The sequence below is a fragment of the Cupressus sempervirens genome, chromosome 6 (assembly GCF_028749045.1).
Source record: "Cupressus sempervirens isolate cs-2001-9-10 chromosome 6, ASM2874904v1, whole genome shotgun sequence".
NCBI classification, from domain to species: Eukaryota; Viridiplantae; Streptophyta; class Pinopsida; order Cupressales; family Cupressaceae; genus Cupressus; species Cupressus sempervirens.
In genome coordinates, this window is record NC_143123.1 from 237,037,202 (window position 1) to 237,109,290 (window position 72,089).

Consider the following 72,089-nt stretch of genomic DNA (forward strand, 5'->3'; position numbering starts at 1 on the left):
GCAAAAGTCTTAACAGCAACTGAATATTCTTTCCCGCCTACCTCGAGGTCATTGTTGAGTCCTTTTGAAAAATCTTATCCCACCATTGGATCTTGTTAGAATCAATGGATATTGTGTACTCGCTATAAAAATTTGTGAGGTTGTTTCCTATAGCGATGTAGCGACCATCAGAGAACTATGTCCTAGTGCTGAAAAATGAAGTCCAACACCGAAAAAGGTGTATTAATATCAAGACATTATGATCATGTGCTATGTCCCAAGAATGTCAATATTAAAGAATGCTTTAGTGAACTAGCCCAGGATTGTTAGTATCAAAAAAGGACGCATGAGGAGAAATTTGCAAATGGTGTCACCGGAATTGAAGTTTCTTTGGTGACTCGCTAAGTTGCTATCGAAAAATCTATGTGACCTGCTAGTAGCAACATAGCGAGTGCTCAGATTTTAAAGGAAGCGACAATTTGTTTCAAAAACTAATGTGATTGTGGAAATTCCCATGCAAGTTCATAAATATGTGTGACCACCTTATCTAACACCAGTATTAATTGACAAAATTTCAATCAATGTGTTTTTGTTCTCCATCACCAGAGTTTTCACTCTATCGAAAGTTGTTATCTCACTAGCCGAGAAGTTGGTGTTTTCACTCGTAGCGACTAGTCAAAGGGTTGTAATGTAATGGAAATTTTAAAAGAGATGGGCCCCAAACAAGTGATTCATCATAAATGAGTTGTGCAGATTAAATGACACAATGGCATCCTACATAGCATTTATAGGCCGAAAGTTTTGACTCTGTCGGAGCTCACTATGTCACTATCGGGAAGTTTGTGTTTTTTGCCAGTAGTGAGGTAGCGACATGCCTAAAATTGATAAACATGACAGAGTCAAGGAAAAATGATGTCATTCAAAATTAAATAATATATGTGTGCCAGAATGTTAAGCCAGCTCAGTGACAGCAATATCTTGGACCCACTCCCCATGCATAGAACATGTAAATGATTCTAAATTGTCAGATCAAGCATAAATTGACAATACTCGCTAACTCGCTATGGAAAGATGTACAAAAATTATGTATAGCAAGGTAGTGAGTGAGGGACCCACCATTGTTCTCTTAAGGGTTGTATCAAATGTCTGCCACAGGATCAAAGTAAAATCAATGGTTATCGCTAGCTCGCTATAGAAAGGTGCTCGAAAGTTATGTATAGTGAGGTAGTGAGTTAATGACACGTGTCCTTAGTCATCCATGGGCCTAGTTTGAAATTCCAACATTAGAGGAAAGGTACAAATGGAGTTATTTTATTGGGTTGACCGTCGATGTGTTAAGAGGAAATGTGAGTCAGCCCAATTTTCATTCCGTGATCGTAGGAGTTTTCGAAGATCGACGGTGCAAATTTAAAAGGAAGTATGGTGCCACTCTTTTTCTCTATTTTGTGCATTTATGATGAATGAAAGCTTTGTGTGTGAGAAAAATAGAGTACAATATAGGAGATTTCATCACTTCCAGTCTCACTCAAACAAAGATTTCGCATTTTTTGAGTACAAGAGCCTGATGATTGTATTGTGTTAAGCCTGGTAAAGATGTGAGGAAATTTCTTATCTATTCAAAGAACAATTGTAGAGGTTCAAAGAAGAACAAGTCTAGAAAGTCAAGTAAGTATTCACATACAACCTCTACAGCATTCCAGTTCCTATTATTATGATCAAGATGCCTCCTAAGAAAGCATTTTCTGGGAAAATTAATTATATGGATAGAAATGTCCATGATGGTTTGCTAGAATTACTCCTAGAATCCACCATCAAGCCTATACAAGTCAAAAGGTTAATTTCCTTAAACCCTAGGCTTAAGATTGTTGATGGCCTATATGACAAGGGGAACTGGGTTAGGGATGCAATAACTACGGAAACTAGTCTTGTCTTGTTTAAAAAGTGGTTTTTAGAGAGGAATTTGTTTACCCCACATGCTAATGTCTGGAATTTTGATCTGGGAAAGCTAGTAGTCCCAAGTGTTTTCATGGATTATGATTCGCTTGAAGCCATTGCCAAGAATTATGACCAAGTTGTTAGGGTGGTATGAAGAAATGATGGTGTGCCTCTGATCTCGATTAGTCTTGAAGAAATTAGAGAGGTTTTTCACCTAGAACCATTGTCAGATTACCATGTGCCAATAAATCTGCCAGAACTAGAAAATGAATACAAAGAAAAGAAAAATATGATCAGGGGAGGTGCACTGAGGGCACACATTGGTACAATAGGAACTCTATTGGTAATTACCGTAGCCTCTAGGGAACCTTTTAAGAAGAGTCTTTTCACTTCCTGGGCTGTAGAAATATACAGAACCCTGTGTTGTGTTTTTGGTGAGGATGAGCAGGATTTCATGCCCATTGGCCTTATGTATATGATGGTTCAGATTGCTTCTTTCAATGTAGATTTTATCTTTGATTTTGCCTCCTTTTTTGCTAAGGAAATTCATACTAGTTTAGTTGGAATTGCGAAGGGCAAATTGGAGAAATTTTTTTGCCACTATTCTCTATTGATGCATATGTTCTTGTTCAAGGGGGTGACATATTTTGGTAATTAGATGGAATTGAATAGAGAAGAGAATGGGGAAGCATTGCCAGTCCAGTTGTGGAGTGTGGATATGACTTGGGATGCAAATAATACCAATTTTGTCAAATTTGATAGGTATTTTGCTTCTAAATTGAGTTGTCTCATATTAAGAGACAATCCCAGAATTCCTAAGGTATTAATGGACCTCCTCAGACCTATGGAAAAACCCCATAACTTGAAAGTTTCACATAATTGGGGAGATATCATTCCTTACCCTATTTCTACAGTTTTTAGAATCTATGGTTTTAAAGGGAGTCCTCATATCTTTCCTTACCAAGTACCTTTGAAGGTAGGAATGGTTAAAGTTTTGTGGAAATTAGGAGTAGAAGAAATATTTTTGTTGAAAAGGCAACTATGGTCAATTTTCCTACCTATACAGTGGCCTATCAGTTTGTGATTACCAAAGGGGGTTGGCTCTTTTTGCATAAAATTTTGGATCAGTATATGATGGTTGTCTCCCATCCCCATTTTTGTGATTCTGGGGGATTTTTTAATCAGACCTTGAGGCATAGAATTAAGCTAGGATAGGTCAAGCATAATTCATATTATCTAAAGGACATTGTAAGGAATGAATTTTTATTGCAGGAGTAGGAAACTAAAAAAGAAAAATGGAGAGTTTATTCCTAGGTCCTAGAATTCATTCATTGTTTTGATCAGAGATATAGTCCTTTAGATAATATTAATGCAGAGGCTGATAGAATAAATAAGCTCATGAATAACTTCCCTGAAATAATGGAAGCTATGAATGAGAAGAAACATTTTTTTATTGATTCTTATCCTGATAAGGCCAAAGAAGTCATGAGGAGGTTGGCTTTCACTCCTAATATAGGAGCTAGTCAAATAATTGTACAAAAGAAGCTTGGTTACACTATAATTCAAAATAAAAGGGCTCATGTAGATAAGGGCAAGCAAATAATGGGATCCACTAGTACATCCCAAGAGGAGAGACCTAATGAACCTAGTCCCAAGAGGTAGAAGGTAATGAAAGAAGAGAGGCCTCAAATTGAGGAATATTCACCCACTTAATCCCCTTTGAGGATTGGAGAAGAACAACCCACTAGTGAGCAGATTGAATAGATGGGATCACAGGAAGGTATTTTTATTACTCAAGCAGAATTAGATGAGGGAAACCCTCCAGAACCTCCCCTCCCAAGTTTGGATCTAACAATAGTAGACTATAGAGGCAAGGAATTGGACCCTATGTTAGAACAAGCAAGTCATCAATTTTTGGCTGATGACAGTTTCGTGAGATCTCGGGCTTTCTAGCAATTTGCATCGAGGGAAAACATGGATATTTTTGAAGAGAGATACAAAAGCTTAAAAATAGAGCATCCAGAAATGGATGAAGCTTCCATCCAGAAATAAACTAAAGAAGAAATGATGAAATAATTTCAGAATATAAGCCCTAAGGAAGGGAGGAAAATGGTGAAGGCATCTAACATTTTATTGTTACCAAATTGGGATATTGTTGATGCCTTAGTTTTTAGTTATGTTTCAAATAAATCGAATTTGCAAGATCACAATGAAAAGGATTTCAGGGGCATTGCATTTTTTGAGGATCAAACTGCATTGGTCAGTTGGTCATTAACAAGAGCATCTAGAACCACACCATCAAAATCAAATGAGTCTGGATTGATGGGAAACATAATTGTAAGAAGGGTTGTTGATACTTCACATGTGTAGGCAACACACTGGAATGTGGATTCATCCAAATTTCTTTTGGCCACTACTAGGAAGGAGGAACAGGCTATGTTTGAGTTACAGAATAAATATGAAACAATTCTTGAGGCCTATAATAAGGAGGTAAAAAGGAGAATTGAGCTTGAAGACAAGCTAATGGGGAAGTCTACCAAGCCAAGAATAACATACCCCCATCCTCCAGTGGAACCTTTTAAATCCACCCCCCTTGTAGAAATACCAGACACACCTTAAAGGCCAGAATATTACACAATTGAGGATTTTGAAGAAGAGAAAAGCAAGCTATGGGCCTTACATGTAGAGTTAAATATGAAATATGAGGATAAGCTTAGAAAGGCCCTAATGTATTTAGTAGATAAAATTGAATAGCCCTTGTTCTATGATCAATTGGCAAGAGTAACAAGTATATGGGAGGAACTGAAAACCCATGATGAAACCCTCAAGCCTATTGTTAATAAGTGGGGAAAAAGGGAGAAAGAAATCACCCTTTTATGTTATTTAGTTATAAGGTCTTCCCATGACCATATTGAAAAAATGTATGATGTTGCTAATGACCTATTAGATTTTGATAATAGGAGAATTGCTCTACAACTGAAAATTGTTTCTTATTTAAGCAAGTACAATAATAAAAAAATTGATTTGTTTCCTTGTGCCTTGGATAGAAAAAGTAAATTGAAAAATAAAGATGCATGGAGTAAAAAACTAGATGACATGTTCTGCATATGGATAAATAAAGTTGTAAACAAAAAGGAACATGCCTGTTGGGCCATCACGATAGAGGAATTGGTTAAAGTCTGGTTTTTTTTTATTCTTTGAGACAAGAGTTTGTTGGTCTCGAAAATGAGGCTAACTATATTTTAAAGAAGCAAGATGATATCCTGCAATTTAGTCAGCCTGATGATGTACATTTTAACACCTGGATCGCAAATATTACTTCTACTAAGCAGTTAGAAGAAGGTGGTACAGATGATGATGAAGAACTAAAAGGTGAGGTGTAGATCGTTGACACATCAGCACCAGATCTGATAGAAGAAGAAGGTGAAAAAGTAATATTGCTTGTTCAAGGTGAAAGCAGTGAAAATCCACAGGAAAAAATTGATTTGGAGGCACCATAGGATAAACCTTCATTGGCTAGTTTGGTAGCCACATATTCTAAAGATCCAGAATAGTAGGGGACAAATCAAAAGTTGATGATTTGTAGTAGTAATAGAAATGGGCCTACCCAAAGAATTTTTGATGCACTTGGCATTTTTTTATGTTCATTTTTGTCTCTTTTTATGATGTTTTGTTTCTTGTTTGGAAGGACACTTGTCAATCACAAGTGCCCTTTTCTTGTTGTAACTCATGTCTATAGTTTTCAAGGGAATGTGATGGTCCAAAAACTTGTATAATTTTTGTATTTCTCAAGAAAAGCACAGACAGTTGGTCCAATAGTATGTAGTTTTTTTGAGTTTGCTTCCACTTGTACTCTCTAGTGATATTGAAATGATAGAATTAGCAAGATGTTCTGGGCTTTTCTTTGAATTCTATTGGTTATTGTATTAGTCATTCAAAAGGATAATACAAAGGGGTATTAACACTATATTTGTGTCACCAATTTCTTTCTCCATTTTATGATTTTGTTTACTTTGAAGTCACTTAAACAAGGTTTAATTGGCTGAATGCAATCTAGATGGGTTGTATGCTAGTTTTATTGTTACTTATAATTCAAGGAATTATGGAAATGCTTCTATGAATTGGTAGGGTTTTTTAGCTTGTAAAAGGGATATTTCATAAGAAGGGAAATGGGTGATTACAATTGATTTATTCATTTGCAAGTTATTTGAATTAGATCTCCTGCCAATAGTCAATTTTATGCATAATGGATAAGGCACTAGCCACATGAGTCAGAAATGGGCAAGGGTGAATTCTGCTGCTACATATCAAATCACTTTTAAAAAATCAAAATTATTTCATTCTATTTTGTTTAAAGTTACAAATGTTGGTTACCACTCGTTTGCATATAGTTTTTTGAGTCCTAGATAGCCACTAATTCTAGGAATACTTGTAAACTAATAGGAGATTTATAACTAGATTTGCTTATAGGAGATGCATATAGATTTGAGAAGCTTTTAGAGAAAATTGATAAACTATGTATGTGCCTGAGGGTAAAAGATGAAAATCAAAATGAAACTAAGATAATTTCATACCACGGTTTGCATTAGAATCATCCCTAGGTATACTCACCTTGGTTTAGAAAAGCCTAAAGAGTAGAAAACCATTTTTGGTTTTGTTGAAGTTGGGTCAGAGTGGTTTATTCATGTAATTGCTACTAGGAATTGGCTAATCCTTAGATTGTGTGAGTAATTTCACTTTGATATTGAGCATTTTGTTGCTCAGTAGTTTCAAAAACCAACACATTCAATTGAACTATGTATTTGTTGTAGCCTTCCTCCAAGAGGAGGATTCAATTGAACTATTCATCTAGGATTCCACATTTTGCATGCATGTCTACCAGGGCAGTTGCAACTTAAACAAATATATTCTCTCAATATATCTATTTTGTGCATATCCACCAACCATGGATTTTGATGACCACATTATGTTCAGGCATCTTGTCAAACAGTTCACATGACTTATCTATGCTTCCATTTTGCAAGCATGTCTCCCAAGGAAAATGCTACTACTTCATCTACACCATCTAACAAAATCCTTTATGCTTTGATGGATGCCTATAGCTTATCCCAAAGCTCTCATTCAATAGTTATGAGATGATCAATCAAGAGGAAATAGTTGACAGCTTAGAGTGACACAATTTTCAGATGATCATATGAAATGAAATGGGCGTGCGAGTAGAAAGAAACTAGAAAGACATTGTGTATAGATGAAGGCATGAAATGGATGGTTTTGGAGCACTCAGCATAGACACTCAGCATTCAATACATCATCATTCGAGATCAAATGGGTGTGTGGGATTATACGCATAGTGAATAATAAAGGAGGGAATTGAACCCTCCCTGAGGCTCACACTTGTGGAGGTCCACTTCAGCAATGGCCCTTCCTGTGAAATTGCTTTCTAAAACCTTTCTAATGAGATAATGTTTCATGAGATCTCCATCAGTGGAATGGAACATGAATCAAGGAGGCAATTGTGCATCACCCATATCATGACTGTAACTAAAGTTAAGAGCCTCTATTATTGAATTCTCTTCCTTATTTCCCATAGCAAAGGAAATGAATATGGGTGATAGGGAAGAGAATTCAATAATAGAGGCTCTTAACTTTAGTTACAATCATGATATGGGTGATGTACAACTGCCTCCTAGATTCACATTCCATCCCACTGATGAAGAGCTCATAACACATTATCTCATTAGAAAGGTTTTAGACAACAATTTCACAAGAATTACCATATCTAAAGTGGACCTCAACAAGTGTGAGCCTAAAAAAAAATTTGACCAAGCATTGGTTGAAATTTTGACCAATGCTTGGCAGAATTTGGGCCAACATGTTTGATAGTTCTCGGCCAATTTTTTGTCAAGAACTACCAAGTATTGATCAAAATTTCAACCAATGTTTGGTTGACAACTAGAAATTGTTGGTTTCAATTTCGACCAATGTTTGGTTGAGAACTACCAAGCATTGGTCAAAATTTCAACCAATGCTTGGCAGAACTTGGGCTAGCATGTTTGACAGTTTTCAACCAACGTATCAGTCAAAATTTTGACCAACTAGTAGGTTGGTCAAAATTTTGATGAGAAAAACTTTGACAAATGGGTTGGTCAAATTTGGTCAAACTTTGGTCAAAATTTCGACCAATTTTGGTCGAAAATGGCCTCAAATGTACTAGTGAATGTAACATATCATCATGATAATGATCTAATCATGTTTCTACAATACTCCCCCATAGAAGTATCATGAACATTCATGCTTCCAACCATCCCACCCTTTGGCATTGATGGCAACATAGATGAGAAAACATCTAGTTCTAAGAATACCAACATTTAAAGATTGTTATCCTTTCTTTTCAAATCCTCTTCATCAATAATTCTCCCCCTTTGATATACCTCAACGTACTCTATATCAAACTGCTTTTCATGTTGTAATCTCTCCCCCATTGACATCAATGTCAAAGGTTTCAGCAACCATCTATCTCTACAACAACTGTCTCTAACTTGCTCAAGTGTCCAAAGACACTATTCAAAATAACATCCATCAAGAGTCCTAGATGACTCTGTCCATCACAGATACTCCCTCATACAAGAAGCATTAGCATTTAGTCGAGAAAAAAAATAGTACTTTGTATCACTGGACTAATGCACTATTGCATCATCTACTCTGATGTAGGTAGGCGCATAACCCCTAACATACCTCGCAAATACTCAAAAGTATCTCTGGGAAGGGACTCGGTGAAAATATCTACAATCTGCTCTTTGGTTCTTACATACTCCAATCTGATTTCCTTTTCTGCAACTTTCTCTCTCAACATGTGATATTTGATAGAAATGTGCTTAGTCTTAGAATGCAACACTAGATTCTTAGACATATTCACGGTGCTTGTGTTATCACACTGTATGACAATAGGTTCACTAAATTCTATACTTGTATCCTTTAGTATCTACTTCATCCAAACAACTTGATTATAATTGTTTGTTGCTGCAACATATTCTGCCTCTATTGTACTCTGTCATATACAGTCTTGCTTCTTACTTAACCAAGAAACCAATCTTCCTCTAAGAAAGAATGCCCCACCACTAGTGCTCTTTTTGTCATCCATACTACTTGCCCAATTAGCATCAGTATAAGCATATAAAGTGAAATCATTAGATCTGTCATACCACAATCTAAACTCTGGTGTTCCCTTCAGATATCTAAATATCCTTTTAACTACTGCATAATGTGCTTCTCTAAGATCAACTTGAAATCTTGCAACAATTCCAACTGCATTTTCTATATCTGACCTTGTGTGAGTCAGATATTGCAATCCTCCAATCATAGATCTATACTTCTTCTGCTCAACAATAGATGTCTCATCCTTTGTAGATAACTTGTGTCTAGTATTCATAGGTGTTCCAATTGGTTTACATATTTCCAAACCAAACCTTTTCAATAGATCTTTCAAATACTTAGTCTAGGAAATAAAGATTCCTTATTTATCCTACACAATTTGTAATCCTAGGAAGTATTTCATCTCTCCTATCATACTCATTTCAAATTCCTTCTTCATTTATTTTGCAAACTTGTCACTTTCATCATCATCTCTTCCAAATATGATATCATCAACAAATATTACCAAAATGATCAATCTACCATTTATTGCAATATAGATTACTATCTACATACCATGCCCTTTTCATCTGTTAAAGAAAAACCTTCATGTTGTTCTATGTATACCTCTTCTTCAAGTTCTCCATTCAAAAATGCTGACTTGAAATCCATCTAATACACTTCGAATTTCTTATGTGTTGCATAGGCTAAGAATAACCTTAGTGCTTCAATTCTTGCCACAGGAGCATAGGTTTTTTCATAGTCTATTCCTTCTTGCTGTGAGTAACATTTACATACCAATCTTGCTTTGTTCCTTACAACTTCATCTTTTTCATTCATCTTTTTCCTAAATACCCATTTTGTTCCTATCACATTCTTGTTTGTTGGTCTAGGGACTAATTCCCATGTCTCATTTTTCACTGTCTGATCCAATTCTTCTTCCATAGCTTTCTTCCAATAGTTATCATTGCATGCCTCATCTGTATTCTTTAGTTCTACTTGAGATATTAGACATAGTTCTTCATTGATTCTATTTCTTGTCATCACACCTTTATCTATGTTGTTGATGATCTGCTCTAGTGGATGATTCTTTGTCATATTCTTACTAGAAGTAGGAGTTGTTATCTCAACTCTTAGCTCAGTTCTAGGTTTTGAACTTTGTTCCTGCCTTTGGTCACCTTCATTCTACAAATTATTGTTAGTCTCAAAGAATACTTCATCATTCCTTATTTTAGTTACAACAACATTCTCATCATTCGAATTGTAATCAATTATTCTTTCTTGTATCCTGAATTTCTCATCAACTCTTACACTTGCACTTTCAACAATAGTCTTAGTTCTCGGATTATAACATTTATAAGCTATACTTTTCAATGAATAACCAATAAAGATACCTTCGTTACTTCTAGCATCAAATTTACCAACATCATCATCTCTTTTGATATAATATTTGCTGCTAAAAAATTTGAAATATTCAACTGTAGGTGAGTGACTAAACCATAGTTCATAAGGGGTCGTGTTTGTGTCTTTCCTAACTTGCACTCTGCTCATAGTGTAAACTATTGTATTCAAAACTCTCTCCAAAAAAAATTGGATACATCATTCTTAGCTAACATAACTCTTGTTGCTTTTGTTACTAACCTATTTCTTCTTTTTGCAATGCCATTTTGCTCAGGGGTTCTTGGAGCTGATAGTTGTCTTTTGATTCCATTAGCTTCACAAAATATGTTAAACTCATTTGAAGTAAATTCTCCTCCTCTATTTGATTGTAAACATTTAATCTTCATACATGATTCATTCTCAACTCTATTCTTGAATATCTTGAACTTGTCAAATGCCTCAGATTTTTCTTAAAGAAATGCAACCCACATCATTCTAGAAAAGTCATCAATAATAATCATGAATTACCTTTCACCATAGAATCCTTTAGTCTTTGTAGGACAACTAAGATCTGTGCATACAATCTCCAACTTTGTTGTAGTAGTAAACTTATTGTGAGGAAAATAAGTTTTGGTATGCTTTGCCAATACACACTCCTTGCAAATTGTGTTAGTAGGCTTTACAATCTTAGGCAGATCTCTAATCGCAAACATACTACTAGTTTTCACAATGTTGTCAAAGTTTATATGAAAAAATATCTTATGCCATAACCAATTGTCATCTACTTTGCAAGAAGCAGGTTCAACCAAGTCTTTAATGAGTTACAACAAATATAGGAAATCATTAATCATAGAATAAGTCTTCTTAAGATATAGTTCATCATATTGCTAGATTTGAGTAGGGACCTTGATAGTTAAGCTAACACATTCCTTGTTTAACCATTTTTTGTAATAACTATAAGGTCATGCCGACAAATGTTGAATGTCACTCCTTGGTATAGTTCACTTATTCCTATGAAAAGTTAGTGCAATGTCCAACTCCGAAACATATATCTAGAGCATTATTCATATAAAATAATTTAATATACCAACTAATTACTCTTTACTCGGTACACATGGCTACATGAACATACCCCATTATGTTATAGGAAGGAAACATTATATTCATTCAGCATGCACATATCTAATTCCATTAATCAACCAAAAGTTATGATTTCTAATACCATTTTCACAAACCATAAAGTATATGAAAGACAAAAGTTCATCACTCCACATACTTTTATAGTCATCATAGCTAAAAAGTATTCAAATATGAACATAGGAAGCTATCAAAAAGACCATGAAATGTATCAAAATAGATGTCATAAAAAATTCCCATCAAGGATAATCTAGAGAATATCTCGGTTGTCCCTAACTCAATTGGGACTCTCTCCATGAAAGATAGGGAAATCCAGAATAATAAGGAGTCTATGGAAAGTATCACCCCATAGGAACCTTTTCAAGATGCACAACCTTGCAATGTTCTGGGAAGGTCAGAGAAAAGGTTTAGATGGTGAGAACTTCATAGTCAAGAATATGGAACCCCTATTTGATCAATGTGTAGGAGGAGAAATGTCTAATGAAAAGGGTTGGAATATTGTCTCCAAGAGGAAAAGAAAAAAGAAAAATAATAGAGACACATCACCAGAATCTCTAGCATCAACTAGATGTAAGAGTAAGCCATATGTTGGATTTAAACCAAATAAATTCGATAGGAAAAAAAGATGGTATGGTTCGGAAGGAGGAAGCATGCAAGAATATAAAAGATGGTACTTAGCTTACCATCTAGGAGGCATGTTCTCACAAAAAAAATGAAGATTATTTCATGGAATATTTGTGACCTAAATGGGTCACATAAGTAGGATATTTTAAGGAATTTAATAAGGGATCATAAGCCATATATTGTTTTTGTACAAGAAACTAAGATGATCAAGGAAATAGTAGAATCTATAAAGTTTTGCAACAAAGTTATAGTGATAGGATCTAGCTCTGAGGGGAAGTCTGGTAAGATTGTTTCCCTACGGAACTCCTACAAATTTAGAGGTGAAGTAATTTTGGAAGGTGACAATATTTTGTTGATTAAATTTGAGAATTTAGAGAAGATGATAGCTAGTATGTCCTTAATGTGTATGCTCCCAACTCTAAAAGAAGTAGTTCTAGATATTGGGAAAAATCAAGAAGCTTTTAGGAAGAGGCCTAAATGGAAGCTATGCATCATAATAGGAGATTTAACACTCCTTTGAAAAACCATGAAAAAAAGGGAGGATCAGAGATAGATCTAGATAGTAGATTGGATCTTATGAATCTTATTAATGATTTGGCCCTCATCAATGTGGATCTTCAAGGAACTAATTTTTTTGGTCAACTAGGAGACACGGGGAAGATTGTATACATGTTAAATTGGATAGAGATATGATCTCAGTTGATTGGCTTTCCAGATTTTCCTACTTTCTTGACTTTGGCTAGAATCGGATCAGACTATTTTATTACTGTGTTGAATCTGGATCCTATGGACAAAAAAAAGCTATTCTTTCAAATTTAAAAAAATGTGGATTAGACACTCAAGTATTTGGGACAAGATTCAGGAGTGGTGGTCTATCAACATTGATGGGGATGGTTATGTTTAGGGTCACTAAGAAAGTTAGCAATGGCAAAGAGAAAATTGAAATTTGGAATAAATCTTATTTTTGGAAATATCTTTGAGTTGAAAGTTGGCATCCTTAGTGAGACATCTCAAGTTCAAGAAACTATTCAAAATCATGGATATAATCAAGAGATCATAACGAAAGAGAAGGCATTGCTCTATTCTTACCATTATATTATTTCAAAAGAGGAGGTCTATTAGAGGTAGAGATCTAGGTTTATTTGGCTACGTGAGGGGGATAGAAATACCAGCTTCTTCCATCTTACTGCTTTCAAGTGCCACAAGGCAAAAAATCATATTTCTAGACTGATCAAAGAAAACAGAGTTATCAAGGAGGAGGAAAGTATTATATCATAGGCTAAGATCTTTTTTGTGAATCATCTTATTGTGGACCCTTCCCCATCCAAAGAGAATCAAGACAAAATCCTGAGTTATTTTCCTTCAATTATAGGAGCAAATATGAATAATACACTAAGGGTTATCCCTACAAGAGAAAGAGGTGGAAAATGCTACTTTTTCCTTTGAAGGTGATAAGGCCCCTGGCCTGGATGGCTTTCCCTTGTTCTTCTTCTAGCACTTTTAAAAAATTGTTTAAAATGATGTTGTGAAGGTTGTTCAAGAATTTTTTGGGTCCAAAAATCTTCTGAAGGAGATCAATTCTACCTTTTGGTTTTGATTCCAAAGGTGACTAGAGTTGAATCAGTAGATAAATTTCACTCCACCAATATTTGTAATTATTTTTATAAAATTATTTCAAAGGTCCTTACTCTCAGATTTCTAGAGGTTTTGACTAGGATTATCTACCCTCAACAATCAGGTTTTACCCTTGGTAGGAAGATTCTTGATTCTATCATTCTAGTGCATGAAGTCATTGATTCACTTGCTCTAGCTAATAAGCAAGGATTCCTTCTTAAATTGGACCTTTCAAAAGCCTAAGATAGAGTGGATTGGGATTTCCTTTTGAAGATTCTTGCTGCTTTTGGTTTTGATAAGAAGGTTTATAAATTAATATATCAGTTGGTCTCTACTACCTCAATGTCGATTATGGTTAATGGTGTTCCTTCCTCCTTCAAACCTTCCAGGGGCTTGAGACAAGGAGATCTCCTATCTCCCATTATTATGTTATTGTTGTTGAATGCTTGGGTAGGCTAATCTCTACGAGTATTAATTTTAAGGATCTGGAAGGCATCAACTCATAATCAAATGATGAATCTTTCTTTCATCAACAATTTGTGGATGATACCATTCTTGGGGGAGTGGCTACTATTAAGGAGGCAAGGAAAATGAAGGATATCTTGAATTTTTATTGCCAAGCTATTGGGCATCTTATCAATTGGAATAAGAGCATGTTATTTTTCAATGCCCTTGAGGAGAGACAACATAGGATTGTAGGTATTTTGGGATGTGATATTGCAGTATTGTCTTTCATCTATTTGGGTCTTCCTCTAAGGCTAATACCATCTAATTTCTTTTGGAACAATCTTGTGGATAAATTTAATAGAAAGTTGGTGCATTGGAAAGTGGTCATCCTCAGTCAAGCGGGTAAAGTTCAACTTCATAAGTCTACCCTTCATAATCTTCTCACATACGTCCTCATCCTTTTTTAGATTTCTACTAAATTTATTGAAGTTATTGAAAGGATTCAAAAAAAAATTTATCATCTGGTACTAAAGATCACAAAAGGCTTCCTCTTTTCTCCCAAGATAAGGTATGCCTTCCTAAGAGACTATGGGGATTGGAGCTAAGGAAGATCTAGATGTTCAACCAGAATTTTTTGGCTACATTCAAGAATTGTTCATTTCTGAGGACATCCAAAGGGGCTCTTTCTTCTAGAATGGTATTCTAAAGGCTAGACAAGTCACTGCCATGAGAATCAAATGGAAATCAGGAAATGGTGAATCTATCCTCTTTTGGGAAGATAAATGGTTGTTGTCTGGGATCTTGGAAAATATGTGTATAGAGATTGGAAGGACTAGTGTATTGCTAGATTTGGATCTAGAGTGGCTGACTATTGGAGGAATAGGGATTGGGTTAACATGGGGGAAGAATTCCCTCCTCTGAGGCCCCTCATATCTTTATTTTCCTTGGTCCTTTTAAATGTTAATTAGGACTCCTTGGTTTGGGAAGCCACACCTTCTGGCAACTTCTATGTGGCTTCACCTTATCAGGTTTTGTCTAGCATCCAAGGTGACCATCCATGTTGGGCTAAGGCTTAGAACTTGACCCGTATCCTCAAAGTTATATATTATTTTGGATTCTTCTTCGAAATAGGATTTTAACTATTGATAACTTATGTAAAAGAGGCTTCCAAATTTCCAACATGTGTATCCTTTTTTAGTTGGAGGTTGAGTCTATTAATCATCTTTTCATCCATTTCCCTTTCTCTAGAGAGATTTGGTTCCTTTTTCTATCTAAACTTAACATCTCATGGGTTTTCCTTGTCAATTTTTTTAAAAGTTTTTCTCAATGGTCCTCCCCCTTCCACTCTTATAAGGAGTTTCAATTGTTTTGGTCTCTTGCTCTTCCTCACATTTCTTGGGGCATATGGATAGAGAAATAATAGTAATTTTAGGGATAAGGTGGCTCCCCCTAAGGTGGTTTTCTCTAAGATTGAGAATGTCATAGTGGAGTCTCAATATTAAAAGTCCAAGAAGTAGTATGAAAAAGGTTATTAATAACATGTCATCCAGGGACTCCATGGATTCAAGGAGAGTGGAAAGAAAAATGTCTTTCCCTCTAGAAAAATGGTTAAAAGCTAACTTTAATAAGACAACCAAGGGTAACCCTATGTTGGCTGGGTCTGGGGGACTGATAAGGAATCATTATGGTCAGTGTTTGGTAGCATTGGCACTCCCTTTGGAAATCCAGACTAACCACTTAGTTGAGGCCATGGTAGCTCTCTAGATTATCAAATTGGCTAAGGAACATGGGGTCTCTAATCTCTAGCTAGAGGGAGATTTTGTTGGATCCCGATTTAACAGATTTTGAATAACCAAGTATGCAAGGCAAGAATGCATCTATGGGCAGCTATCTCCAATAATGGACACAATTCATTGAGAACCTGGGCCAACTATAAGGCTACACTCCTTCTTCACTTCAGGCTCTGCAAAACCTAGGTGGGTGAACCTCTTAAGATCTGATTATGTGACCAGTGCAATGAGCATAATCAAGATCTAGAATAACACATGAAACCCCTAAATCTTCTATACTTAACCAAGAAATCACAAGCGTGAAATAACTAATACCATGACTCATGAAATTGATAAGCTAAGTGAGGGTTAAACTTTGAATAACTTTCAACATAAAAGGAAAAAATGATTTAATATGTTGATATCATCAAGACCTAGGTATGAGCAACAAAATTGAATGATCTTGCAACTGATTAGTGCCTTATCTATTGAGAAATTACATGAATTACAACAATACATCTCTTGAAAATCTTGAACATAACTCTTACATCAAGATCACTAATCTATCTTTCACCTTGTTAATAGACATCTTCATCAAAATGAATCTCATACTTTGAACTATCCCATCATGAAATTTGCAAACCTTGTGATAAATATCAATCAATTACATGGATCTTTGTTCCATACTTTCTTAAAAAAAATGCAACCTAGTTTATGCTCTTTGTTCACAAACTATAAAAGATTACAAATCCATGAATAGGAGACAAGATTCAGATTGAAATTAAAACCCCTTGCTGTATTTTTATTCATTTTTCTTGAAAACAAATACATAAAAGATGCATAGAAATAACTCACAAATCACCTAACAAATGAGAGCTATCTATATTAGACTTAATGCTACTCAAGACAAGAGAAATTGTTGAAGAATGGTATCTCAGTAGTGAGTAATTTTTATCCCAAAACTAGAACCTCTACAAAGAATGAGAAAGAGAATGATATAGAGGAGAGTGAATTCTCGGATTTGTTGTGAAGACAACATGTGTCCACTTGAAAAACCTCTCCTAACAGTGAAAATAATCTCTCTGCAACTGGATATCAAATCTTTAACCATTTTGCCTCCCAAAAGCATAAAGTGATTCAACTATTTGATTGGAAAGAATAACTGATTTATGATGCCAAATTAAAACATAGGCAAAAATCAATTAAAATGACTTTTAAAGGAAATAAAAACTTATTAGAATTACTTTTCTCCACATTTAGACTTCAACAGTCTTTTACATCTGCCCTCTAACCAATTTTGATGCTCAATGGCGAAATCTACTTGTTCTATTGAGAATGCCCTAGAAATTACAAATTTGCTTATAGACTAAATCACTGAATAACTATGTAAAATCTGACCTCATATTCAAAAAATTTGTTTACTCCCAGTTTCAATGGTATATTGGAGTGTATTTTTTGGGCAAAAAATGCCCCTCTAGTAGTCATTTGAAAATCAATCTCCAACTCCATGGCCAAAGCAATTAAAAGAATAAATTTGAAAAATTAAAAAATTTCCATAGTGTAAACTATATGAAATTCACTATTTAAAAAAAAATCAATTTACTCAACTAAATGCTCAAAAAAAAGAATATTTATTATTTTAAAAACTTCCCTTATGCCTCCCTTAGCCATAAATTAGTGCCACATGTCAAACAATGAGTGGCCCCATGGCAACCCCAACTCTGGGGCATTTTCAATTTTTCAAGACAATGAGTGGCCCCATGGCATCCCCAACTCTGCGACATTTTCAATTTTTCAAACCGAATTTTTCATTTTGTGGGAGGTCACCATGTCGCTACGGGTGAGACCATCATGTTTTCCAATGGTGACATGGTGACCACCGAAATCCTTCACTTTCTCGGTGACATTCTTAACTTTTCCGTGAACCTTTATTTTCCAGCGAACTTTCCTTTTTGCCCAAAACAGTACTCTTTTTCCTTTCCTTTTTGCCCAAAACAGTACTCTTTTTCCTGGCCGACCAAGTGGGCCCCTCTACATGGCACAACTTCGAAGAGCAGTTGTCTCTTAGACAATTAAGTTTTGAGAGCTCTTGAATTTAAATATTAAAAGCTCTGCCCGACTCATGAATGTGGGATAAAGTTTTGAAACTGTTTCTCCTTTGCATCACACAGCTTGCGGCTTTCTCGTTTATTTCTTTTTGACGAGCTTTATAGTAAGTGAAATCATCAAGAATTGATGATCTTGATGAATAATTCTTGAAGATCTTTAGCATTTCAACGCCCTATGAGAACTTGATCTCCTGTGTGTCTCTGCTATTGGTCACAGGCTTGTTCTCATTGTTTTCCAAAATAATTTGTCTAAACTGAGAATTAGGAATATCTTTAATTATATGCCACTTTATTGGGAAAAATCCATTCCACTTTTCTTGCTGCCAGAAATCCATATTTTTATTGAAGTCCACATTGCCAGTCATCTCGACCAAGCCACAAAATTGACCACTTGCATTAAATGAGAAAAAAAATTTAAAAAAATTAGACAGCTTCCAGAACTCTCATCAGCTAAGTTTTATGCCTCTTGATATGCCCCATCTAACCTCTTATTGACGTTAAGTGTACTTGCCCAGACATTATACTTGATGCTCTAATGAACATCATCCTCACTATAGGATTTTATTACAAAAAATTTTGCAGATTCATGATCAATAGGAAAATCTACCGAGTTGTATTGGTCCCTATTGATTAAATTTGAATAGGCCTCACCACTTCCAGCTGCTCCTTGACTACCACCATTTCTTGAAGCTTCCAAAGACATTTGAGGACTTTTAGTTCTATTAGTACGAGCACCTTGGTTTTGTTCATTTAGAATGTCAAAATTCTAATTTTCATTGGACTTGCCAAAAGGCTTTCCCCTCCCACACCCTCCTCTTTTTAACAAGGCAACTTTGTCTTAAAATGGTGGCTTCCTCATTGGCGTGGACATTAAGTTTGTCTATAATATGTATCAATTGATGCCCATGTAATAATACATCAGCCATTGCTCTCAATATCATCTTATTGACAATACAATGTGCAGGTTTGATTGCAGTCCTTTGACACTACAGATGTACATCATCCATTCCTAGAGATGTACGAGTACTTGCAGGGAGCCGAGTGAAGATGGGAGAGGGATTTGCATGTGAGAAATCTTCTTCAACGTCCCCTTCCCTGCTTTATTTTTTCCTTCAAGTTTATAGCTACAGGATTAGCATTTTCAAAATCTAGATATCTAACATGAGATACTCTCTCATCCATTTAGAACAGGCATTCTCATATATACCCACCTTGGGAACCCTTTCATGTTTTTTTTATCTCATCATTTGATGGCGGGCTAGTCACCATGAAGAAATTTATAAGTCTCATAGTCCACCTCAAGCTTTAAACCCGCATCATTGATCCGATGGTTTAGTTCCTCAATGAAATCGTATCATTTCATAATGCTTCATGCCATGAAGTCTTGCACATTAGCTCTTTCAAAATCAAACACTTCAAAGCTTTCTCATCATGTCATTTTAAAGCATAACTCTATTTGCATATTCTAAAACAAACACTTTCGAAAAAGTTGAAATCATTTTATCTCCTCAATACACTTTTGCTCTGCAAATATGACCACAGTTTGATGAGAATAGTCGGGCCCCAAATTGGGTTTGGCGGAAAAAAAAAAATTGTTTCCAAACAACTGAAACGTCACATTGATCTACTGAATGCTTGATTATAATTGGAATCAATTTGCATCATTGATTCAGCTTTTGAAAATCACTTTACCCCTTTTGCCATCTATCAATTTAGTTCCAAGGGATCTGTTGATTGGCCTTAAAAACTGACAAGAACACCTGACCATAGTCTGAAATTGAACATATTGATTCTCTACTCCACATACTCTTACCCTGTTGAATCTCATCTCATGGTGAATTCTCAGTCAAAAGATATTGACTGTTTAAGTTGCCCTTTTAGAACTACCTGCAAGTAAACATGTCAAAAAACAATAAAACATGTTCTGATTTGGCTTCAAAAACTAGGCAAACTGACACTTGGGGAAACAAAAATGGGGGTATTGGTTCATTGTCACAAGGACAATATGAATCTAGGATTTGGGCTCATGACGAATAATAGGACACAAATGGAGAATGGTCAAAGTGAGCTACTTAAAATTTGCAAATTGAAACAATGACAAAAGATGATTTTTGCAAATGGAATAGACCTGGGAAAGTGTGCAGACGGATTCATCAAGACTTGAAAATTGGTATACTTGAAGTATTTTTAGAGTGCAATGCAATGGTACAATCCATTCAATCTCACCTATCACAGATTTTGAGAAATGAAAACATGAACAAGGGTACTGACAAATCTGCCTTTCTTGACACCAGTAAAAAGTTACAAATTGCATTTGGAATCATGTTTGAAAACTGATCAAACCGATTCATCATAAGCTCACACTTGAAACATAGAAAGTTTTTGACCCCTAAAATGCAACAAAAAAAGAATTTTATCAATTCAGTCAATTGGGTCAAAATTATAACAAGTCAAACAAGGCTTCCCAGAATTCAGAACAAAGTGCATCAGCATGACATCAATAAATGACCAACTTTGAGGGATTCAAAACCTAGTCAAACAGATTTGAAACTACTCAAAATTTGAAACATAGGCTCTCTGGCATGGACACTAAACACTTCCAAAGTGAGGAGTCATGAAACATTACTAGGTGTGAGGTATTCAATTGCAAACAAGGCCTCCTGTTGTTGTTTGACACTTGTGTCAAAATGTAGAATTGTAAATTGCTCAAAACAAGACTTCACGGAATAGCTCGGAATGTCAATATAACTTCATGAAATGAGTGGATATGCTGAATGGAAGGTGTTAGAAACATTAAACACCTCACAAACCTCAAATGGACAGGTGGCTATATATGCATCAAGAAGAGTTTATAGGACTCATTTTTCTCAATAGTACTCAAAATCAGGGCTTCAATTTTGAGTCCCAATAGATTCTATGAACATTTTTAACTACCTAAATGGTATCTCTAGATCCTCTTGGAATATTGAAAATATCATCAAGGAGACAATTAATATACTTAAAACCATGGAGAATTATTTCATATCCCATGTCTGTCAAGAATCTAACAATGGTGACAGATGTTATAGCCAACCTAGCGGTGAGGTGTGATGAGTGTGTGACAGGGAAGGGTATTGAAGACCTACCTTTTGAGGTTATATTAAACATTGACTATGACATCTTTACATGGAGAGCATGAGTAATTATAAACATGAATAGATGCACTTAGAGGTGACTGATTATTGATTTCGAGGTGTGCAAAAGAGATTAAGGACATTTGATTAATGATTTATTTCTTTCGCATGCTTTCTAGGTTATTTTGAGAGCTTGCATTTGTCTTTTGGCTCTGTATTTTCTTGTGAAGCCTCTCTGCATCTGTTCTCTATTAACCGAGAGCTATTTGAGAGCTATGGGAGGTGAAGGAAGATGTCATTGAGCCATCTAATTGTGACAAATGGAAGCAATGTATAGAGGTTTGGGAAATTCTAGAAAGTGGTGGCATTACCACATTCATGGAGAGGCTTCATGGTGGTAACCCACATATCACTCAACTCTTTCTAAGGAGGTGGAATGAGGGTACCCTACATGTTGGTCAAAGGAGAATTACGATTACAGAGGATCTTATTTCTAAGATGATGAGCATCCTGATTGTTGACAGGAAATTTTGTAGAGATTACAAATTCTTGGACACCGCCATTGAGGAATTCCTCAAAGAGCCTAGAGAGAGTGAAGCCATTTTCAAGCAAGATGTTAAGACCTATTTTCAGCCTAGCAGCATTAAAAAGCTATGGTGTTTTGTCATGTGTGTGATTTTTTAATACATAACTTTGAATGAAAGATTTTCTAGAGTTTTCTCACATCATTTTATTTTATTGAATCATTGTAGACATGGAATTAAAATTTCCATTGGCTTTACCTTTAGTCTTCCATGAATGCAAGTGTTAACGATGTAAGGGAGAAAATTCTCACTAATCCCCCTCTCCATGATGACTTAATGCTTCTCATTTATGAGTACATTAAAGTCCATTCTGTAGAGAAGTTCCCAAAGATAAAGGGTATTGAGGCCACTGAGGAGGATGTTTTAGAAGATTCTCAAGGCCTCTCACATAGTGAGGACAATGAAGGGATGCACTCAAGGATGAGGCAGATGTGCCTAAAATTAAAGGAAAGGGTAAGGGGCTCGTTAAAACCCTAGTGAAAGCAAAGACTTCAAAGAAAAAGGTTTATGCCCCTCCAACTAGGAAGTAGATTAAGAAAATAGTGGACTCAAATGAAGATTTATTTGACGAGGATGATTTTCTTGCCATTAATATGGAGGAGGCTAACCACAATAAGAAAAATCAAGTTAAGGGTGTGGATAAGAAGAAGAAAATGCCTACCATAAAACTTGCAAAAACCTTTGTTCCCCAAAAATAAGTTAAAGTGGTCATCTCATCGCATGAGTATGAAGATGAAGGGAATGAAATGGATACTAAAATTGAGGAGGAGAGTGTTAGTCGAGCTACAAAACACTCTAGGAGGAACCTGAATATTGATAAAGGTGGTGATAAAAGTAGCAAGGCTTTTGATTCCGCTTTGAATCTCATCAAGGACCAATATGGGGATGATTCTCCCATGGAGAATCTGGTCCAGGATGTTGCTCCTTCCCAAGCTACTTAGAACAAGGCCCACAATGACCCTTCCATTCCGTTTAAGGGAAGGAAATTGGCATGGAAGAACACGAGTATGAATTCACTAAGGCTAGGGATCGCTAGGGAGAAGATTGATCTAATGGTGGGTGAGGTGGAACTAGGTAAAGTGGTGCTCCAAGAATTAATTGATCCCTCTATGATCATTCTGAGTGATTACAATGAGGAGACTATGGACCTGCTTAACAATGCCAACAATAGTCTCTTGGATAACTTTAGATCCATCAAATGGTTGTTCCACCAAATAATGAATTTAAAAGACAAAATGGGATTTCTAGAGGGGAGGATTGATGGGCAAAAGGTTCGTGACATTGCTGACAGGGTGGATCCTTCTATGGAATCATTAAAAAGGCCTTCTACAAGTTGGATGCCAAGGTGCTAGAGTTGGAAAACGAGGTTAATCTAGTATTGAGATCACTCTCAAGAGCATTTTTTATCTAAGCTATAAAATTCTCAAAGTTTCCAATGAACATGTCAAATACTGATCAGAAAATTGGATGGTTGTTCTCTGGTTCCTGAAAATCAAGGTGCCACTAAGAAAAAGAAAGGGACTGGGAGGACTAAGGCTAGCAGGGCCCTCCTCGAGCATTAATCAAATCAAGGTAGCTGCTAAGAAAATGGAAAAGCTAGAAGAGCAAGCAGCGTAGCTGATTAAGAAAATGGGTTAATTATCATCTTATGTCTTTTGTCTTTGGTTTTTATGTCTAGTCTCGTGTTGTCTAGTGGTTAGTAGTAGGGGTGTTGCCCTTTATAGCTAGCTCTGTTCTTTTTTGTCATGTTCTGTCTTGAGGGCTTAATGACATTTCTTTAAATTCTCTATGTGCAATGATAATTGTGGTGTGAAATTTCTTTCAATATTTTGTTATATAAAAAATGATTGGCTTGGCAATGATAAATGAAAATAAAAGATATAAGTAAATGTGTTGTTCCTCTAAGATGATATATAATAAATTATTTTCTTGTAAATCATTATGAATATATCATGAATATTTTTTAATATTTTTTTTGTAGTGTAATAATGAAAAATAAATGCTTATGAGTATAATGATATATAAAATAGATCAACAAACATCCACTGAGACAATTCAAAATAACTAATGACAAAATATTTGAAATCAGTGTTCTTGAAATTTGAAATTTGAAATTTAGATTATTACTCTTGAAGTACTTAAATCAATTATTAACCTATAGATTCAATCTAAATGCTGAATGAAAAATCTAAAATGTAAAATGAGTTGTAAAAGATAAATAATTATAAAAATAAATTGATACTATTAGGAAACTATTTATATAAACAAATGTCACTTACAAATTTATTATTACATAAAAACACTAAGTAAAATAGATGTAACAAAATAAAAGAGCATGGAGGTGTGATTTTTATCACTAGAGTAATATTTAAATTATTCATATTTACTCATATTTATTCTACCAAAATCACTTAGAACAACTCAGTATCACGATTGTAGAATTTGAATTGTTCCTTTAAAGAAAGTTGACAACTTCTTACTAACTTCTCTATATAGTCTCTTTTAATTTTGATCAAAACTGAAAAAATCAATGTCCACTCTAACAAATTACTTAGATACCATCTTCACAACTTATCTCACTCACTTAGATAACATCTTCACGACTTATCTTATGATATGAAGATATTAAACCTAATAAAATGAACTTTTAATCTTTAATAGAATAATTCATAAGACAGACTAAAAGCCTGTTAATCTTTTCTTATTCCCACCACCCAAAATACATAGCTTGCACAAAACAGAACTATTGCCATGGATCCAACCATAGTTTACAACAGCTTGCAATTTATAACTCATTTTGCAAGCCTGCATTGTTTACCTGTTTGATGACTTGTATTAATATGCAGGTTTTTCTTTCTGCTTGACCTCTCAAATCTTCAACTCACCTCTGAAGGATTCTAAAGGTCTTCCTCTACATTTTATTTTCTGTGGAGTTCATATGGTATCTAAAGAACAAAGAATGATATAGGAGAAAGAAATTATACCGCATGAATGAGTATAACCTTTCATCAGCTTATGGATTTTAAAACTTCAATTAAAAATAATTTACATGGCTTCCATGATTTGCATTGCATCGCATTTTTACATGGCAGTAGAGGCTTCCCGACAACACCATTTTCAATCTGAAGGGCTCTAAAAGAATTGAAATAATAATAATTATTTTATAGTAACCTTAGAAATACTTTTAGGGTTGAGAAACGCTTGTGTATAAGCCATAGGCAAGGAAAGAAACTTCTTCACTTTTCCAACATATGCTCGCTGATTAAAGTTATTATAGTCATTTGCTTCAATTGCATCTAATATCTGACGATAAAGTATCAAGGAAGCCCATACCTGAAGCAGCATAAGAATCCATTAGACGAGTTACAATTTGGAATTTGACTTTTGCAATGACTAACTACAAAGGAAATTCGTCATGGCATCAGTCATATTGAAAATTTCTATTCAGTCATTAGAATGCACCATAGTATCTATTATGATAATGAAAGTTTGAACTTCTTATTGATGAGAATCATTTGTTGTTTTTTAATTGTGTTATCATTTTAAACAAATAAAATTTTTGATAAGTAGGAGATATTTTATTATTTTTTACAGTAGGTCAAATTTTGATATTGCTATTCTGATTAACTATGTAGGTCTTCAGTCAAACTCATTGACTCATGTTTCATGAGTAGTGGTTCATACGAACCCATCTTCCATGAGAATAAATGGAACACTTAGCACTCATTTGAGTTTCATGTGAATCATTTATTCTCATGAGAGATGAGTTTACTGTGAACCGCTACTCATGAAACATGAGTCAATGAGTTTGACTCAAGAACTAAACAGATAAGTCGGATAGCAATATCATAAAATAATATTTTTCATAGATGAAAAGTCAAAACCTCAGTAACATTCAGTCATCGATGTCATAGGGCATCCTGATGAATGGATTGCCATTTCTGTGATATTGAGTCTCTGTCTAAGAACACCACCTCTCATGTCCTGGAAACAAGACTTGATAACTAATGATTCTTCCTTAAATCTATAACAATATGTAACTTTAGTAGAGTTTATTGCAGCTTAGCCTCTTAAATAAGGATACTCTAAGATATTGATTTAAGCAGTATATTCTAAGTTTTGATTTGTTTAGGTGGCTCATGTGAAATCGCATCATATTTTTTATTAGAAACCATCTAGTAGTGTGATTCTAAATGAGCCACACTAGCTTCTCAAATAAAGTCTACCTATTAGTTTTTACTGTAGTAAATTAGTGTGACTAAAGATGAACCACCTTAATAAGTTGAAGCTTAGACATGACTTCAAAATTTTGGTTCAAATGTCACACTCTAAACTGTCATTTGTTTAAGTGCCTTAAGCTGAAATTAGACTAATAGGTGAGACATAATGTGATTTCAGATGAGCTGCCTAAACAATTCAAAGCTTAGAAGTGTGATGTTTAAGCTTTCCTGACTTAAAGCTATAGTTAAATGGAAAAGTATCATACCGGCCATCTGCTGGCTTTATCAAGCTCAGGAACACCTTGCTCTGCAGCATCAAAGAACATCCTTGCTCTTTTTATCTGGTCCTTCATGAAAGCTCTCCATGTATCAGTCACCACTCCAGCAAACACGTCTTTTTCTGATAGTCCAAACCGTGCAAGTTCATCTTGAGGGAGATATATCCTTCCACGCCGAGCACTAACTCATAAGACAAAATATAACATGAGAAAAAGTTAAAATCCATCACTCAAAAAGAGTTGCAGTTTATCTAAACACCCAATCACATCCAATTTTCATTATTATTTTCTAAATTTGATTATCTGAAATTTCTAAATATCAATATTTTGAATCACATTTCATGATCTATCAACAAGATGAAAGGGAATTCCACTTCTTTTGAGCTGTCTTTCATTCTGATCACAATGTGATTCAAAATGTTGATACTAAAAATTCTCAAACATAATCAAAATCCAAAAATAAGAAATGAAAATTCACATTGATTGTAAAAATCTCATTTGCATTAACACATCCAATTTGTGCCCTACAAGAACAAATGCCGGCATAAACAATGCATTTGGCGGTCAATGCTTACTCTTCTCCAACATCCCGGAGTATGTTTGTTAGCTGATTAGCAATTCCTAGAGCCAAGGCAGCATTATAAACACTTTCTGTTGATGCTTTAGAATCTGGAGATATTCCCATAACAGGAACACTCATTAGACCCACTGTCCCAGCTACATAATAACAGTAAAGGTAGAGCTCATCAAAATTCTTGTATTGTGCCTTTATCAGGTCCAGTCTCATGCCCTCAATCATATCTCGGAAAGGCTGAGAAGCACACACATAAAGGCTTAGAATCCATTTTGAAACTAGCTAGGTTATTGGGTAATTTACCCTAAAACTCTGCTTTTCTTAACTCTCTAAAAGATTGAACAAATGGAAGATTAACTATGCTGATTACTTGGATATCAACTGGAAAATTTGAAACAGTGTCAGATAAAGCTGCATCTAGCATATCATACGGTCGACCATCATAGAGATCCTCTAACCTCTTTTCCCATCGATCAAGAGCTGCTGGTGTTATGTGTGAAGCATTGGGTCCATCCACAAGCTCATCCGTCCTCCTGCACCATACTGTTGCACACATTTTACTTATACATCAGAATCTATTGAAGATTCTCATAATCAGGCGGAAATCTTGATGTTTCAATGATTATAGAATTATCTAGGAACGATCTGTAAACCTTTATATTATAAATAAAATTTACAACCAATGACAGGAGCTTGTCATTATATTCTCTCTGTTTTTAACTTCCACTATCAGTATTGCTTACCCTTTAAGGTCCAGAAAATGTATCATGTTCGAATTATAATCAAGCTCAAGAAATAAAATGCTTGACTCTTTTGTTAGAGGGTTAGACAGAATGCATTATAGCACTGACATGGGAAACAACCAGCTGGGATCAGAAAAAATAGAAGTGAACTGAAATTTGAGTTGACAGTTCATTGATTGAAAAATCTTCAAAGTGAATGAACTAAGTTAAGATGAATGATTTCCAGGTGTTGGAAATGAGTTACACTTGGATTAAAGATGGATCAGTGATCGAAAATGTTGGTAGTTGAGTGGTAGGTTACCTCAGTAGTAAATGAGAAGTTTTATATCGATTTTAGCTTGTGTATGAAAAGTTTAATATGTAGGCAGCTGGATTTGTGACATGGTTTAACAGTCTCTTGTGCTTTTTATAAGTCTAGTGATTATATTGGCCATTGACAGGTCGATCTTCTGGCGTCACAGTGACCCTAGCAGTTAACAAGCAGTATTAGAGCTTGGGCGAGGTTTGAATCCTTACAGGCGGTGACGAGTAATACAGATAGGAGGATTGTCAACAATGTGCCAGTGCCCCTAACTGAATTCATGACATCGTTTAACAGCCTACCCAAACTAATGATAGACCAGTCACTAAGAAGGCTGTTAGGATTAGTTTACCCCAATACTAAATGGAAGGTCCCGCAGATTTGGTTTCCGACAATTCGATAAAAGGTTTAACATAAACCACCTTCGAAAAAACATATTATCCTAGACTGGTTTACTTACAGCATTCACAGCACATAGAGAGCAAGAGGTTCACATTGAAGCCAATCCAAATTCAAAAGAATAACAAAAAATAATTACTAAGGCCATCAAAATAAAAGTGAGTTTTCAGAAGTTATGATGCATTCAAGAGATTTGCATCAAAAACATATGATGCATTCAAGAGATTTCCATTAAAAACATATGATGTTTAAACACAGTTGTCATCTTGGGCCTTTTCAATTCATTGCTGTGACGAAGGACCTTATGAAATATTATAATTCTTGGCAATCTTTTCCTTTTGACCTATATTATGTGCTCAAGAGTATTGGCTTCGGATGGCTATGGAGCTCCTAATTATGACTCATAGATCCTTTTTAATCTTAACTCTTAATCTTAATCCATATTCATCTTACAATTGCTACAGGACTTCGAACTTACCATATATTGCCCAAATAGCCTTCCTTCTCTCGGGGGTCATCAGCAATGTTCCTGAAACAAACACAACAACACATCAAATTACTTAACTACAAATGATATTGGCATTGCACGGTACTTCTAAATGTGTCCCAATTACAAAACTTGAATTTTATATTTAGTCATCCATTGGTTTGCCCTTTTCAAACCATATGATACTTTAGTAACTCACCCATATATTCCTCTCTCATGGTGTCTTGTGCAACAGCACTTAAATTTTCACTTTTTATCAGACATGTGGATCTCACTTTCAGAATTTAGTCGTACAATCAATTTACATTTCTCAAAAAGCAGAAAGTCTCCAATATTCCATACGATGCTCACACAAATACTGATCCCTCATCCCTAAATACATATGTTCCAAGAATCTCGAACATGGTATCAACCGAGATTCGAAGGCATGAACTCTTCTACTCAATCATACAAAGAACCCACAAGAACACATTCAAGGCAACAAAATCTGAGACCAAAATGACAAAAATAAGGGAAAACTAAAAGGATGATGAGAAATACCTAGATGGAAGGTCTTGGCATACTCAGCACAAACTTCACCGCAACGTTGATAGGCTTCATCAAGAAGTTCAATGGTGGAAGGAGAGGCAATTTCAGGCTTCACATCAACATCAAGGAAAGCATTTCTCTCCCTCTCTTTCACCATGGCAGCCTGCTTCACAACAACATCATAAACCTTCTGCTCCGTACATGTCATGATGGGTTTGTGTGAGGGATCCATCACAACCCCACTCCCTGCAATTGCTGCTCTGCATTTGAGCTTCTGCTGCTTCACATCAAATGTTCCATGCACTCTCAACAACTTCAACTCCAACTGCCTCGGCCCACAGGAGGAATTCAGCATCCACACCAAAGCACCAGAAGGCATTATAAGCCACTCAAATGCAATGAAAGCTGAGAGAGACAATGGAATTGAAAGGAATAGTTGTTCTGAATGCTGTTGGTAGGAGAATATAAGTAAAGGAAATGATGGTACTTGTAGGCAGTTTGATAAGGTTGATATTCACCACACATTCCTTAGCCATAAAAAGTCTCCAGAGAGTTTTCAAACGTTTTGAGTAGAGATAGATGAAGTTTTGCAACTCTTTACAAGTCGTGGTACTTAACAAAACTTACTGACGTGGGTGTTGGAGGGACCGTTTAAGTCTTATAATACTTCCAAAGAGTCTGGAAAGTGTGTAGTGACATGTTTTGGCTCTTTCCGCTGCTGAGATTGCGAGAATCTTTTGGAGAGGACCCAATGGTGATGGGCTTTTCGTCTTGGAGGTGCCCACGGATAGAAAAGGTGTTCTTGTCAATGTTTTCAATTTGTGGCTTTGGAAAAACGTGGAACTAGCAATTTGACCATGTTGTATGATGGGTATGTCAAAATTAGTGATTTATTTAAGGGTTTATACTTTATAGTGGGTGAGGTATGAGGTTAGTTGTGAGGTAGTTAAAGAAGTGATAATGTATGTTTATATAAATAAGTTGTTTGTTTGTTCTACTTTTTAATAGGTCAAAACTAATGTCTTTAGGTTAATGTTTTCTTTAAATAATTTTTAATTTGGTTATTATCAAAATAGTTATATTTAAGTTGATAGGCTTATTTATTGTGGAACACAATGGTCAAAAAATTATTAGACACTCGAAAACTATCAGATGCCTAAAATGTGTCTGATATCAGCTAGTTGAAAAAGTGTTGCATACTAGAAATTTGTTTTACTCAATGGTTGCTCAATTGAAGGAACATGCCACACTATTTAGGGAGTGGATTTTTAAAAAGGAAAGATTAAATGAGAAATGACCTCTTCCCTGTAATTATTTTTGAATTTAGGGAGTGGAAGACAAAGATGATCATAACCTTTTCCATTTAATTCCTCCAACGTACATTTATTTTTAAGTATTCTACTTGACCATCATTTTGGATATGGAGGATTGGTTAACAAGGAAGTTGAGAGACTCAACAAGTTGCAGAAGGATGACTTTATAGAGCAGTGGTGGAACTTATACCAGTCAGCTACAAAAGGAAAGGTTGGCCAGTTGGTGCTACAAAGTCCATTGCCTAGTTCTCATTCTCCTTACTCGCAATATATTTCTCATTCTCCTAACTGGGAATGCATTTCTCCTATTTTTAGGTTTTGACATGCTTCTTTTTTTTTTTCCTTTTCTATCTTCTACCACAGATCTTTAGACCCTATTTTTTGTGTAGGTAGTAGATGGCAGTCATGGCCACTGCTGACAGCTCCATACATTATGCCCATAGGTAAGCAACACTTGTTTTGGTGCAACAGTTGTCTGAACCACGAAGGTGACATTTTTGTGCAGAGGGTCGCCATAGTGAGTAGAGTGAGGTCGAAGCCATTGTACCCACAATCTTGCAAGCTTGTTGTTGTGACCGCTCCTCTCCATGCACCCTACATGCCCCATCCACTACAGGTTAACTGCATGGCCGAAGCTACTACAGTCTACACCTATGTGGTTGAAGCTACCGCAAGGGTGGCTTGGAAATTGGGGAACACTTTGAAACATGAAATTTTATGCAATTACGTTTGTGAATCAAAATTAGCTTTTGTTGCCTCTTTTTTAGCCATATTGATCTACTGCTCTACAAAGCATGAAGAAATATTTATGTATATAAATAGTCATCTTTGGGGATTTCTTTTGACCTCCATTGAAAGTTATTAGAATGTGAATCTTTCAAGGTTTTTCTCATGCTTTCCTCCTTTACCATTTTCTTGTGGGTAGTTTTATCTTTAGCAGAAAATAAGAGTCTAAACTTTATACTATGGACTTCAGGGAGTGTTAAATGTTAGAAGGTAAAGTGGAGTTGTTTTCTGACAAAGTTGATGGATTACCTTATAGGTAACAAACTTTTAGATTAATAGGTATATTTGTTGTTTTAGGGTTTTGGGAATCTAATGTTTTGGGACTTAAATTGGCTCACAGATGGAGTGGATGTAGGCAAAGATGGGATTGTTTATTTCACAGATGCTAGCTACAAATACATATTGGATATGGATATAGTAGATATTATCGTGTGTCGACCTCGAGGCCAGTTGCAGAAATATGACCCTATAACTAAAACTATTTGTGTCCTCCTTAGAGATCTATATTTTGTCAATGGAGTTGTTATTAAAAATAGGAAATATTGAGAGGGGGGTGAATTAGTATTTCACAAACTTTAGCCCAAAATTGGATATCTTTAACAACTTCATAACATGCATAACAAAGTAAACTAACTATGTTGAACAGTAAACATAACCATGTTGGATACAATTGTTAATTGTGTATTGTCTTTGATGTTACACAAATGTCATATCAGTCATTAGACAGAGTCTACCGAGCTCAGATGATCAACAAAGCAATTTACAATATCTACCGAATGTTCCTGAACATTACACAGTAAAGTCAGTTCTTACCGAGCTCACTTGGGCATCAAAGGATTTTGTAGCAAAAAGTTAGTGTTAACCGAGCTCCCAAGGTTAACGAAGAAAAGTTAATTTCTACCGAGCTCACTCAGTCATCAAAGGAAATGTGGCAGAAAGTTAGCTTCTACTGAGCTCACAAGGTCAGCAAAGGAAGGTCAGTGCTAACTGAGTTCACTCGATCTCCAAAGGATTTTTGCAAGGTTTGCAGTGTTTACCAAGCTTCACTTGGTTAACACTAGAAAACCATTTTGAGCAGTGGTTACTGAGCTGGGTCATCCAGCAAAGTATTTTATTATTTTTATAATAAATTCAATTGTTTCGTGCAATAAGTGTAGCCGATTAATGTAATGATCTTTTCAGTTGTTGTAACTTATATTTGAGCCGACTTGATAATCTGAAAGGTATATATACAGATGTTCGAGTTGTGAATTAAGTGTGAGTGAATAGATATATGAATGAAGATGAAATAAGCAAATATTGAGCGAATTCTAATGAAGGATTAGATATCCTGGAGGAGCTGCAAAGCTGTATTAGATCAATAAGGATCTAGTAAAGTAGAATAGAGATCTGTAATCAGAAAAAGATAAGTTGCATATCATTCAGGTCATTTCATTGTTGCTTTCTAATCATTGTAACAGTGAATCTAGAATCTCTTTACAGAGTTGGTTTAATAGCCATTTTGTAAATCCTATAACAAGGTGACAGTTCAGTTGAATTGTTCTAAAGACCTCTAACCAGGCCACTCCTAATAGGGTGATTAAATCCTCTAACAAGGTCACACCTAACAGTGTGTTTTGTAACCTTTAACAGGGTTGGTTCCTAACAGGGCTCACTTCAGAAGAGTGAAAATTGGTGACTAGTTACTTGGTGGTTTTTCTCATATTGGGTTTCCACGTTAAATCTAGTGTCTCTTGTGTTCATTTACTTAACCTTTGCATGCATATTAATAACTATGAATGCTAGATGATTAATAACTAGTTAACCTACTGAGTTACAGTATTTCTGCACTATTTACCAAGTATCAGCAGTAAGTAAGCTTTATAGACATCTAAAGGATTTTGGAATTATTTTTGTGGTAACTGATTCACCCCTCCCCTCTCAATTACTTCATCTATATTTCCAACAATTGGTATCAGAGCTCTTGGTGCTTATAGGATAAGATTTCAAGGATCTAAGCCAAAGATCAGGATGTCCTATAAGAGGGAAATTCCAAGACTTAATAGGGACAACTTCTTAGCATGGCAAGGGTTGATGAGACTTCATCTAGCTTCTATTGGAGATATAGGACTAAAATACCTTGATGAAAAATATGTAGAACCAGCTGGTACACTATCTGTCAATGATATTGCTGAAAAGAAGACCCACAATATTATGATGATAGATATAGCATCTGCTCTAAGTTATGAAGAATTTGATGACATCAAGGACTGCAAATCTGCCTTTGAAATGTGGGAAAAGCTAAAAGAAATCTATGGAGGAGATGATAATGTAAGAAGAGCCAAAGCAGAAAGTCTGAGAGGACAATTTGATCAGATGAGGATGAGAGAGGATGAAAATATTGCAAAATATGTTGAAAGAGTCAAAGCATGTGTCAGTGCAATCAAAGCATCTGGAGGAGATATCAAGGAGGAGACAGTTATAAGTAAAGTTCTTAGAACTCTACTTCCCATTTATGCAATCAGAGTTTCTGCAATTCAAGAAAGAAGATGTGAAGCAAATCATAAGATAAATCTAGAGCCCATAGTTGGAAGATTAACTGCATTTGAACTAGACAACTTTGACAACTATGTTCCAGCTTCCAAGAACATTGAATCAGCATTTGAAGCCAAGCTTTCACTTAAGGAGAAAAGCAAAAAGAAAAGGGGATCTCAGTCAGGAAGTGAAGATGAATCAGACCAAAGTTTAGATAGTGATCTTGAGGTGATTGAAGCTCTACTAGCAAGAAAATATTCTAGAGGTAGAGGAAAATATGAAGGTAAAGTTCCTCTAATCTATTTTTCATGTGAAGAAGTTGGTCATATTGCTACTAGGTGCCCAAACAAGCAGAACAAAGATGAGAAGAAAGGTTACAAGTACAATGGCAAGAAAGACTTCAAATCATTCAAGGATAAAGGTAAGAAAATATGTTTTATGGCTAAAGATTCTAATGATGAAGAAGAAGATGAAATTGCCTACATTGCTATGAAAAATGAGTCTGATAATGATGAGGAAATGGCACTCATTTCCCATATGAGCAAAAATGATACATGGATCATAGATAGTGGTTTTTCTCATCACATGACCGGGTGATAAAATTAAGTTTGAATACTTTGAAGACTATGATGGTGGCAATGTAAGATTTGGTAACAATGAACCTTGTTGTATAAAAGGAAAAGGAAGAATCTCTCTAACCAAAGAACTTATATGTGATAATGCCTATTGGGTAGAAGGACTAAAGCATAATTTGTTGAGTGTGGCACAGCTACTCAATAATGGATTCAAAGTAGAATTCGTGCATGGAAAAGCAAGACTACTAGATGGCAAAGGAAAGTTGATTGGATCATGCACTCAAACTAAAGGTAACTTGTTCTATCTTGAACTGGGTGAATGTTCATGTTTTATTGCTCAAATTGAAGAAAGTTGGCTATGGCATAAAAGGTTGTGTCATGTCAATTTTGATAATTTGGTGAAGATAAGAAAATTCAAGAAAGTAAGAGGCATTCCTAACATAAAGAAACCTGAGGTCAGTCTATGCAAGAATTCTCAAATTGGTAAAATGGGAAAGACTAGTTTTAAAAGTAAAAACTTTCAGTCTAAAGATATATTAGAAATTGTGTATAATGATTTATGTGGACCCATTGGAATTGAAAGCTATACTGGAGAAAAGTTCTACATTCTTTTTGTTGATGATTACTCAAGAATGATGACTGTCATGTATCTAAGGAACAAATCAGAAGCATTTGAGAAATTGAAATGGTATTTGGCCAAAGTAGAAAAGGAAACAAGGAAAAGATTGAAATGCTTGAGGTCAGACAGAGGTGGAGAATTCATTTCACATCAGTTCAATAACTTTTGCATTGAAAGAGGAATCAAAAGACAGGCATCAGCCCTTGGAACTCCTGAGAAAAATGGAATAGCTGAAAGGAGGAACAAATCTATCATAGATTGTGCAAGAACCTTAATGATTGAAAAGAGCATTGCTATCAAATACTGGAAGGAAGCTATCAGCATTGCAATTCATACCTTGAACCAAGTACAGTTAAAAAGGGACTCATGCAAAACTCCTTATGAGCTATGGTATGGCTATAAACCTAATGTAAGTTATCTAAAAGTATTTGGAAGTAAATGTTACATTTTGAAAGAATCTAGAAAAGGAAAATTTGATGTGAAAAGTGATGAAGAAATCTTTTTGGGATACTCTTGCAAAAGTAAAGCATATAGATGTTTGAACTTGTCTACTTACAAAGTCATAGAAAGTGCACATGTAAAAGTTGATGAGTTTGCAGAAAGGACTAAAGAAGAAAGCAAAAGGGAACCAGAAGATTATAGAAGGTTTGTTTTCATTGAATCTGATACACTACAAATCAATCAGGAATCTTCTACTCCCGAGTCATCAGTAACCAAGTTACAAGAAGTTCAAACTGGGCTACAGCAACACGAGTTACATTCAAATGCTATCGAGCAAGTGTTTATCGAGTCTGAAGGACCCGAGCCAATATCTACCAAGCCAGAACAACCAAAACCTGAAGTTGAAGTGCAAGAGGATAACAATGAAATTCATTTAAAAGGCAAGGAACCTGTATTAGCAAAATATGTCAGGAGACATCATTCAACTGATTAGATCATTGGAGACAAATTTAAAAGAACCATGACAAGAAGTAAGTTGAAAGGTACTTGTTTACTTGTTGATTTTGAACCTAAAAATATCAAAGATGCATTGGGAAATGATAGTTGGATTGAGGCTATAAATGAAGAGATAGAGAAAAACAAGACATGGACTCTTGTACCTAGGCCTAAAAATAAAAATGTGATTGGAACTAAGTGGGTATTCAGAAACAAGTTGACTGAAGATGGTAAGGTATCAAAAAACAAAGCTAGATTAGTATGCAAAGGAAATGCTCAAAAAGAAGGAATAGACTATGGAGAAACTTTTGGTCCTGTTGCAAGATTGGAAGGAGTCAGATCCTTACTTGCATATGCTACTCACAAAGGATTCAAAGTTTATTAGATGGATGTCAAGTCAGCATTCCTCAATGGTATCCTGGATGAAGAAGTTTACATTGAACAACCTGAAGGTTTTGTTGAACTAGATAAGAAGAACATGGTCTGCAAATTACACAAGGCATTGTATGGTCTGAAACAAGCCCCTACAACATGGTATGAAATATTGCATAACTATCTTATTCATATTGGTTTTCAAAAAAATAATGATAACAATAGCTTGTATATAAAGGAAGACCAGATAACAAGATTGTCTTGGTAGAAATATTTGTAGATAATATTATTTTCACAAGGAATGATGATCTTTGTAAAGAATTTTCAGAACAAATGAACAAGGAATTTGAAATGTCTATGTTTGGTGAGATCAAATTCTTTGTTGGTCTTCAAATTCAACAGAATAAAAATGGTATCTACATCACTCAATCAAAATACATCAAGGAGATATTGAAAATGTTTGGTATGGAAGATTGTAAACCAGTTGGGACTCCTATGTTTACTGGATTAAAACTTACCAAGGAAGATGAATCAAAAGAAGTAGATCAAACATTGTATAGATCAATGATTGGAAAGTTGCAGCATGTAGTTCATACTAGGCCAGATATTGCCCTTGCAGTTGGTATTATAGCAAGATTTTCAGCAAAACCAAGAGAAAATCACATGATGGCAATCAAAAGAATAATAAGATATTTGAAAGGAACTAAAGATTATGGTTTATGGTACAAATTTGGACTCAATCTGGATTTGAAAGTGTTTACTGATGCTGATTGGGCAGGAAACCTTGATGACAGAAAAAGTACAAGTGGAGGAGCATTCTTTCTTGGAAAAAGGTTGGTTTCTTGGACAAGAAAAAAGCGGAATTATACATCCCAATCTACAGCGGAGGCAAAATATGTTGCTGCAGTAGTAAACTGTTCTAATATTGTTTGGTTTAAACAGTTGTTGGAAGGCATAAAGGTGGATATCAAAGAACCAATTGTTATGTTCTGTGATAATACAAGTGCAATCAACATATCTAAGAATCCAATGATGCATTCCAAAACCAAGCACATTGCTATAAAATATCATTTTGTCGGAGAATTGGTGCAAGATAAGGAGATCAGATTGGAATATGTCCATACAAAGGAACAAATTGCTGACATATTCACAAAGCCATTACCTAAGGATGCATTCTTGTATCTAAGAGGTAAGTTAGGGGTCACTCCCCTATCTGAAGTTCACTAAAATGAAGTTTTAGTAATGCATCAATGCATACCAAGTTGAAGATATATTAGCTGATGCAGCATAATCAGGCAATATTGCATATGAATCAGTACTAAAGGTACATTAACATTCATTTGAGTTGTGTTGTCTTTGGCATGTGTTGTCAAAGAGAGAGAATTTTATTGTCATATCTTTCTAAAAATTTTTTGAAAGTAAGAGTTTTCTATGTAATTCCTTCACAAAGGGAGGTTACTGAAAGACGGAGAGTTTGCTATCTAATAGAGAAAGTTGTTCTGATAGAAAAAGACTTGTTAGACTTGTTTTCAAATTTTATTCTGCTATGAAATGTTGTGCTGCCATCAATGCCAAAGAGGGAGATTGTTGGATACAATTGTTAATTGTGTATTGTCTTTGATGTTACAAAAATGTCATATCAGTCATTAGACAGAGTCTACCAAGCTCAGATGATCAACAAAGCAATTTACAATGTCTATCGAACGTTCCTGAACATTACACAGTAAAGTCAGTTCTTATGAAACTCACTCAGGCATCAAAGGATTTTGTAGCAGAAAGTTAGTGTTAACCAAGCTCCCAAGGTTAACGAAGAAAAGTTAATGTCTACCGAGCTCACTTAGTCATCAAAGGAAATGTGGCAGAAAGTTAGCTTCTACCGAGCTCACAAGGTCAGCAAAGGAAGGTCAGTGCTAACCGAGTTCACTCAGTCTCCAAAGGATTTTTGCAAGGTTTGTAGTGTTTACCAAGCTTCACTTGGTTAACACTAGAAAACCATCTGAGCAGTGGTTACCGAGCTGGGTCAGCCATCAAAGGATTTTATTGTTTTGATAATAAATTCAATTGTTTTGTGCAATAAGTGTAGCAGACTGATGTAATGATCTTTTCAGTTGTTGTAACTTATATTTGAGTCGACTTGATCATCTGAAAGGTATATATACAGATGTTCGAGTTGTGAATTAAGTGTGAGTGATAGATATATGAATGAAGATGAAATAAGCAAATATTGAGTGAATTCTGATGAAGGATTAGATATCCTGGAGGAGCTGCAAAGTTGTATTAGATTAGTAAGGATCTAGTAAAGAAAAATAGAGATTTGTAATTAGAAAAAGATAAGTTGCATATCATTTAGGTCATTTCATTGTTGCTTTCTAATCATTGTAATAGTGAATCCAGAATCTCTTCATAGAGTTGGTTTAACAACCATTTTGTAAATCCTCTAACAAGGTGATAGTTCAATTGAATTGTTCTAAAGACCTCTAACCAGGCCACTCATAACAAGGTGATTAAATCCTCTAACAAGGTCACACCTAATAGTGTGTTTTGTAACCTTTAACAGGGTTGGCTCCTAACAGGGCTCACTTTAGAAGAGTGAAAATTAGTGACTAGTTACTTGGTGGTTTTTCCCATATTGGATTTCTATGTTAAATCTGGTGTCTCTTGTGTTCATTTACTTAACCTTTGCATGCATATTAATAACTATGAATGCTAGATGATTAATAACTAGTTAACCTACCGAGTTACAGTATTTCTGTACTATTTATCGAGTATCAGCAGTAAGTAAGCTTTATAGACATCTAAGGGATTTTGGAATTGTTTTTGTGGTAACTGATTAACCCCTCCCCTCTCAGTTACTTCATCTATATTTCCAACAAACTATGCAATAAGAGAATTCATAACACCATATTTTGTTAACTACAGAAACCTTGGCCAAGGGAAAACCCCAATGGGGATGCTATCGACAAAATGATCCACTAATCAAAAGTATCTTGTGAAAGATATTGACCTTGTTAGGAGTCTATTACATCTGTATAGTGTCTCAATCCTTATTAGAGGACTAGGCCTTGTTAGAAGCCTCAAATATGTTAGGAGTTTTTATAAACAATTACAAAATGTATGCAAGATGACCCCACTACCCAAACATGCAATATACAATGGATTTCTTCAATACAAAGAGATAGATATAAAAAACTCTTTACACTGTTGTTAATATCTTCAATATATGATACTATCTTTGCTACCTATCACAATTCACATTCCTTTGATCATAAAACAGAATTCACAACATCAATATCGCATTAGTTCACATAAATACTTCACGTAACTTTACATTTAGCAATCTTTCTTTATACCTTGCTAATTATCAAATATATGTCCAGTTGGCGTTCATGCATTTATACAACCATTAAAATAAAATATTAACTCTTGTTGATGTAGGGTTAACATCTAGGATGTCATCTCTAATTAGTTAAGTAATTATTTTGTAAATAAAATAATTCTTTAACCCAAAATTGCCCATTTCTGTATTATACTTTGTTTTGCATGTACACTATAATAACTAGTAAATTCATCATAACTCTGTATGTATTGACTGTAGTATCCTACGGACTTGATTATAGCATCCTCATACTCTATACTATCTGTTCTCAAGTGCACATGTGCTAATATATCTTATGTAAATTGCACTAATCAAAACTTCATATGTTCTAACAAATAAACTATGTAACACTTAGACAATTTTCTAACACTAGTAAATTTGCACCTATTTTTGAACAAGGGTTGGTCGATTTTTTGACTGCCAATGGTCAAAACATTCTGTTGCTATAATTTCATCAAATTTTGGTGAATCCAGGGCTATCTATTTATTGACAGACAACCCTGTCAAAAATGAACCCAATCTCTGTTAGGAGGCAGTGTTAGACCATAACTAGCAAATTTTGAAACTTCGACAATTAGGAGTGGTTATTGAGGAACTTGCCATGCCATCGATGGCAAGCCTCGTCAAAACATCGACAAAGCATCGTCAAAATCCTATGAGATTCTAACAACGTTGTCATGGCATCGACAACAACCACCATCAATAGATCAACTAATGGTCATCAAAACTTCAACAATAGCCCTAGTTTGTAAAAAAAAAATCATAAGAATCTTATTTGTTTGGTGATCTAAGGTAATTGGTGGCTGTCATGTTGGGAGCATTAGGAGTGTAAGAATCCTATTTGTTTCGTGATCCAAGGTAAGACAATTGTCACTCTATGAGGAGTAAGTGTCCCTATTGATTTAAGAGTGGGGGAATACATTTTCTAGTTTAATAGTTGAGTGCTCCACATGTTTAGTTGGCTATCATAAGTTTGACAAAGTTAAGGATGTTATTGGTGGTTAGTATCAAATATTAGTTCAAGGGTATGTCACAAGTAACATCCTTAGGCCTAAGGAGAGTCACCGACTGAAGGGTCAAGGGTTGATCCAAGGCAAGGATAACTTTTAGAAACCCCCCTTTGTAAAAAACTATAAAACTTTGGGGAATCATACATTATTTGAGGGGGGAAATTTTATTTTCTATTGGTGAATTCTTTTCCAATCCTATTGAATTTCTAAAAAATGTTGGTGAATCTTTCATTATTGAAGAAAATCAAAGCTAATAAGCCACAGGTGCATAAGTACACGTACCTAGAAACTATTATTCTATTATTATTATATGTAGCCTAATTAATTATTAGACTTGAAGGTTGAATGAGCCTAAGTTAATATTATATCATATAACATATAAAAACCCTATTTTTATAATTGTTGGATGATCCTTAATCAATGGCCCAAATCCCATGTCAGGCAAAATGTTTGAAGGAAATCAAGTTTTAGAGAAAGTTCCCAAAATAAAGACATGTCTCTACAATAATATCTATTTCAGAACAAAGTGAGAAATGATATAAAGTTCTAAGGAAACTCTTCATAATAGAGACATGTGTCATATATATGTACTTCAACTCTAACCTAACTTAAATTTATACCACATAATGGCAAATATGACTATCAATAAAGGTAAGCCTTGGAAATTGTAGGTGAAAGTATTTTATATACTGTATGAAAAGATTAAATTCTATTGGCGAAGACATCACTAAAATTAAAATAATTTTGTATCATTATTGGTGATTGGTTGAATCATGGGATCCAATATTCATAAAGTGTGGGCAATATGACCACCTCGAAAGTACAATTTGTTTTGCCAAATCTTGGGTCCCCGGTGAGTGAGATTTACCACTAAAGCTATCAATTCACATAACATGTAAAAAAAATATTTTTATAACTGTTGGATGATTCTTAACCAATAGCCCAAATTTGATTTCGGGAAAAACTTTTGAAGCACACAAAGTTTTATAGAAAGTTCCTGAAATAAATACGTGTGTCTACAATAATATCTATTTCAGAAAAAGTGAGAAAGGATATAAAGTTCCAAGAAAACTCTCTAGAATAGAGACATGTGTCATATATATGTACTTCAACTCTAACCTAAATTAAATTCATACCACATAATGACAAATATGACTATCAATAAAGGCAAGCCTTGGAAATTGTAGGCAAAAGTATTTTATGTATTGTGTGAAAAGATTAAATTGTGTTGGTGAAGACATCACTAAAATTACAATAATTTTGTATCATTATTGGTGATTGGTCAAATCATGGGACCCAATTTTCATAGAGTCTGGGCAATACGACCACATCGAAAGTGAATTTTTTTTGCCAAATCCAGAGTCCTCGATGAGTGAGATTTTCCAATTGGTGAATATTTTCCACTAAAGTTATCCCCAATCTAAGTACCTCTAGGAAGTAAATAGAATTTGACTTCAATAAGCAGATGTTATGTACAATCTGCAAATGGAGAATACTGATGCGATAATAATAAAATCATTTCCAAAATATTGTTGCCATCTCAAAGCATTTACTTCTACTGTATGAAACTTAAACTTATATTATGACTTATACCAATCACTCTATAATCAGTGTATCTATTTGATTCATTAATATATTGGATATAAATGACATAGAGGCCAACTTTAGGATTCTTCTTGGTTTATCTTCTTACCAACAATTGGTGATATTCCTAGGAGGCTTGAATAAAGACAAATACATGGAAAATAGATGAGATTTTTCAGAAAAAGACATCAACCAAGAAGGTCTTTGAATAAGTTATAGAATTCTTAAAGAATGAATCAAAATCATTGTATCAGATCAAACCTTAATGATGATATTAGGAATAATAATGATAAGAAATTAACCTAATGTCTCTTAACTCTAGTAGTGACATTACAATGAAGAACCTAACAAGTGCAATTAGTTTGAAGTGAAAAGATTCTACAAACCAAACAGACCCTAAATTAATGACCTATGAAAAATGTTCCTTCTAATTCAGAAAATAACTCTTCCTAAGATATTCAAGCTATATTTTTGTATTTTCCTAGGCTAAAGTGATGACTATGAAAAGAAAATGAAGGTTCTAAATTCAAGATACCAATTACCTCTATATGCTAACCACTAGAGAGGTAAATGTTCTAAAAAGAGAATGGTTGGGATATGGTTTAGAAATATAAAACTTATTTACAAAAAATAGAAATTCATGAGCAAGAGAGGTACAAGTACATAATGTCCCTCATTCAACACCAAACATGTAACAAAACAACATTATTCAAGAACCTTAAAAAAACATTGTCATCAATACTTTTCTTCTAGATTCAAATCATAAATAGATCTAGTCCTTACCTAGAATTACCCTCAAATGATGGAGAGATGCTTTCTTTATCCTAAAATCTCAATTTCTCATTTAGTTCTATTGCTTGGTACCCTACAATCAAATGCAATGAAATCATGATCAATTAGCATTACAAAATATGTTCAAAAGTTTCAAGATATGTTCCAATTTTGTTGCATTGGTGAGTGTACTATGTACATATTAGGATCTATAGTGTTATAACAATAAATTTAAGAAGAATAAGATCAACATGTTACCAATATGGTTTGAATTAGTAGAGATCAATTTAGTGAATGAAGGCATGACACATTTCAACAAAGGAAAGAAAATATTACTTTTAATAACATCAAAATGTAGAATGTAGCAGTAGTCAAAATAAGGAACTCAGCAATAGAACTACAATGTAAATACTGAAGAATCATTGTTTGTAGCCACTACAACATCCATATGTCTTAGGCTTCTCCCCCTCCCATCCAAAATAAGATTCAACCACTCTGAATAGAGAATGCATGTGTAGTAGTGTTCCATATGCATGGATAGTAGGTGGAGCTGAAAAAATGCACCACATTTATATTAATGATATGTATCAAACATGCAATCATGTTGCATTTTTTAGCTCCACTTGATGTCCTATGCATATCAATTGAGATTGCATACTGAACTAGGGCCTCCTTCTGCATTGCCTAAAACCAAAAGATTGACATAGTTAACATCTAATACTATCTCCACTAATTTGGTCCACTCAAGCATAATATTTTAATTTTTCTTTGAAACATAAATAGTAAAGGATATCCTACATATTAATTGCCAAATTCTCTTGAATATGTTCACTAATAGGATCAACTAATAGATAGAAAACAAAGTGTCAGATGTAGATGTAATGAAGAGTTTAAGTTTTGCTACAATTACTTTAGATAGCTATGAAATAGAAATAGAAGACAAACAAATTATCAATATACAAAGAAAATTTTGAGAGTATTACCAAGTGTGTAATGTGTTCATATGTTCTTGTTTCATTCTTAAAATATATAAAAGGGAGTTTCTCCTCCTAAATATAGAGGAATATCACACTATGAAGTGGTTTATAATATAGTTGTATTCAATTTTTCACACTTCCATTGGGCAGATTGTTAAGAATTTCAAAGTGACAAGTCTATTTACTAATAGATAATATTTACCACAAAATAGATGATTGTGATTCATTATGGAAATATAGCGATAATAACTAATAGTATAGACATGTGATGAAACTGTAGTGACAATTGATATGAAGTCTATAGAAACAAACATCATAGACACATCTACATCAACATAGAAGAAATGATAGTTGTTGGTGACTATGGTGAAGTTCTCTAGCCACTCTATGATGGGACCATATATTGGTGTTTAGTTTGATCTTCACTTGGTTTTGAGAATCCTTTCATATTCTCTACTTAACCAGGCCAACCACGTGAAGGTGGAAGCTCATTTGGCCTCCCCGCTTCCCCCTCCCCCACCCCCATAATCACTCTAAATTCCCCATTAACATCTAAGTAAATGTTTCATTCATTCATTCATTTAAGAACTATATCATTGAATCATTATAATCATATAACATTTGTTAACATGACATACAATTCATCAATACGTATAAATATTTATCAATAATTCATGTACACTTCAATCATCATAATCACATAACATTCATTAACATGACATATAATTCATTAATATGTATAAACATTCATCAATAATTTGTGAACATGTCAATCATTATAATCACATAACAATATTCAATAACATGACATAAAATTCATTAATAAGAAACATTCATAATGAATTCATCAACACATTCATCACCAAACAAGATTTTTAACATTCATTTATTCTTTTGTTGAAGATAAAGGATAATAGGCACATTGTGATTATCTTTGGCACTCTCCTATGGATCTTTTGGTTATGATCTTATGACATGAGGCTTCCTCTTATTTTTTTTAGCACAAGGTTGATGCACCCCTACAATAAGAAATAAATGGATTTAAATTTAAACATTATTTTTAATGTAGTATTTCATTAATCTAAAGAACATAACATGGATTTTACTTTACCTAATAGTGCCACATCATCTACTATCACATTTTTTTTAGCCCCAACCTCAATATGCTCAACACTAACATAACACTCAACTCTGTCACCATGGTATTCTACATACTAAAAAATTATCACATAAAGGTTACACCAATTGTAATTTAACATGTTAAATTTTATTAATAATTACATAATTAATTTTCAATATAAATTGAATATGTACCTCTATCACAATGATGCACATCAAAGCCTTCGTTGTGTGTAGGATCTGTGCCTTCTTCATCATGAATAGGATCTATTATGAGGGTAGAACATTGTTATGAAATGTCATGCACATTGTCATCATTGTTCAAAATTAACATCAAATAGATTATTTCTCATGAAGTTCTCAACTTTTGTTATTATTCATTAGGCCTATTTACTTGTGTGTGCACCAATGCACCATAATATTCTACATGTCTTTGGCCATCAGAATCTGTGCAATGGTGGGCAACCACTACTTTATAGCCTTGCTTGAAGATAATTTGTTTGTACTCTCCTAGGGGTGCTAGATTAAATTCAATGCCTTGCATTTTTTGCATAATATCTTCAATATTGAATGTATTTCTTATTTGTAATGTTATATAAAAAAGTCATAAAAAAATTCATTTACTGCTACTTACAAGACATGTGAATTTTCATATATCCACTAGAGCCAAGATGGTTTTGACCAAACTTATCTTTTATAGCTTGTGTAGCCTTTGATGTGTCCTATAGCCTATATATGTAAACTTTGAAATATGTTAGATTAAATAAATATAAAGACCACTAATTTGTGCATAATTACATTAATACTACCACATACCTATTTTTTTTGGGTGGTGGTTTAATTCCTTTATCTTTTAGTCTTATCTATTTTGCATCTTCAATGATTTCATTCCACTCTAGCTCTGGAACCATAGGAGGACACTCGTACTTTGGGTTGATCTTTAGAGCCCTTTTGTATTGGTCTCTCACAGTCTTTAGATGTTTGAAAGATTTTTTAAGAATTTGGACTCTGTTAAAAATATTTTGACCAAAGAGATCCTCTAGAGATTTTATGAGCTGGTCTTTTAATTCATGGCTTTGCTCATTCCACCTTTTAACAAAAAAAAATTGTTAGATAAAAAAATTAGTTCAAGATATGTACCTAAAATATATTACAACAAATGGATGAATGAAAAAATGTAGCAACCAATTATATGAAGCTATGTACCTTTTATGTAATGTGGGCCCAAATATCTTCAATTTTAAATCATAAAAAAATTCATAAAAAAGATTTTTTCCTACAAAATCATCTCGAGATCATTAGTCAAAAATGGGTTAGGAATAAGTAAACTACAATTACACTCTAAATAATTACAATTTTAAAGTACCTAGAAGCTTAGTAAATTTAAAGAGAATCATAGCTTTCTCGGCCATCAATAATGATGCCTCCAATGATCTAATAGAAGTGACATGAGTTGTTCTAGGAAAGGTTGGTAAATTATCACCAGTACTAGTATTTGTTCTATCATCATGAGAAGTGTACATGTCACTACACAAAGTCAATCAATGTCATACTATGAACAAATGAAAAAGAAAGTACAAATCAAATCATATTTAACAAATAAAAAAATGTGGCAAAACAAAGATTTACTAGCTCTAGTTACAACAGGCATGGATATTTGCATGCTCCTTGTTGTTGATCCCATAGTTGACAATCTTGTAGTGTTGGTTGGCCTCATCGAAGGAGGTGTATACATGTCATCAGGATGTGAAAAATAATCATATATGCAATGTATTATCCTTATAAAATATAGATTACAAAAACATGACGATAATAATATAAAACTATCAATAATAATCATGGAGAAAATAATGTTGCAGTTTTGACTATTAATGGACTACAATAGAGAAGCATTGGTGATTTTGATGATGTCACTTCTAATAGTTAAAAATTGAAATCACATACCTGTAAGAGCTACACTGGTACCCTTGTCAGGTGGAACAACTTGGTGAGGTCTCAAAAAATGTTGTAACAACACATACATATTTTGGTTCATGATCCATAAATTAGTATAAAATATAAATCTTTATTGAACTATTGTCCTAGTTAAAGATTCATTGTGTCTTAATTCTAGACAATGTGCTCTCTGACACAATTCATTTCTCATCACCTCCTTCTCTTTAGTTGGATTTGGATCCATTAAAAGTGCAAGAACTTATAAATTGATGCTTTTGAGGGTATATTTACACATTCTTACAGGGTCACTGGTATATGTGATGTCATCATCATATAATACTGTGGGCGCCATATCAACAACTAATTGCTCTTGTGCAATTAGTTCTTTTTCCTTTTCCTAAGCATCAAATTGTGACAAAAACATTAGTAAAATAATCAAAACAAGTCCAAAACCTTAATGAAAATAACATAATAATATGACATTTTGTAAAATTACAATTACACAATTTTTTATACAAAAAACCTACACTGAAGAAAGGGTGGAAGTAACATCATGGCCTCTATCATCTAATGGATTGGCCATGTTGCCATGTGACAAAGAATATATATATATATATACACACACAAACACACACATATCATATTGTATATTGAGAATCATAACAATATTTGCACCAAATTATCACAATGACCATCGTCATCATCATGATTGTCACTATGACCATCATCTTTGTTGTCATCATCATCACCATCATCACAGTCACCATCACCACCATCATCATCATTGCCACCACCACTACCATCATCATCATTATCATCATCATCATCATCATCATCACCATCATCACTAGCACCACCACCATCAATACCATCACCATCATCATGAACATTTTCACCACCATCATCATCATCATCTCTTTCTTCATCTTCACCATCATCATCATCTACTTTGTCTTCCACTTCTTTGGTATCTTCTTCTTCAATCACATTATACTTTACCGGTCTTCCTCTTGAATCATGTCTAACGACAAATAACCAACCCAATTTATGTGGAATGTCAAAGTAAAACACTTGCTCACATTGGCTTGGAAGAACATAGGGCTCATTTCCAACTGACTCAAATGACCTTGTTTTAATCATTGTAAATCCATTATCATATTCAATAATACTTTTATCAAGATCATTTTGATTTAGTTGTAGCATATACCATTTAACAATGAATAGAATTAGTTTGAAAGAATTTAAGTCACACTCAATTATATAATCTAAAATGCCATAGTGTCTATTTTTAGATTATTGAGGATGCATGTTGTTTCTAGACAAAATATTGGTGACCACAAAGATTGCAATTATCCCAAAATCACAAGTTCTCTTAGTGGTGTCTGCCTTTTTTATGCAAAATTTACAACCATTGTAGTACATAGCTTTGTGGCACTTGACCTATTTTTTTCAAACATGTCAAAATTGTGTTATTTTTCAAACATGTCAAAATTATGCATCCATATGTGAGTTGATATTAAATAAATGGGTCATGCTAGATTAACTTATATGTACCTTTCCACCTCTTAAACCATTTTCTAGATCAATTATCATTGGCATAACATTAGAATCTCCATTATGATGAGCTTCTTTAACCAATGAAGCAACACCTTCCTATGTTAATGAGTGACCATTTTGTTGAGATCGTTCAATCCATACCATCATCCAATCAAGATTGTTTGCAATATACAAATGAAGTGCATCCCACTCACGAGAAACTATATAAAATATAAAGACTAGTTAGAAATAATTTATATTGATGATGAATAAGAATTAATTAACTACAATAACATCTTATAATGACCTCTCACTTTCCTCAATCTACCTTTCCCCATCAAGTAATCCCCTTCAAATCTATTAATGGAGTTGGGATCCCAAATATGATCTACATGGATCTTTGATGAAAACTTTGAAAGATATTCACTAATGTACACCATGGTCTGGTATACCATATATCCCTCAACCATGGAACCTTTAGGACATGCTTTTTGTTGAACCAACCCCTTCAAAAATTTCATGTTCCTCTCAACCATCCACATTGACCTAGTTGGTACAGGTCCACATAGTTCAATCTCCTCAACTAGATGTATGAGTTAGTGTTCTTGTTCATTGAAAAAAGTTGAAGGTAGACACTTTTGCATCTCACACAAAATCTAAGGAATTTTTCTCTTCCAATGCTTTACATTTTTTATTATTAATTTATTTAGATGAAAACCATCTAGAAGATATTCATCATGCAAAAAAATATTAACTAGACTCTATGAACAATTATACAATAAATTATAGAAAAACAAGAGCAAGGTGCAAAAATAATATCTATACAACAAATCTAACAAATAACACTTCCAACTTCATGTACTTCCCAAGAACACATATAACTTGTGTGACACTCATGTTGTTGAAGTTGTGTGGGAGAGATAGAGGTATAACGTACTGCAATAATAACAAAATGATCTTTTCAATATATTATAAAATAAAACAATGAAAATTACATGGTGTTTTACAAATTTATTATAAATAGAGAAGAACATGACTTAACTTAATGAAGGTATCCCAATCATGCATTTTCAACTCTAACCCAAAATCACCTTTCTTTGATATGAGACTGCTTGTGTTTGTAGCACATCCTATGGGAAATTTAGTTTTTTTTATGGTTTCAAATACGGCATCAATTTTTTGGTGCATTACTAACCAAGGAATGACACTCATATTAATCTAGTTTTCATTTCTATTTGATTCAAGGAAAAACTTCAATGCACAATTGGATTCGTCAATGTCATTACAAATTTTAATCATTTTTACTTTGTCATGCCTTCTATCCAATATTTTCCATATTGTCTCTATTACATTCTTTCCAATATGCATAGCATCAAACAAATGCATTGGGAGGTGCTTGTAGTATGACAACCTACTAAATTGTCTAGGATAGCTTTTAAGTCCTTTTGGAAGTTTCTCGTCAATGATTTGACGACTTTCATGAACATCAATTAAATCATTACTAAACAAAAGATAGTATCCAAATTTTAATTTCATACAAAAACCTACATCAGATGGAATGAAATTACCTCGACGATTCATTCTATTGTATTCCAACTTCCATATGTGAGGTGTCATTCTTCATGGCTTTGATGTTGTCTCTTCTTTCCCATTGAAAAGATGTATTTCGGTAATTTGATACTTATGATTTTTGTGGAAAAAGTGTCTATGCTCATCGAACACCTACTTTTCTAAACTTTTTGAATGATGAGATTTCATCTTTGGACCACCATTTGGACATCAAAATTTTCCCTTTGTCTGAAGACCTACAAGATTGTGTATAATTAGATGACATGTGTACTAGAATATGCATATTTAAAATTATCACACACAAATTAAACGTACAAAAAAAATGCATTAGCATTATTGCATACCAAAAATATGAGTTAATAGTTTTACATACCACAAAAATGTGTTATTCTAGGGGCATCATGTATTGTCCATACAAGCATTGCACAAAATTTAAATTGTCTTTCACCAATTGTTCTACTGATGTCATACATAGTGAACCCATTCTATAGTTCCAACAACTCATCAATCAAGGGCTCAATATATACATTCATATCTTTCACTTGGTACTTACCTAGTTGAATGAGCATAAACAAAACATAATTATTATGGCCATTTTGATATTGTGTTTATAAATTAATTTAGATGACTATTAAAAGGAAAAGTACCTAGTACATTCATTTCTAACATTATGTGCTCCTTCTTTAGAGACATCCAAGGAAGATTTTTATTGTTAATAAAAAAATAGGCTAGACTAAGTAAACAAATCGTGTCTCTCCAAATGGACTGACATCGTCTGCTGCCAATGAAAGCCTCAAATTATGAGGTTCTTCTTTAAATATAGGGCACTTATTTTTTTTTGTCATTAAACATGTAGAACCATCCATAGAAATTTTCATAATGTCATCTTTACTTCTTTTATGTGCATGATAATCCATAAATTGTGCCAAGCTAGTACACCTGAATAATCGTTACAGACATGGAATAATGGGAATGTATCGAAGAATCTTGCGAAACACCTTTTTGGTTATTTGATCTGATCGATATCTACTAATGTGATAATCAAGGAATTGTGTTAAAAAATCATGTTGTTTATGATATATAATATGATCATTGGTACACGCATGAATTGTTTGATACTCCTTTCCAATATCTTTCATAATGGTCAATAATTCTCGATAAGATTGAGGTAGAATATTTCATGGTGGCAAAAAATACTCACCTATAAACCTATGGAAAAAAATGTTAATATAAAGAACATTAATGCTATGTTAACATAGAAGATGACAAAAATGATATTGTACCTTAGCATACATAAGATTGCTACATTGGATATACCATTCATTACCTTGAATTTTAACAACAATAATACAACAGAGAGAAGCATTGTTTGGGATCCTTGGTACAGGGGTTCATATTCCTTTTCAATTATAGGTATATTAAGGTTATTTTCATCATCATCATTAGATGTGCTTCTATCATCATCTTCATTATCTTCATCAGTTGCGCCAATAACATCTTTTCCAATCCTATTCTCTAGTACATTATAAGTTGTACCAATACCAACATCTTTAATTGTGTTCTCTACCTCAGGATAATCTTCTTCCATGGGAGAATTATCTTCTTCTTCAAAATTCACACCTCCATGCTCCACCTATTCAAAATCCACATTCACCAAAGGACAAAAATCCTTTCCCCATTCAATGTTATCATGTTGCCTACAATGTCTTTGAGTTGTTGTGATTATAATTCTTTGATTCTTTAAGCCCTTAAATTTTTTTCAAGGAAAATAATATTGTCCATCACCTTTTCTTTTGAACTGAGACCACAATCAAGAAAATTTCACCTTAGTTTGTTTTGGCTTCATATTATTAGGCATGGACTTTCATCATAGACAAATATTCAGGCTATAAAATTATATTAAATATAAACATACAAGAATTAGTAGTATCTTGTATATAATAAAAAGTAATAAAATATTAGTATCTCTTTAGTAAGGGTTGTAAATATATATATATATTCTTTATTGAATCCTAATTGAATAAGGTTATCTTTTTTATGGTGTATGATGGTCCACAATTCTAGATGAGTATTAGTGAGTTTAGTTTCATATGTTTACAACAATGCACTGCACTTCTCATTTTTAAGAATGTATTGTATCTTATCTTGAAGAAGCAATGTTTAGTCTACAAATCTATTGCATCTTTCCCTAAGGTTACACATGTTAGTATAAAGTCAAGTTAGGATCAATGAGATTCCTTGGTCTAGAGCCTAAAATTGTGTAGCCAGTGTTCATATAGTGAGAGCTATGGTTTTCCCCACATTGAATATTTTTCATTTAAAAATCTTATTATTCTTGTATGTAGAATTTCATATTTATATTATTTACTTATGTACATATAATGAATGGTTAATAAATTTATAGGTTTCAATATATGTTGATTTAGTTTCTCAAAGCATCTATAGTTCAAATATTGTGGTGTAGGGGCACCCCTCAAAGCTCTTAAAGCCAAAGACCTCTTGAAGGATCCCAACATGGAAGAAGGCATGAGGACACCAATTAAAGTTAATTGGCATGTTTTAGAGACAATAATGACATATTGTATGGTTAATAATGCAAGAATGACAAAATGTCCTAAGGGGCCTAATAGCACCACTTCAACCTTAAATTCCTTCTTGCATCTATAGCATGAATCTTGGAGGATTTTAAATTAAAATAAAATGATCACATAATTTGTGCAAAACAGATTTACTAATAAAGAAAGGAAGAAAGAATTGCAATGTTGGAGAGGAAGAAAGGAAGTAGGTCTTCTATGTTGACAATTGGCTAATTGTGATATGTAATTGTTGTCTTTAATGGCAACACATGATGTACATGTTGATAGGAAACCTCAAAAATAAAGATGCTTAGTGTTTGGTTATCAAAAAATTGTTTAAGTATAGAATTTGGTTTACAAAAGTGTATTGTTTTGTTTATAACATGTTGCAGACATCATATTATGACAACTGAAGTTAGATAGAGATAGTATACATGTTGGTGATGATGTGTATAACCTTGGAAGTTTGTACATACTATAATGAACAAAGCTAATCATGTTTTAATGAAGTAGGACAACGGAATTGAAGGAAGGAATTGTTTTGGTTGCAAAACAATTACTTGTCCAATTAGGGCCAACATCCTAGATGTTTACTCTAACTTGAAAAAGTGAAATGTGGCCTTAACCAATCCAATAATATTTTATGTAAAGGCATGGAATTTATGCAAATAACTTCTTGCAATAGGAAGTGTGAGAGCTTATGATTATGTAATTGTGAATTGCAAAGTGAGTGAACTTTTGTGAAAGTGATATATGAAAAGTTTTGTATGAACTAAAGGGTGATCCGAGATCAAGTTGAAGATCAGAGATTAGTGAAGGAAGACAAATAACAATAGATTACTTGATTGATTAGTGAGCTCTTCATGTAGTTGAAATTACATGTTTAGGCATTGGGTTCATCTTGCATACATTATTCCACAACTCCCAATAGGGTTGGAATCTCCTGACAGGGATTCAAATTCTCCTAATAGGGACTATTATACTAAATTTTCTCATTGATTACTAACAGGGTCCATCCTCTAGCAAGGAACATATATATCGGTATATTATCTAGTGGGTATCATCCCCACTAGGGTTTTCCCTTGGCCAAGGTTTCCCTAGTTAACAAAATATGGTGTCATGAGTTATCTTTGTGCATTGTTACTATTATTGTTCAACATTACTTTATTGCTTTGTTATGCATGGTTTAAAGTAAGTAATAATATCTCGTTGGCAACTAAAGTTTGTAGATTATTGATTCACCACCGCCCCTCCCCCCCTCCTCTCAGTAATCCCTACTTCTAACAATTGGTATCAAAGCCTAGTTACTTTGAAGAGGCTTAACAACTTAAGTAAGATCCCTATGGATATGGAATAGTTGATGAAGAACCTTGAAGAAGCTCTTGGACAAATTTATCTCCTTATTGAAGAAAGAGATAAGCTAAAGGATAGATATGAAGACTCCAAAGTATACATTGGCTAGTTGAGAGAAAAGATTGAACATCTGATGATGACTATTTAAAGTTGAAGACATAAACAAAATCTTGAAGCGTGAATTGAAGATTACAAATTTGAAATTGATTTTGAGAAATGATCCTAGCAAAGTTAAATCTAATTTGAAGACTGAAAATACAGATCTAAGAGCAAGTCTAGCAAAGAAAACATCCAAGTTTGAAACATTGAAGGAAGATCATGAAGAACTCCATAAGTACAATACTATTGTGAAAGGTAAATTGACATAATGCAAACAACAGCTTGAGAAACTTTATTTTAGAAGAGAAAATCTTGATGATTCTATGTCTATACAAAGACCTTCTTATGACAAGACTGGTCTTGGTTATTTAATTAACAAGTTTGCAAAGAAACTTGAGATTAAATCAAATCCAAAAGAAAAAGACAAATCTAATGATAAGATTGAGTTGTAATGCCCCGCCAAGGGATCCAAAAGAATTAACCTAAAGTTTCACTAAGTTTGCTAAACATTTTTTTTTTTTTTAAGTAAGAAAGTATGACATACACATCAAACAAATAGTAGCGAAAGCAATAACATGTAATCATCGACAAACATACATTGCAAGTTACATTTCTTAAAGATCCCAAGATGTTGAGTCACGTTTAAATTTAATTAATTCTAAGTCTAACAACTAACACATACATATAAAAGAATAATCAGAAACTCCAATGTCCATAATATACATTTGTTCTGAATGCTCCTTGGCAAATTAATTCGGAATGCTCATTCATCCACTGTACATGTCACAGGGTATGAAAGGCTTAAAAGAATATACATATGTAAAGATCAAGATACAACATCCTCAAATCCATGATACAAAGTACAGTAAAATATATGAAAATTATTCACCATACATGATACATCCATACATCCATAATGATAAAGCATCTATCATAAAATCTAACCATCCATCATACTAATCCAAGAACATAGTGTAGGTAAATGCCAATCACGAAAACTCCAGCCACGGTGACCACGGAACGGATCTCAATGGTAAGAGTAAAAGCACTACCACCCGACCGCGTGGAACCTAAATGGTCCACTCCCACCGCGCTGAGGAGATAGTCTCAAGTCCCAAAATAGGATAACAAAACCTATAATCATAAATACTCTCTAAGTCCAGGAAATCCTATAAGTATGCTAACTCAAGGGTTCCTAAAAAGATCGACATCTATATCCCAGAGGTACCACAAGACACATAGGAAACCTAATATGCAAGCGGGAAAGTGTCATCGCAAAAGTCATGTAGAAGTTACCCAAGCAATCCCTTAGGAATCTCGGGTCCCTACTGATCCTGCGGCCACTAATATCCTCTCGTACTGACAAGGCATACTATGGAATGCAAGGTCGTAACCAAGCGTCCTCTCTACCCCATCCTAGTCTGTACTAGCACTCATGGCATGGGAGAGAACACACAATTATCTTGTTAGGTTCATTTTCTCTCATTTAGTGTAAATGTTTTCACTTATTAAAAATGACTTACAATGGGTTTCTCAGGGCAGCCTCTTAGGGCTCCGACCCCCATTGCAAGCCACTTCCCGACTCTACACATAGATAACCTACCCTAGCTCATGAACTCATAAATCAAAGAATCATAATAAAACCATCTCAGTCCTATGCGAGCAACTGAAAATATCATAAAAAGATAATCCACAAAATATATCAGTTCTTCATGAGCAACAGATAACATCAAATAGTAATCATGTAATCACGACAGTTCTCTATCAGCAACTGAAGGCATCAATGATAAGTCACAAAATCCAATGGTTCTCTAATGAGCAACCAGAAAGTAATACAAGTATAACTGATCGAGACTCAGAAATGGTTATCAAATATAACTGATCGAGACTCAAAAATGGTTAAGTTAGGTATTCTCAAATACATACATCTCAGCTTCACACAAGGAACTGGAAAGCAATCACAAACAGTAAACACAATCATGTCATAGAGCACTTCATCACATTACCATGGTCAGGTTTAAGAAAGATCGAGACCAAATCATCAAGACATCACATTCACAAACTCCGAGCCTCTGGTAACAACTTGAACTGGTCAACGCTAAACCAACCCCAAAACATTCAAAGTATAAAGACAACATCAAAGTCTCAGAGATTGGATCTGAAAGTATATTATTTAAGTTAAGGTAAGGTTTGTGATTTAGTTTAATGTCGAATTCAAGTAACAAAGTTTTCACAACTACCCTTTTTCGAATAACCCAGTTCTATAATAATTTACATTAAATCAATATCCAAATTTATAATTTAGTCAAATAACATTCATTATTAATTAACTTAATTAAACTAATTTTAATTAAATTAATCAATATTTATTAGATCTAATTATTTATTTTAATCCCACTACTAAATGTTAATTTATTAATATTTAAACAAAATTAAAATCTACAACTATTTTTATACAATTAATATTTATTTATTAAATATTTAAAAAGTTTAATATATTATAAAAATTAAATATATTATAATTTTTATTATTTAAAATTTTTAATTAAATAAAATTCATTTTTTTAATAATTAAAAAAAAATTATATAAAAAAAAAAATTAAAAAATGAAATCTTCAAAACGTTTATAGCCCGTCGGCTTTGGCCGCAGGCCTGCGGTCGCAGGGCCTGCGGCGGGAGGTACTCTGTACCTGCCGTCGCAGTACCTGCGACGCAGGTACTGTCGGCCTGTGCCGACAGTGGGGGCGGGTACGGGGTAATTCCCTCCCCCCCACTAACATTAATATATATACTTTTTTTTTTTTTTAAATATATTTTTTTTATATATGATTTTTATTTAATTCTAATAACAATAAAATAAATTTTATTTTAACAAAAATAATTTTGTTAAATTCTTTTTTTTTTTTTTTTTTTTATAAAGCAATTTCTTCAAAAGGGTAAATATGAAAAATATACATATATATATATATTTATATATATATATATATATTTTTTTTTAAATTTATTTATCTAGAACTTTTCAATTTCATTAAAACAAAACCCTTATCAAATTAGATCTCAATTTCTAAATCAAGAAAACAATGGTTCTAATTAATTCATCCAGTCTCCATGAATACAGAAATTATTGACGAATAATTAATAACTTCACAATATTGAAAGCTTAAAACTTTTATCACAAAGAATTCAGATCTACAAACCCCAGACACGAAGAAGGTAGGAAGGGATAATTTGCATATCCAATGGATAAAAAACCACAAGATCCTACCTGATCCTGATGCTATTATGCAATCTCCAGGAACTGTATGCGAAATCGCTCCTCTCAATACCTTCCCCTTCAAGACTTTCTTCGTATCAGCTTTCTGAAATTTGCTTCCAAAAATTGTCTTCCTCCTAATTCCCGTCCAAAATCCTCTCTCTCAAAAATGAACCCCCAAAGTTGTGATAAGAAAATTCTCCTCAATTCGGGGCACTAATTGTGCGTTTACCCGAGAAGACTCTTTGCACAACTCAGTTAACTTAAATTAACTTTTATTATCTTTTCTAATTCTTTTGCATTCAACTTTCATGCACATTAAGTTGAATGATTAAATAACTTTATTTAAAATTTCACTTGACTTCAATTCTTAATTTATTTATTACTTTAAATCTTATGTGCACTTTTAAGAAATTAAAATAACATTATTAATTTTTTATAATTTAATCTTTTAATTTATTTCTTATATTTAACTCATGTTTAGATCATGCGATCTAGAATTCTTAATAAAATTAATATCTTTCAACTTTTTAATTTATTTTAGAACTTAATTGATAACATATTTAATTAATTTAAATAACAATAATATTTAGCATTTATTTAAAAATGAACTCCAAATATATTATTATTAAATTAAATAAATATTATCCTGTTCTAAATATATCTTAAACTTTAATTTCCAACTTTAATTCTTTTATTTAATTAATTAATTAATTAATTAAATATAAAGATATCATAATAATTCCTTATTAAATTAAATCATTAATTTGTCTTTTTAATTAGACTTAATTAATAGAAAATACACCAAGGACTCAAAAAGCAACATACGAAAACCCATCATAGAAAAATACATACCAAATCAAACAGAAGGGTTATAATCACCAAATTACATCATTTGATGCATTCGGAGGGTACTTAACTCAGATACTTGTCCTAATTATCAATTAGGACAATTGGCTAAAGGGTTTAGGATTTGGACTTAAGAGTTTATCTCCCCTCTCTTACCATTGAGACAGTGCGATAGGGTACGCTCATCCTGACAATTCAGGGAAGTCGATACCCGGTACCTGCATCCTGCATAAAATCCACGCATGTACAAACACAATATTCTAAGCTAAACAGGCAATGGCAGAAAGTGGTGCATCGTGTAGATCCCGACTAGCAGGTGACTACGACTCCCTTCCTTAACCATATCAGAAACACCATACATAAATAAAACAACACGCACACCATACACATGCAGTATGGGGTGAGTATCCATAAGAAACACATGGAATAATGAACCATTTAACTAATTATCATCGATAACTGAAACCATTGAATAATCATCATACATGCACGAAATATAGAGTACCAAGTAATCTCATCATATAATAAACTGAGTGTAAACATCCTCTGATAATCTCTAAAATAATGATACTACTCATCAAACATAAATTGGCCTAAAAGAGTTTGGCAAACATATCATAAATGTAGCTCGAAAAATGTAAACTAGGGGCAGGCACTACATCCACCCCCCCTAGACTTAGGCTTACTCCTGGAAGCCTATAAACAAATAGGGATATAAATCCCGTAATCTAGATGCATCATCCCATGTCGCTGAAGAGTCGTCAGTAGGGTCCCATTGGACCCTTACCTGCTCTATGGTTCGACCCCTGAGGGTCAACTCCCGCTGCTCCAGAATACGTATTGGCTCCAAAGCCAGCTGCTCGTCCTCTACCTGTAAAGCATTCCAATCAAGAATATGTACAACATCAGGAATATACTGTCTAAGTACTGATACATGGAAAACATCATGAATGCGAGCAAGGCTGGGTGGTAAAGCAAGACGATAGGCAACTGGACCAATCCTCTCAAGAATATCGAATGGTCCCACAAAGCGAGGTGCTAGCTTCGAGCCCTTTCCATAACGGATCGGACTCTTCCGCGGACGCACTCTCAAGAAAACCTTCTCTCCCACAGCAAACTGCTTATCTGACCTATGAGCATCATCATACTTCTTCTACCTATCCTGTGTCGTTGTCAAGTGCTCTCGGATACGCACCACCTGTTGCTCCATGTCACGAAGCATCTCTGGGCCCAACAGGATGCGATCCTCAAGGCTATCCCAACTCAAAGGTGTACGACAAGGGCGACCATATAAGGCTTGGAAAGGTGCCATGCCAATAGAACTGTGATACCCGTTGTTGTAAGCAAACTCCACTAGGTAGAGATAGTCCTCCCAATGAGTCTGCCTATCCATCACGTACATCCTCAACATATCCTCGAGAACCTGATTCACTCTCTCTGTCTGCCCATCTGTCTCTGGGTGATATGCTGAACTGAAGTTCAACTGCGCTCCCAGATCATGTTGTAGTGATGTCCAAAATGTGGAAGTGAAAACATGATCCCTATCCGAAATGATCTTTCGGGGAATACCATGTAGTCTCACAATGTCACGCATGAAGACATTAGCTACTGAAGCTGCAGTGTAGGAAGACCTGATTGGTGCAAAATGTGCCACCTTGGTCAACCGATCAACGGTGACCATGATAGCATCATGACGAAGAAGAGTCATAGGTAATCCTACTATGAAATCCATAGAGATGATGTCCCACTTCCATGAAGGAACGAGATTCGGTTGCAAAAGTCCTGCCGGATACTGGTGTTCTGCCTTGACTCTCTGACACTCAAGACATCTAGCCACAAAATCAGCAATGTCGCGCTTCATCCCGGACCAATAGAATAAACGTCGCAAATCTGCATGCATCTTCTTGATACCTGGATGTGCCGAGTAAGGTGCACGATGGGCCTCTGATAGGATCAATATGCGAAGCTCATCCAGTAGCGGCACATAGATCCTTCCTGAAAGTCTCAAAAGGCCATCTGACTCTAGGACATAGCCTAAAAACTTTCCCTCCAAGGATCTCCCTGAATTGATCTCACTGCACACCTCCAGATACCATGAATCAGTGGGGAGTGCCTGAAGTATCTGACATCTCAAATCGACACTAAGAGTCATAGATGATATCACATGTTTCCTGCGACTCAAAGCATCAGCTACGACATTCTCCTTCCCCTGGATATACTTCACCTCAAAGTCATACTTGCACAAAAACTCCATCCAACGCCTTTGCCTAGCATTCAGATTAGGCTGCGTGAATATGTACTGAAGACTACGATGATCGCTATGTAGTTGAAATCTGTGTCCCAACAAGAAATGTCTCCATCTCACTAAGGCATGAACTACTGCTACTAACTCAAGGTCATGTGTAGGATAATTCAACTCATGATCCTTGAGTTTGCGTGACTCATATGCAGTCACTCGACCATTCTGCATTAGAACTGCTCCAATACCCTCGAGGGAAGCATCTGTACACACCATGAACTCACCTTCTGGATCAGGTACAGCTAAGATCAGTGCACTGGTCAGAAGCTCTTTGAGTTTCTAAAATGCTTCTACACACTTTTTTGTCCAAAGAAACTTCTTTCCTTTCCTCTGAAGGTAGGTAATAGGGTGTGCTATTCTGGAGAAGTTTTGAACAAATCTGCGATAATACCCAGCTAGGCCCATGAAACTACGAATCTCTGACACAGTAGTGGGTGCAGGCCAATCTACTATTGCCTGGATCTTCGCAGGGTCTACAGAGATACCTTCGCCTGAAATAACGTGTTCGAAATACTGTATCTCTGATTGAAAGAAATCACACTTTGCCGCATTGGCATAAAGTTGATTATCTCTCAAGCACTGCAAAACTAAACTCAAATGTTCCTCATGTTCCTTTTGGGACTTAGAATATATCAGAATATCATCGAGGAACACAAGAACAAATCTATCAAGATAGGAACGGAACACCCCATTCATTAAGCACATGAAAACTGATGGAGCGTTCGTCAGCCCAAAGGGTACCACTGTGAACTCATAATGCCCGTAGCGAGTTCGGAAGGTGGTCTTATGAATATCAGCCTCCTTGATGCGAAGTTGGTGGTATCCTGACTTAAGATCAATCTTAGAGAACACTGTAGCTCCCTTGATCTGATCAAATAAATCATCAATCCTTGGTAAAGGATACCTGTTCTTTATTGTCACCTTATTCAGCTGTCTGTAATCGATGCAAAGGCGCAAAGAACCATCTTTCTTCTTCACAAAGAGCACTGGAGCTCCCCATGGTGATACACTAGGTCGAATACTACCCTTGGCCAAAAGTTCCTCTAACTGCAAATGCAACTCACTTAGCTCCTGAGTGGTCATACGGTAAGGAGCTCTAGAAATAGGTTCTGCTCTTGGAGTGAGCTCAATGCTAAAATCAATGTCTCTCTTCGGAGGCATGCCTGGAATCTCACTCGGAAAGACATCAACATACTCCTGTAAAATAGGGTGATCTAGGGTCTTCCTCGTAGATTCTTCCTCATCAAGCTCATTTACCGAAACGGCAAATACCTGACACCCCTTACGAAAGCTTCGCTTAAGTTGCATAGTAGAGATCATTCATAGGGATATAGGTCTCGGTATCCCCACAATCTCAACATCCTTCCCTTGGTCATCCTGACACATAATGGTCTTCTTTCTGCAGTCAATACTAGCCCTATGAGAGCCAAGCCAATCCATACCTAAGACCACATCGTAGGAGCCAAGAGGAATAACTCGAAAATCGACTGAAGTCTCAAACCCTCCTATGCTAAGTCCACACTTGTGAACTACCGAATCTGTGGAAACTTTAGCACTTGAGGCTAGTTCCACTTGCCAACCATGGTCTTGCTTAACCGACTCCAGCTTACACTTATCAACTAGAGATGGAGAAATGAAAGAATCTGTAGCACCTGAATCAAATAATACAGAGAGAGGTGTACCTCGGATAGCTCTTGTAGTCTCGACTACTGTCCCCTAATGGTCTGCCTGACGGTGATCCACCGCTGCAAATACTCTATGAGATCCACCTGTATTTCTGACTGTAGGCTCAGATGCTGCTGGCCTGGGTCCTGAATACTGAGATGCTCGCTGTGGGCAGTATGCTGCAATATGACCAATCTGTCCACACGAATAACATCCCGTGCCTCTGCCAGATCCTCTCCCTATAGGTGGTGCATTCGACCGCTGTTGGCTACCCCTGCTAGCAAAAGACTGGTTGCTCTGTGCAGGCCGAGATTGCTGATTCTGCCTATTACGTTGAGCATTGCGATTGATCCTAGAGTTGGATCCACCGCCACCACTCTGTGCCTGAGGGTAAAATCCCTTATGCTGCTGAGGCTGCTGCTGAGAATGTTGCTGAGAATACTGATTCCTCCTAGGGAAGGGAGGCTTCCTGATTCCACCAGAATTGTGGTTGCCCTTAGATCCTGCTATAGTAGGCGCTCCCACAAATCCCCCTTGCCCAAAGTTGACACTCTGCTCTACCAGGATAGCTCGATGTACCGCATCCTTGAGGGTCTTAGGCTCAAATACCTTAACACCCCCAATAAAATAGTTGTTCAAGCCTCGAATGAAATGTTGTGCCAACTATGCTGGGTTGTCACTGAATCCCGAAAAAGGCATGAGCTCATAGAACTTGCGCTCATACTCTACAATGGTCATAGTGAACTGTCTCAGGTTATGGAACTCCTTTGCTCTATGCTGCTTCCATTCCTCTGGTAGGAATCGCTCATGAAAACTCTCCAAGAAAATCTCCCAAGTGACACTACCCATGTCAATGCCCAACTTCTTCTCCTCAATAGTCCACCAGGTGGCTCCAAATAACTCTAGATTGGTAATGGCAAACCTCGCTTTGACATTACTGTCAAAGTCCTGCATAGCAAAAATCCTGTCAAGGGCAATAAGCCACTGCTCAGCTACATACCCAGAACCTTGCCCATTAAAGGGCTTGATCTTGGACCTCTGAAGATCCTTCATCTGAGAAGATACTATGAATCTATGTCGATCCTTCTGAGGACTCCTAGATCTGAGTCTATGCTCATGTCCAACCTGGTGTGCTCTATCCTGCTCAAGAACAGGAGGTAAGCGATCAATAAGGGTTCGCATCATTTGCCTCAGATCAACCTCCTCAGAGTCGGCATGTCCCTCATCGTGGTTCTCTTCCTAATGCTCACTGACATGCTCTTCCCTATTCTCTTCCTGAATGGGGCTCTCATGGATAGACTCATGAACACTAACATCTCTGCCTCGTCCACGACCTCTGCCACGGCCAAGGCTATGGCCCCTAACAGAAGATCTCGTCCCAGATACCATCCTACAATAATATCCAAGACACAAGATGCTAAAATAACCATGAAACATACTACTGAAATACATAGATAAAAGACACATGTTTTGCAAACAAGATATTTTCAATTTTCAGTTTACCTATAATTTCAGTTTAAGTATAATTTCATTTTTGAAGTTTTGAGTGTTGAAGTATGAATAAAATAGGTAACTAATAGTTTATATACAGTTTCAGTTCAACTAGCTTCAAGTTTTAGTTTAAGGTTTGCATTTTTATTCAACTAGTTAACACTAGTGGCGTTCCAATATACCCAGAGCTCCCAATGTAGAAACTTGGGCTCTGATACCAGATGTAACACCCTGCCAAGGGATCCAAAAGAATTAACCTAAAGTTTCACTAAGTTTGCTAAACATTTTTTTTTTTTTAAAGTAAGAAAGTATGACATACACATCAAACAAATAGTAGCGGAAGCAATAACATGTAATCATCGACAAACATACATTGCAAGTTACATTTCTTAAAGATCCCAAGACGTTGAGTCACGTTTAAATTTAATTAATTCTAAGTCTAACAACTAACACATACATATAAAAGAATAATCAAAAACTCCAATGTCCATAATATACATTTGTTCCGAATGCTCCTTGGCAAATTAATTCGGAATGCTCATTCATCCACTGTACATGTCACAGGGTATGAAAGGCTTAAAAGAATATACATATGTAAAGATCAAGATACAACATCCTCAAATCCATGATACAAAGTACAGTAAAATATATGAAAATTATTCACCATACATGATACATCCATACATCCATAATGATAAAGCATCTATCATAAAATCTAACCATCCATCATACTAATCCAAGAACATAGTGTAGGTAAATGCCAATCACGAAAACTCCAGCCACGGTGACCACGGAACGGATCTCAATGGTAAGAGTAAAAGCACTACCACCTGACCACGTGGAACCTAAATGGTCCACTCCCACCGCGCTGAGGAGATAGTCTCAAGTCCCAAAATAGGATAACAAAACCTATAATCATAAATACTCTCTAAGTCCAGGAAATCCTATAAGTATGCTAACTCAAGGGTTCCTAAAAAGATCGACATCTATATCCCAGAGGTACCACAAGACACGTAGGAAACCTAATATGCAAGCGGGAAAGTGTCATCGCAAAAGTCATGTAGAAGTTACCCAAGCAATCCCTTAGGAATCTCGGGTCCCTACTGATCCTGTGGCCACTAATATCCTCTCGTACTGACGAGGCATACTATGGAATGCAAGGTCGTAACCAAGCGTCCTCTCTACCCCATCCTAGTTTGTACTAGCACTCATGGCATGGGAGAGAACACACAATTATCTTGTTAGGTTCATTTTCTCTCATTTAGTGTAAATGTTTTCACTTATTAAAAATGACTTACAATGGGTTTCTCAAGGCAGCCTCTTAGGGCTCCGACCCCCATTGCAAGCCACTTCCCGACTCTACACATAGATAACCTACCCTAGCTCATGAACTCATAAATCAAAGAATCATAATAAAACCATCTCAGTCCTATGCGAGCAACTGAAAATATCATAAAAAGATAATCCACAAAATATATCAGTTCTTCATGAGCAATAGATAACATCAAATAGTAATCATGTAATCACGACAGTTCTCTATCAGTAACTGAAGGCATCAATGATAAGTCACAAAATCCAATGGTTCTCTAATGAGCAACCAGAAAGCAATACAAGTATAACTGATCGAGACTCAGAAATGGTTATCAAATATAACTGATCGAGACTCAAAAATGGTTAAGTTAGGTATTCTCAAATACATACATCTCAGCTTCACACAAGGAACTGGAAAGCAATCACAAACAGTAAACACAATCATGTCATAGAGCACTTCATCAAATTACCATGGTCAGGTTTAAGAAAGATCGAGACCAAATCATCAAGACATCACATTCACAAACCCCGAGCCTCTGGTAACAACCTGAACTGGTCAACGCTAAACCAACCCCAAAACATTCAAAGTATAAAGACAACATCAAAGTCTCAGAGATTGGATCTGAAAGTATATTATTTAAGTTAAGGTAAGGTTTGTGATTTAGTTTAATGTCGAATTCAAGTAACAAAGTTTTCACAACTACCCTTTTTCGAATAACCCAGTTCTATAATAATTTACATTAAATCAATATCCAAATTTATAATTTAGTCAAATAACATTCATTATTAATTAACTTAATTAAACTAATTTTAATTAAATTAATCAATATTTATTAGATCTAATTATTTATTTTAATCCCACTACTAAATGTTAATTTATTAATATTTAAACAAAATTAAAATCTACAACTATTTTTATACAATTAATATTTATTTATTAAATATTTAAAAAGTTTAATATATTATAAAAATTAAATATATTATAATTTTTATTATTTAAAATTTTTAATTAAATAATATTTGTTTTTTTAATAATTAAAAAAAAAATTATATAAAAAAAAAAATTAAAAAAATGAAATCTTCAAAACGTTTATAGCCCGTCGGCTTTGGCCGCAAGCCTGCGGCGGCAGGTACTCTGTACCTGCCGTCGCAGTACCTACGACGCAGGTACTATCGGCCTGCGCCGACAGTGGGGGCGGGTACGGGGTAATTCCCTCCCCCCCACTAACATTAATATATATACTTTTTTTTTTTTAAATATTTTTTTTTATATATGATTTTTATTTAATTCTAATAACAATAAAATAAATTTTATTTTAACAAAAATAATTTTGTTAAATTCTTTTTTTTTTTTTTTTTATAAAGCAATTTCTTCAAAAGGGTAAATATGAAAAATATACATATATATATATATATATATATATATATATATATATATATATATATATTTTAATTTATTTATCTAGAACTTTTCAATTTCATTAAAACAAAACCCTTATCAAATTAGATCTCAATTTCTAAATCAAGAAAACAATGGTTCTAATTAATTCATCCAGTCTCCATGAATACAGAAATTATTGACGAATAATTAATAACTTCACAATATTGAAAGCTTAAAACTTTTATCACAAAGAATTCAGATCTACAAACCCCAGACACGAAGAAGGCAGGAAGGGATAATTTGCATATCCAATGGATAAAAAACCACAAGATCCTACCTGATCCTGATGCTATTATGCAATCTCCAGGAACTGTATGCGAAATCGCTCCTCTCAATACCTTCCCCTTCAAGACTTTCTTCGTATCAGCCTTCTGAAATTTGCTTCCAAAAATTGTCTTCCTCCTAATTCCCGTCCAAAATCCTCTCTCTCAAAAATGAACCCCCAAAGTTGTGATAAGCAAATTCTCCTCAATTCGGGGCACTAATTGTGCGTTTACCCGAGAAGACTCTTTGCACAACTCAGTTAACTTAAATTAACTTTTATTATCTTTTCTAATTCTTTTGCATTCAACTTTCATGCACATTAAGTTGAATGATTAAATAACTTTATTTAAAATTTCACTTGACTTCAATTCTTAATTAATTTATTACTTTAAATCTTATGTGCACTTTTAAGAAATTAAAATAACATTATTAATTTTTTATAATTTAATCTTTTAATTTATTTCTTATATTTAACTCATGTTTAGATCATGCGATCTAGAATTCTTAATAAAATTAATATCTTTCAACTTTTTAATTTATTTTAGAACTTAATTGATAACATATTTAATTAATTTAAATAACAATAATATTTAGCATTTATTTAAAAATGAACTCCAAATATATTATTATTAAATTAAATAAATATTATCCTGTTCTAAATATATCTTAAACTTTAATTTCCAACTTTAATTCTTTTATTTAATTAATTAATTAATTAATTAAATATAAAGATATCATAATAATTCCTTATTAAATTAAATCATTAATTTGTCTTTTTAATTAGACTTAATTAATAGAAAATACACCAAGGACTCAAAAAGCAACATACGAAAACCCATCATAGAAAAATACATACCAAATCAAACAGAAGGGTTATAATCACCAAATTACATCATTTGATGCATTCGGAGGGTACTTAACTCAGATACTTGTCCTAATTATCAATTAGGACAATTGGCTAAAGGGTTTAGGATTTGGACTTAAGAGTTTATCTCCCCTCTCTTACCATTGAGACAGTGCGATAGGGTACGCTCATCCTGACAATTCAGGGAAGTCGATACCCGGTACTTGCAACCTGCATAAAATCCACGCATGTACAAACATAATATTCTAAGCTAAACAGGCAATGGTAGGAAGTGGTGCATCGTGTAGATCCCGACTAGCAGGTGACTACGACTCCCTTCCTTAACCATATCAGAAACACCATACATAAATAAAACAACACGCACACCATACACATGCAGTATGGGGTAAGTATCCATAAGAAACACATGGAATAATGAACCATTTAACTAATTATCATCGATAACTGAAACCATTGAATAATCATCATACATGCACGAAATATAGAGTACCAAGTAATCTCATCATATAATAAACTGAGTGTAAACATCCTCTGATAATCTCTAAAATAATGATACTACTCATCAAACATAAATTGGCCTAAAAGAGTTTGGCAAACATATCATAAATGTAGCTCGAAAAATGTAAACTAGGGGCAGGCACTACATGAGTCGAGTCAATCTTCTAAGAAACCTAAGGAAATTGAGAAAATTAATGAAATTGAAATTTTGGATGAACCAAAGCAAGTGGAGACTCCCAAGATAACCAAGTATGAATTTAGAGGTAAGTGTTTTTTATGTGATGAAATAGGTCATATGAAAAGAGATTGTATTAATAAGTCATTTAATCATGTTAAGGAATTTTTTTGTCATAATTGTCATGGTATGGGTCATAATGCAATTGATTGTAGGAGACCTAAGTATGATAATGATAAAAGAAATAACAAAATGTCTAAAAATAATAACCCTATAGATAGAAGAAGATCTAATGAAGGAACATTGAGAGAAAGAAGATCTTATGATGACAAAAGATAGATCATATATTATAAGTGTAACAACTTAGGACACATTGCTCAGAATTATCATGCACTTGATCATCAATAGAATCCTAGAAGTAGAGCACCTATATGTCAGTTATGCAACAACTTCAGATACACAATGAAGTATTGTAGAATGAATACAAACTTTAGATATAGAAGAAATAATGGAAGAAGCTTTAGAAACAAAAGGAATGATAGAAGGAACTAGGAAAGGATTTATGATGAAATTCAAAGTTACTGGTATTATAGTAAGAGTTGATTCTATAACAGAAGATGAAAACTACATTTTTGTAGAGAATTTCATGATGTTTTGAGGATGATTTTCATGATGAAAGGAGGCTATAGTAAACCATGGGTGGCATTTAAATATTGGATAGATAATTTTGGATAGTTATATGATTGCAAAATGCAAATAGCACCTTTTTCATATTTGTGACAACTTAGGACACATTGCTCAAAATTATCATGCACCTGATCATCAATAAAATCCTAGAAGTAGAGAACCTATATGTCAGTTATGCAATAAATTTAGACACACAACAGAGTATTGTAGAATGGACACAAAATTTAGATATAAAAGAAATAATGGAAGAAGCTTTAGAAACAAAAGGAATGATAGAAGGAACTAGAAAAGGATTTATGATGAAATTCAAAGTTACTGGTATTATAGTAAGAGTTGATTTTGTAACAGAAGATGAAAACTACATTTTTGTAGAGAATTTTATGATGTGAAGTTTTGAGGATGATTTTCATGATGAAAGGAGGCTATAGTAAACCTTGTGTGGCATTTAAAGATTGGACAGATGATTCTAGATAGTTTTTTGATTGCAAAATGCAAAGAGCACCTTTTTCATATTTGTGAAGTATGAAATTAATGTAGTTTCAAGTTGATGCATAAATGGAGTAGAAAATTAAGTTTTACTTCATTGTGAACATATTCAAAGCAAAGAGCATTCTAAAAGCAACATTTCAGAGTGATTTTGAAGCAAACCCTATTTTTAGAAAGAGGTATTTTATCAATTTTCTGCAAAATTTGTTTAGTAAAAGATATTGTTGATAAGAATTATGGATATGTCTATTGTTAATAGTGTTGAGAATAAGGATAGACCTAAGTTTAAGGTAGTTTCTACAAAACCTAGTAAAGGAAACCCTAACTATGTGTTGTCTATCGCTTTGAACAACATAGTCTATCTAGAAGATGTAGAAAACTATTTGAATTGTAAGTTTGGGTCAATTGGTAGCAAGTATATGAATAAGTATACATAATTGGTCTTTAACCATGACATGACAGTGAAGGCTAGATTTGAACATTTAAGTGAATTGGACTTGTTTAAGTATCATTTCTATCTTGAACTAGATACAAATGAATGGAATCAAATAATATTAAGTAGGTTTCATGATGGAAAACTATGGATGCAAGATAATGTAGTAGACATCTCGACCGATCTTATTCATGAGGTAACTAGTCTTAGCAAACAAGGCAGTGTACCCATAAGAGAGAAAATAGTTAAGAAGAAAGTAGAGAGTTACACTAAGGCAGTTTACAATGGGAAGGCTATGATAATCAACTCCATCAAGTAGGATGATGTGAGATTTCTTAGTAGAATAATAGCTTGTTTAGTTTGTGCAAGTTCTAAGATAGATGAACTTTCAGTAGGATTTATATAAGTAGCTTACAAGATTTGTGTTGAGAAAGAACAGGTGAATTTGAGTGAAATTATGAGAATGCAACTCTTGGAGAACCTTGAAAAGATTAAGAGGACAAAGAATGATGTATTTAGATTCTAATCATTGGTAAATCACATATTCTTTCAAGTGATGAAGAGATTTCCCTACTTGTCAGTAATAGATATAATGAGTAGTGATAGATGCACTATGGAGAAGATATCAGAGGTATTGAGAAGACACCTTGCAAACAAGGTATTGGACAGTGGAAATTTAATTATGAGAACATTTTGATATTAGATGAAACAAAGGTTTAGGATCTCACCCGCAATTGTGGTTAGGTTCAAGGAAGACATATGTATTTTAGTTGATACTAACTATACATATATTTAAGTAGTAGAACCTTGGGAAACATTTTTGGATCCTTTGAGCTATGAGTTGAGTGATGATGTTGTAGTTGGCTACATTGATCTATTATTGAATTCTAAGAAAGATAAGGTAAAATAAAGATTTGGAATGTATGATGAGATCATACAGTGTTCTCATCAAGAAACCTTGGAGAAGGCATCTCACAAGAAGGTTGAGTCAATAATGAAGAAGGCATTATCTAAGGCCGAAATGACCAAAAATGAGTTTGAGGCCATGAGATAGGCTATGAAATAAGGTGTATTGAATATATAACCCTTGTCAGTTTTGGTTGTTGAGACAACTTCGGGACAGAGTATACCATATGTAGCAATATCAAATGTTCAAACCAGTGAACACAAGAGAAAATTAGAGAGATTGGTTGAAGCAGTGCCAATAAAGACTAAGAGAGTCAAACAAATGGCTATAGGACCTGACAAGAAGTAGAAAGTATTGTTGACAATTGAATCCAATAGTGATAAAGAAGTTGAGGAATAGGAAACAAAGCAAGCTAAAAAGATGACTGCACCTAAGCAAGCAATAGGAAAAGCTCGACAGCCATGGAACCTGAAGATTGAGAAGATTAACACAACAATTGCCAATAAAGGAAACTTTGTTTAGATGAACAAATTTTATGATCTTTATAATAATTTCAAGAAGGATCAGATTGATATATCTACTATAAGACAGATCATTGTAAATGATCTAAGTATGAAGGATATAAAAGGAGTAGTGAACCAAAAAGTCTATGAGAGACTCATAGAAAAGAAGACTCTAGCAAGAGAAGAAGATGTTGAACTTTGGAAGTCTATGCTAATGAAAATTTGCAAGACTGATGATGAAGATGAGATAAAGAGATTGTTGAATAACCTCACACCATACTTGAGAAATAATTTGAGGCCATTCTTATTTATGGTTGGTGAGAAGGATAAATTGAGGAAGGAGATTATAACAACTATCAGCCAAATGTTGTCAGAATCATAGACAACAACTCCTCTAGCTCCTATAATTATAGAACTATCAGTTAATGGTGATACTATGAAGATTGATCAAACCAATGTTACAATCAACATTGATGATACCAATCCATTTGGTGGTTTTGAACCAAATATACCTGATATTGAAGATGCTGAAGAAAAGTTAAAACAAATTGTAGAAGAAAAGAGGCTAATAGAAATTGAAAAGAAGAAGAT

General features: G+C 34.4%; 1 protein-coding gene across 1 annotated transcript; it reads right to left on the reverse strand.

Moving 5' to 3' along the window:
* Positions 1–24,487: 24,487 nt before the first annotated feature.
* Positions 24,488–29,830, reverse strand: LOC149552121 (phytoene synthase 2, chloroplastic-like). The gene is made up of 6 exons (XM_089787606.1): positions 29,364–29,830; positions 28,815–28,865; positions 27,264–27,436; positions 26,895–27,130; positions 26,308–26,500; positions 24,488–25,154 (listed from the first exon to the last, which is right to left on the reverse strand). The coding sequence occupies exons 1-6, from the start codon at positions 29,728–29,730 to the stop codon at positions 24,978–24,980; spliced, it is 1,197 nt and encodes a 398-aa protein (XP_089643732.1). The 5' UTR covers positions 29,731–29,830; the 3' UTR covers positions 24,488–24,977.
* Positions 29,831–72,089: the final 42,259 nt, after the last annotated feature.

Excerpts from the sequence above, each read along its gene's own strand:
- LOC149552121 (XM_089787606.1), bottom strand. The coding sequence starts at position 29,730 with ATGCCTTCTGGTGCTTTGGTGTGGATGCTGAATTCCTCCTGTGGGCCG. Across the intron at positions 28,866-29,363 it reads TGCCAAGACCTTCCATCTAG|GAACATTGCTGATGACCCCC; the intron begins GTATTTCTCATC and ends TGTTTGTTTCAG. Across the intron at positions 27,131-27,263 it reads ATTTTCCAGTTGATATCCAA|CCTTTCCGAGATATGATTGA; the intron begins GTAATCAGCATA and ends TGTGCTTCTCAG.